We start from the raw sequence: 72089 nt of genomic DNA, 5'->3' as shown, positions 1-72089 counted from the left end.
GGAATTAAGACGTGCAAGCATTCTGAAATTTAGAGATGCCAAAAAATTGGTTTTTCTCGAAAATTTCAAAATTGAAATCACAGGCACGGAAAAACTATAAGAGACATTTTCATAATTTTTCACATTTTTATTCCCTATTATATTCTTAATAAATCCCAATGAGATGATCAACAAATTCTGAAATTTGTTTAACAAAATTTTTAAAAATTTGAAAATGGAGTTTTGAAACTGCCGTTAAAAAAATTTTATTTTTTTTGTTCATACCTAAGAATAGGTTAACGGTATCCTACGAAGACAAAAACTCCTATACAAGTATATATGGACATATTTTAAGTAAAAATAAGCTTTTATTTTAATATTTATCAAAATATGTTAATTTTGTTCCTACATTTCTTGTTCTAGTGGCCTGAGACGCGTTAATGGCCTGGCGAATTTTTAATAACTTTAACATTTTTTGACCAATTTCTGCTTTTTATGTCTCATTAGAATGACAATTACGTACACATTTTTATTCTTTTAAATAAAATTGCAAAAGTAATTTTTTAATGGCAAAATTTTTACAAAAACTGAAAAAAATTAATTTTTTCCCCTTGTAAATGCTTCTCAAAACTTCAGAGGGCTTGCGGCACGTCTTATCCCCAACCGATTTACCTAAAATTTTTTCAGGATGATTTTTTTACTAATGTTCACCAAACTGGAGGGTGAGAATGGCCAAAATCCAACTTTTGTTTATTAAGGGCCACCCTAATCTACATATGTATACTAAATTCTAATAAAAAATCTATGAGTCTCGAACAAAAATGTTCAATTTAGTATCTTCAAATTAAACAGACTTCATTTTGAGGGTGTAATTAAACACGCGCTTTTAATTTGTACGAAAGTAGAGCCATTCTAATGTTCAGATTCATATGAATTTATGTATGTACGAGTTTCTATTAAAATTGAATGTATGTATAATAATGAACGTTATAAACAACAATATACTGATAATTTTTGGGTAATGTATAAGTATAAGTACATCAGTATTCCATACAAAACAAACATACGCGGTAATACATTCATATTAGAATTGAGTTTAGAGCAATTAGACAATATTTCATTATTAATGTGTATTAATTTTTAAGATTTAAGACGAATTAGGAAGATGAACTGATTAAGAAATATAAACCATTTGTATATTATAGTATTAAGTAGTTGAACTTATAAACTAAATTTTTATGTAAATTAATAATGAAAGTATTATTTTCTAATAATATATAATAGGGCATATCTGCCAACACCGATTAACATTAAAATATAGTAATCGATTTTGTAACCATACCAACAATATAAAAAAACATTATGCTGCAACTAAAAAAGCAGGGGTTCTCATATAGAAATACTTTTAGTTTTTCTCGATCACTTCGTTTACTTATTTAATTTAATCACCAATCTTTAAGTAAAAAAAACCGAACTTATTATTTTAAATAAAGAACCAAAACAGTGCGCTTAATAAATCACAGAATAGCAAAGAGAACAATCGTCCATATATTTATTGTAATAAGGCTTTCAAAAATACATAAAATTTTAATTACCCAGTAATTAAACCTGTTGATAGTATTCTTCAATTCCCTATTATAACATGTAATTTAACATTCACTTACATCACCAATTCAACGCTTAAACATACAATTAAATATAAATTAAATTATTATCATTCAAATTAAAAGCGGGTCATTTGAATGTAAAACATTTATTTTCTCTACTTATTCTTCGGTAGTTGTTAATCGAAAACTTATTTCTGTGCAGAACTTAAAACCATAAACTTTATCCAAACGTAATTTCTCTCAAGATGAACTGAAAAGGGATGAATGAATACAAAAAAAAAAATAAATAAAAGGAAAAATAATTCTGTTCTTGTTAATTTGCTTTCGTTTTCTTTTCATTTCGTATCCACTTAACTTTCTTTGAAAAAGTTTAAAATCACATTTAAAACAACTGCAAAATAACTATCGATAAAAATCATGACGATATTGGGATTTCTTTTCTTGTTGTTGGCTTCTTATCCTTTTTTTTATTATTTGGATTTTCAACTACAATATTCTTGAAAATAAAAGCCACACAAAATACTTTACTTACCATAAACTGCAGCTGTGTGTAACATTCGTGGCTGGATGGCTGACTCACTGTTGTGGAAGGAAAGAGTGGAAAAAACACAACATCATCAGGAAAACTATTACAAACACAAAATATACAATTTAAGGATACAGCAGTACACATATGAACATAGAAATATACTCTCTTGTATACTACACATCCATAGATACATGCGAACTCTTGTATTAATGGTTGAACTAGAACATACACATGCATTTTCACATCAAAAACATATGCATACTTATTAGGAGGGTACGTATTTTATCAGAAATTCAAAATTTTTGTTCAACTAAATATCAAAAAAATTACAAATTATTTTCGATTATAATAAATACCAAATGATGACCGAATATAAAATGTTTGCTGGAAAATTAGCTGCCATTTAAAATATAAAGAGTCGTATAGAAGATCTACAAAAAACGTACATACATATTTAGGTTATCACTTTTAGGTCAAGAGTTATTTTGGTTTATTTATTTTTTTTTTAATTTTGTTCGATTTCGAGTTCGAAATTTTTTCTAAAATATCATCTACATTTGCGATAAAATTTAGAACACTATAAAAACAACTTGCTAATAGTTAACTCGTCCCTATAAAAAGTTACACGCATCCAAAGTTGGAACATGTAAAAATGGCCGTATTTTTTTACATTTTTTCCAAAACACATTTTGCATGGAATATATAAAAAAACGTTGAAATTTTCAAAATGGAGCTCCTGATGAATAGATATAAGCTTTTTGTATAAATTGTTGATATTGGTGAAAACCTTAGGACTTGGAGATTAGCAGTTTAGTGAAATGAAATAATTTTATAAATTTTTCGGACGTCATTTACCATAAAAACAAAAAAATTTAAATATAGGGATTTTCCATGAATAAAAAAAAATATATTTTTAACACTTAAAGATATAATAACAAACTTTGGAAATAATGTAGATCCAAATATCACTGTAAATATACGGTTCGATAGATAAGATTCCAATAGTTTATGAGTAGATGGTGGCAGCAAACATTTTATTTTATATACCAGGCCTTTGTGCCATACTTTGTCGAAAGCTTGAGCGACATCCAAAAAAATATAGCTGAACAATATTTCTTTGATTCAAAGGATTTTCTTATCTCTCCGGTTATACGATTAACTTATTCGATTGTTCCGTGGCGTTCCCGGAAACCAACTTGATGAACTGGGATTATATTTTTCTCATTTAAAAATAGTATGATTTTCTTTTGGAACACTTTTTCGAACAGTTTCGATAAGCAAGGAAGTCTATAGGAGGATGGTACGGTCAAGTCCTTACCTGGCTTTGGTATCATTATTATCTGAGAAGTTTTCCAATTTGTCGGAAAAACTCCATGTTTAAAGGTCACATTAAATATTGTAGACAGCACAATTATTGCCACACTCGGTAGGTTTTTAATCATAGTAGGTGTAACAGAATCATTTCCAGGTGATTTTTTTAATATTATATTATCCTTGATTACTTCGTTAATGTTTTCTAGGCTTATATCTAATATGTCATGTGTAATTGTATCACGGGGGAACAAGAGCGTGCTCTCTCAGCTGGTTTGGCGGTTAAATAATTTTTGTTGTAGCTGGGGTCATTTATTTTTTTGTTTTGATCACTCTCCCCGTTAAGAAATATGTAGGCATTTCTGCCGTTCATACTGAGCCTCCTCTCATCATAAGAATTCATGTGCTCTTTAAAACAAACAAAAGGAATTAACACTTTTTACTTTTTTTAAACCAGTTGTTTTTCTTAAACAAAATTGCTTTTGCAAATTTTTATATTTATCACTAGACACAAATATAATTTCAAAGCGTCCAATCGCTAATTTTTAAAATTTTTATTTGCACTAAAAAACAATAAAATTTTAAGAAAACAAATAGAGATCGAGATTTTTTAATATTGATGTCAGAAAATTTATATTTAAACATGTATAAAATGCAACAACTATTTTGAATTGGAGTTTTTTTAAACATTTATTTTATTTAAATATTGCTACTTTTATCCAAACCTCAAAACTTCAAATGAAATGTACAACCTATGAATGTTATCCGATTTTGCTAAAATCATTAAGGAGAGGAGCAATTTACACCTTAGAGCATCAAAAATTGGAAAAGTATAAAATTAGCGACACCTTAATACACAACACACACACCCCTATACACGCAAAAACAACATGAACAGCAGCAGCAAAAGGTGTTAAAACAATTAACTGTTGGCATGTTTAACTTTTAGGTTTTTACGGTTTTCTATACTGTTGTAGTTCTTTTTTTGCCAGGTTGTTTCTATTTTTTTCTCTTATGTACTTTTTTTTTTTGCTGATTGTCGTTAGCAATGAATGCTGCTGCATATGTGCTGTACGCTGTCACAAGTGCAGTTAAATACAACAAAAAATACTTATTTTTATTTCTCACATTCTCTCACATTCATTCGCCTACACACTAAACACCAAACACACTAACACTCACTAAATAAAACTATAAGCTTAATGTAAAAGTGTCACAAATGCACACCTGCACATTGACATAAATAGTTATTTTAAAATCAAGATAAGTATGAGTACTTGCAAACAATGGTAAATATATTAAAAAGAGTAAAGAAAATCTTTATTTAAGTGATTTAAATGAATTAATTTGTAAACAGTTTTCTAATACATATAATCCAAATTTTGCCAAGCTACAAATTTGACAGATGAATGTATTGGAAAGCTGTTTTGATGACAAGTCGATCAAATTTGAAATATGGTTTTTGAACATTTAAAAAATGTACTTTTTCGAAGTATACAATGTAGTTTCAATTCCGCCAAAGTATTGCTTGATCGAAGTACTTTTTAAATTTAAATTTACAAAGCATGACGCCGCACAGTGGTATGGAAAAAAAGAGGGAAATTAACTAAACACTTAGTCCGATTGGAATGAAATTTGACATGCGCAAAGAAGAAGTGCTGTCGAATTTAAGTTTGAATTTGAACAGCATGGGCCCAACAGGGGTGCGGTCATTTGAAAATGTTTGATACAGAGGGGACCAGGTTCATCAAGAAAAGCCAATTTTTTATGTAAAATTAAAATTTAGGGCAAAAATCCTTAAATTGCATAGTCGATATCAAAATATAGTAACCCATTTTAGATGGCCAAATATGTTCTTAATTATTTTTAAAGGGTTCCAATAACCCCGTTCTTTGTAGCCAAAAAACTAAAAAATCCAATTTTTGGGATTTTCAACACTTTTTTGGGAATTGCGGGCATCCTGATTACAAATTTAATAATTTGTTTTTATTTTTCCATTTTGAATAGAAAATCCATATAACTGTAAAACTTCATTAAAAAATATTCATAAATAAAAGTTAAATTTAAATTTGAAAAATCTGCATCATTGCAAAAACTCAATAAAATGCTTTTTTTGTAATATTTGTCTATTCCCTCGAATATTCCCTAGTCCCTCGATATGCAAATATATTAAGTTAAAATAATGGTCAACAGCGCGAGCATTTCATATTCATTTTAGACAAATATATGAACTTTTTATTACGTTTGTATCTTGTTAATATTTTACATTCATTATAAACAGATTTTTATTTTGTCTGCCTTGACGTGTTCATAATGTGGCTTAAAGTATAACAAAAAGAACATAATACAAAAAATATGTTTATGAAAAAAATATGAAATGTGCTTCAGCAGGGAACATTTTCTGTTAAATTGAGTTTTTCTGACAGCATTTTATACTGTTAATGTGATACATAAAATTTTCCTTTATTAAAATACATGTCGTTAATATGTTTTTGATTTGTTATTAATTGGATTTGTTTGCGTTATATTTTCAAGTGAAGGTATGGTTAAAGTGTCATCTATTAAATGACAAATTCAAACAGAGAAGACAAATTAAATATTGATCATACGCCGTGTGCGTAACTAACAGGTAACACTTTGACATTTACAATTAATATGTAGAAGTAAAAGGATTTTGTGGTTGACACATTTGACAATTACAGATAAATAGAATAACATAGATTAATTTGACAAAATATTTGTATGTTTTTTTGGTTTTGTTTCTAATAAAAACTTTAATGCAAACATTTTTAAAATTAAAAAAAATCAATATCATAAAACTTGTATACTTATAATATTCATATTTGGTAGTTTTTTTTTAGAAACTTTAACCTATTTGACACTTTTTTTGTAAAGTATATTCTATATTATGTAATAACCATACAAATACATAAATATGAGGTCCCCAATACATAAAATAAAATTTACTTTCAATAAAATTTACCTTAATGATAAATTTGGAAAAATGTATTATATCCAATTTTGATAAAATTTTAGTTCATTAAATAACGCAACAATTAAATAATATGCTGAGAATTGAAATTCGAGTGTGAAGGATTACATGTGTTCATAAAGTTTTGTATATTTTTAGAAAATATTTTTTCATGAGAAAATAACTCTAATTTGCATCATTCGATACAAACTTTCGCAAATTGACATATTTTGAGAGCCGGGTGTTAAAGGGAGAAAACAGGAAATTGGTTCCCTTTTCTAAGTTAATGTTGGTTAATGTTACTTTTCTAATATTATAAATAAACCAACTTATAAACATAAATATTAGAGTGGGTCAATTTTTTTCTCGACAAAACGGCTATCAATATCGTAATCTACGATTAATTCTAAGAAGTTTTGCCGAAGAAACCATGGGTATAAAATCAAAATGGAACTTCCCATTTTTAATGCGAAACTTTTACTTTCGTATTTTACATTTTTGTTTAAATATGCTAACATTTTATTGAGCCTTTTAAGAAACTTGACTATATTTGGGATTTTTCGAAAGGAAAGAAAGGCAAAAAAGATGAATTTTTGCAAATGGAGAAGACTAACAATAAACTACACCCGAGGATGGCTACAAAATCTCATATTGTGGTTGTGCGAGAACCGAAACCCGATAAACCCCGAAACACAGTAGGGGAAATGAAAAATAAACAGGTAAGAAAGTATGGTCGGTCAAGCCCGACCATATAATACCCTACACTAAGTAAAAGAGCAAAAACGTTAGGCTTTATATGGGGGCTATGACCAATTATGGACCTATCACCATGAAATAAGGTCGTGTGATTTGTGTCTATATGAAGTATACCAACATTTTTAAGCGATTTATGCACGTTAAAGTGATTTTCGGAAGCGGGTCTATATGGGAGCTATGACTAATTATGGACCGATCGTAACAAAATTTGGTGACATGAATTTTGTATATATAAAACTTATTTGGAGCGCAATTTGTGGAGAGACATTTATAAATTAAACATTTATGACCGATAAAGTCCAATTTCAGAAGGACATTTGTATGGGGCTAGGTGAAATAATGTACCGAATTCAGCCAGTTAATATGTACCAAATTGATCGAAATATCTTAAAAATTGCGACCTGTACTCTGCGCACAAGGTTTACATGGACAGCCAGCCAGCCAGCCGACCAGACGGACGGACGAACGGACGGTCGGCTGGCTGGCCGAATCGACTCAGAAAGTGATTCTAAGTCGATCGATATACTTAAAGGTGCAAATAAATTTGTAAGTTCCAAACCGATAATCCGATTTTAATAAAATTTCTCACGACTATAGAGGAGGTGTTACTGAACTTAAGTTTTAAATTCGGGTGTCTCGGGTATATTAAAAATTAAAAATTATGGCAAATTTTTGTTCTATAACCGATTTGAAATATTTGCACATACATATGTAGAATCTACTAGAAGAGAACTACAAAAATATATTACCATAACATTATTTTATCTTTTATAGTTTACGAGATATTCACCATTGAAATTTAAAATTTTATGTTTTTTACCTACCTTGGTATGTATTTTTGCAAATACCGGATTCAAATCTCTCCCGATTTGTTTCAAATATATATTTTTTAATTACCAACTAATTTATTAGTATTATAAGGAAACCAGTTCAAAAGTTATGTGGAAAGTAAAAAAAATAAAATTTTAATTTTCAATGGTGAATATCTCGTTTACTATTTTGGTAATATGTTTTGTAATCGGATAGAGAACAAAAATTTGGCATCATTTTTAATTTTTAATATACCCGATACACCCCAATTTGGTGCCTTGAGACTCCACCCCACCTTAGTGTTGAAAAACCGAATTTAAAACTTAAGTTCAGTAACACCTCCTCTATAGTCGTGAGAAATTTTATTAAAATCGGATTATCGGTTTGGAACTTACAAATTTATTTGCACCTTTTTTATTTTTCATTTCCCCCACTGTGAAACAAAAGATCGGTTTTTGGGTTCTCGCACAACCACAATATGAGATTTTGTAACCATCCTCGGGTGTAGTTTATTGATAATCTCCTCCATTTGCAAAGATTCATTTTTTTTGCCATTCTTTCCTTTCGAACAATACCAAACATAGTCAAGTTTCTTAAAAGGCTTAATAAAATGTTAGTATATTTCAAAATTGGAAGCTCGGTTTTGATTTTAGACCCATGGTTTATTCGGAAAACATTCTTAGAATTCATAGTAGATTACGATTTTGCTAACCGCTTGTTGCATTTTTTGGCTCCATACAAATTGACCCAATCTAATAAATATACTTGACATGTAGATAGACATGGAAATATAACAAAAAATGTCTTTTAAAGAGTTTTTGCAAAAATACAAATTATTCAAATTGAATTCAAATTTTTATTTATGAATATTTTCTAACAAAATTTTTCAGTTGTATAGATTTTTCCATTAGAAATGCAAAAATAAAAACAAATTTGTTATTAGGAATCCCGCAATTCCCAAACATTTTTTTAAAAATCATCTAAAATGGGTTATTATATTTTTAAACAACTATGCGATTTGAGAAATTTTGCCCTAAATTTGAATTCTACATACAAAATTTGTGTTTTTTGGATGGACCTGGTACCACTGGTATCAAATATTTTAAAATTTTTTTTATTAAAAATATTTTACGAAAAATTGGCAAAAAGATATCGTCCCCTTAATAAAACAATATTGTATAATTTTTTTCTAGAACAAAAGTAATATTTCAGTTGATCTTTTGACCCACTTTGTGAAAGTAGAATTTCACCAAATTTTGAACATATGTAGAATCAGTTATGTAGATTCTTATTATTCAATAAAAAAATAATGGTGTATATGCTTATACACTATTGTTTTATTGAGGGGACGATATATATGTACTTATACACTTTTTTCCTAAAAAATTTCGAAAAATAGCCTTTTTAAATTATATATAAAAAACTTTTAAGTCGGTCATGATTTTTGAACAATGATTTTTCAGTTTGACATATACATACATACATTTATTTTTAGTCCAATATAAGAAAAATCGGGAAATATTTGGACCTGCTGTTATCAAAAAACTGTAGTACAGTGAAATGTTGAAAATCTAATTTTCAAATGCGAATATCTCCTAAGTTACAGGTTTTTTATAGTGTTCGATGAGGAGATTTATTTTATATGTAATTTTTTTGAACATACCCGAGGTGTCCTATTTTGTGGAACCCTGGCAGCGACCCTGGTGGTTTCATGAGTTCCAAGCTCAAGACTTAAACTCGACAACACTTTCTCTTTGCGCATATCAAATTTAAATGAAATCGGAAGTTTAGAAGTTACAGATTTATTTCCCTCTATTTTTTTATATCACTGTAAAATATCTATAAAATTAAAAATACTATAGTTTTATTCAAAATCATTAAAATGTATATTTTTTGCCACCAAAAAATTTAACATTTTGTATGGTCAATTAGACAAGTAAGTTTTACATCACTTCAGATTCATAATAATAATATATTTACTCTTAATATTTCATGTTTTTCATAGATTTTCATAATTTTGACGTTCGATATTTATTACAATTAAATTTTTCAATTGCAAACATTTATTTCTAATGCGATTTATTGCATTTCGAAACAAAGCACGGTGGTAAATTCCGACCAAAAATGTTTTTTTTTTTGTTTTTTTAATTTTTATAAAATTTTAATGGAAAATTTTTCTTAACACTTCGGAATATGCAGTATCATTATTATTTTGGCTATAAAGTGACTATATGGTTATTTATAGTTCTGTAAAGTCAAAGGTGGCCTGTGCTTTTTTCTTTAAATTTTTTTTTGGAAAATTAGCACATGTTTTTATAAAACAGTTAGCAGTTAACTATTCCATGTGGTTAAGGAGTTTTTCCGTGTTCTTCTTATATAAAAGTGAAGTGATTAGGAACTAGTTTTAAATCTATAAAAATTAAATTAAAAACAAAGTTTGAAAGGCCAGAACAAATTAAAAGGGGCTATTAGAGGCTAAGTCTAAATTATATCTAATACTGTAAAGTATCAAGAGTAAGTATTATAAATTTCTGATGCAATTATCTGCCATTCCAATAACCAGAACGATTTAAGTTATGATAGGTACAGGGTTGGTCCTATATATTCGCTTGTCACATAATCGCCGCGCTTTATCCTAAGCAAGCGATCCGATAGATACAACACTAGTTCGAAAGCCACTTTTGTAGTTCGAAAGATTTTCGAATCTCTCCAGTTAGGTGGTTAATTTACTCAATTAGTCCGTGATGCTCTCGGAATCCAAACTGATGATCTGGAATAATGTTTTGACTATTGAAGAATGTTAAAATTTATCCTTGGATTATTTTCTCAAATAGTTTAGACAAACAAGGCAATAAGCTAATCTTTAGGTATTTAGGATGATGTCAATGACAAATCCTTTCCAGGCTTGAGTAACATGATAATTTCGGAGATTTTCCAATCATCCGGAAAAACTCCTACAATTGTCACACCTGGTGGGTTTCCATTCATGGAAGGGAGATTTTTTAGTATAAGATTATCCTTTGTGATTTTCTGAACATCTTCTAGACTCTATTAATTCAGAGTCTGTTTCTATACTAACAGGTAAGTCCCCTAATACAAAATTATTTGATGGTGGTTTGTTTGGAACACATTACTTAAATGTTCAGCGAAAACTATGGCTTTATCCTTTGCACTACGCACTGAGGTACCATCAGATTTTCTTATCGAACTTTGGCCCTCTACGGGTGCACAGTGGTTTAGAAACTTTTTTTTGGAAATAATTCCGTATATCGGGAACTATTAGAGATATTGTTACGAAATTTCACATGGTTGAAGCTGAGGTATTTTTAAGTTTGTTCAGCTTCGTAGCGCTAATGGGGCTCAGTGCGTAGACCCTCAAAGTTGGTCATCTAGGATCTAAAACGCACCGCACAGTGGTTTAGAATCGTTTTTTTTTTTTTTGAAATAATTCGGTATCTCGGGAACTATTGGATACATTGTTACTTTCACATGGTTGATTTACGTTTTTTCAGCTTCCTAGCGCTAGTGTTTATAAACCGGTTAACCGAGAAACCGGTTTTTCTACAAAATCTCTGTTTTTTGCGAACCGGTTAATTTAAAATGTTGATTTTCGGTTAACCGGTTTATCCGGTTTATATCATTCGGATGACCGGTTTTTTTAAATTTGGGACTAAAATGAATAAATCTTATGTTTTGGTGCATTTTTTATATTTATTTGGGGTATTCACACGGTGTCCTATCAAGTCATATTGTCATAAAGTACTAAAGTTTTACAATAGTTTTAAAAAATTGTTGTTGTGCTTCAAAGAAAAAAGTCATAAAATAATAAGACCTTTTATACTGTGTTTATTGTTTTGTCATAACTAAACAGTGTAAATCTAAGTCGAAAGGGAAAACCTCTTCATCGAGCCGGTGATAATATTTAGAAGTAGCCGCATTGAGACATATAAAAAAAGTAAGAAAATGTTCTTTGTATACTTTAGCTGACTGGCAGCCACCAAACGTATTTAAAATAATCGCCGTCAGAAAAATTTGCCGGCTTAGTCACCGACAACAGCTGTTTATGTTTATGTACTTAAACAATTTATTTTGTGGCAAGAAATTTGTTAATATATTTTTTTAAAAATGGATGGTTTAGAAGATTCTCAGGTAAGATATTATTTAATTTATTATTAAGTTTATTTAAATTAAATTGTTTTTGGCATTTTTTATTAAAAATATTTGTAATTGTTTATAATTGTTTTTTTCTTTTATCAGCTGAATCAAATTTGAAATAGCACACTAACTTATAAGGGTTGCTCACAGCAGTCATATTTTTTCGTGTTATTATTTTATGACATACGACTTTATGACTACCGTGTGAATACCCCAATTGTGTACACATTATATTAAACACTAGGTCTGATTTGAAACCTAAACTACTGATTTACAATATAAAGCTCTTTCGATAAAACTTTTTAAGAATTATAATGATTCTAAATAGAGGAGGAGGATGGGTTTACTTAAAAAATTTTCAGAATAAATTGCATATAATGAAGATATTAAAAATTTAAATTAAATTCCGCATAATTCTAGAAGTTAAGCTAAATCTTACAAATGATTCATTATAAACTTAGTGATGATTTTACCAAACGTTAAATTGAATTTGATGTATATTCAATAAATTTTACTTAATTAGTGTTTTGTTCTTAAAATTGTATTTTAATAATAATTTCGTTAGTTTAGTGTACAAAGTTTCTTTTCAGAAATAAATGTTCTAAAATGCATGATTTGAAATCTTTTCGAAATCTGATAAAAAAGTTTTATTAATATATGATTTATAATGACTAATAATCACAGTTAAGGAGAACTGCGTGAAACCAGTTAACCGGTTTTTTCGAAGTTGTTTAACCGACAAACCGGTTTTTTATAAACACTACCTAGCGCTAATGGGGACCAGTGCCTAGCACCTCAAAGTTAGACAACTTGGTTCTCAAATTTAAAAAAAAATCGCCAAAAATCAATTTATAATCCGAATGAGCTCATGAAGATCTACAAAAAGGTTAATTTAGGTGTAGGTTATCTTTATTAGTTGAAGCGATATTCAGGTTTATTTATTTTTTTAAATGGATTTTTTTGGATTTTTATAAAAAATTTGAGACTTGAGTTGACCAACTTTTAAGGGCTAATCACTGGCCCCCCTTAGCGCTAGGAAGCTGAACACCTCAGCTCCACCCAAGTGAAATCATATTGTTTTCAAAAACAAAACGTTTCTAAACCACTGTGCGGTGGCTTGATGTTCTTAGCTTCCTACCAAAGATAGAAGTTTATGTGATTGGTACTGGTTAAAGTTTCTGTGATCCTCTTCCAAATTAAGGGCTCTTCCACATCTCCTCTTTTCGAGGAGGAGTCTACTAAGATCTTTATTAGAAATATACAACTTAGGTTTATGAAGAATTTGGCACTTATGCTATGTTCTTCACACTTGGGCTTTTAAACGCGTTTAAGCAAAATTTTGATTAAGTTAACCAAAGCCGTTCACATTAAATTTAAGATGATTAAGTTGACACTAAAATTTATATTTCATTAAAGCATTAAATATGGAAATAAATACTTTTTTAAATATATCAGCAGATTATTTTAAACTTTTTAATTATGAAATTGTGAATATTGATGAATTATTTAATGTTTTTTAAGGAAAAAAAAACTTTTGTCAAAATTTGTTTATCAGTACTACAGTGAAAGGTGGCCGATGCTACATCATAGTCGGTTTGAGGTATGTTCAGGTGATTCTGTGTGATTAATGAACTGATTAAGTTTTAATCATGTCAATTTGAAGTGATTAAGTTATCATTTAAATGTATGGATAATCATCTCGATTTTGAAATGATTAGAGCTTAATCACGTTTAAGATGATTAACTTTGCAAATGTGAACATAATATTAGAGTGATCCAAGGCCGAAAAGATTAGAGAATTAAAGTCTCTGATACAATTATAGTATATTTCTCACACTGTGTGTTAAACTCAGTGTGGATATGGCCGCTGATGTATTTATATACCCTACACCACCATAGTGGGGAGGGTATTATGAGTTTGTGCATGATGTCCGTCCGTCCGTCTGGCTGTCCATGTAAACCTTGTACGCAGAGTACAGGTCGCAATTTTGAATATATTTCGATAAAATTCGGTACGTATAATTTTTCGGCCCTAGGACGAAGACTATTGAAACTGGCTGAAATCGGTCCATTATTTCACCTAGCCCCAATACAAATGTCCTATCGAAATTGGGCTTTATCGGTCATAAATGTTTAATTTATATATGTATCTACACAAATTTCGCTCAAAATAAGTTTTATATATACAAAATTCATGTCACCAAATTTTTTTACGATCGCTCCATAATTAGTCATAGCTCCCATATAGACCCGCTTCCGAAAATCACTTTAACAAGCTTAAATCACTTCAAAATGTTGGTATATTCACAAAATTCAACATAAATAACTTGCATATAGACATAAATTACACGACCTAATTTTATGGTGATCGGTCCATAATTGGACATAGCTCCCATATAAGGCCCACTTCCGAAAATCACTAACGAATATAAATTATTGATATTTTAAAACCAAAATATTTTTACTCATTTACTTTTTGTAGGGTATTATATGGTCGGGCTTGACCGACCATACTTTCATAATTGTTTATATTAGTCTTGAACAATGAAGTTTCTGTATGAGATGATGGATATTGGCCGTAATAGTTTAGTATAACGGGAGAATGATCAGAACATAGTTCGTACGATATTTCTGAGTTTCTATTTAAAGTCCTTGATATGACAAAATCAAATAGATTCGAGATATAAAATGATATAAAATCTAAACAATTTTTGGACCATTCTATATGTGGTACAAATTTGGTGAAATTCTACTTCCACAAAGTAAAAAGATCAATTCAAATATTACTTTTGTACCAGATGTCTACTAACACAAACATTTTAAACTCAATTATTTCGAAATGGCAAAATAATTATATACTACTAGCTTTACCCGGTGCGCTTCGCTACCCCTGTCGTAGTAAAATAAAAAATATATAGACTATTGACGCTTCCCAGTAAGTATCTATCTACGTTCCAAATTTTAATAAAATCGGTTCAGCCGTTTAGGCGTGATGCTCAAACAAATAAACAAACCAACAAACAAACTTACAAAGACATTTATATATTTATATAGATATAGATTGTTTTATTAAGGGGACGATATATTATTTCGATACTGCTAAATTATCGTATTTTAAAGTTGAATATATATTTATATATATCATATTTCATCATAAGTATTACAAATTTTACAATAAAACTAATGTTACCTCCACCGCATAATGATGGCTTAAAAAAATAAGTGTAGAATAGGAAAGAATTGTACGATTGTAATCATAACTGGATATCATGTGGTTTACTTAATTCATTTTCATTTGTATGTTTGTTTGTTTGTTAATGCTGGCAACGAATACAACAAAAACGACAAATATTGTGTATACAACAACACCAATAACAGCAATAAAGACAATCACAATAATGTCAACAACAAATAACTACCATAAGCTGGATCATTATACCAACAATATAAAAACCAAAAACAAATACAACTAAAAACAATCGAATCAAAGTGATAGAGGGTAAATGCTGCCGCTCCATTATCGAAACGGGGGGATGCTGTTGGGTGGCATGTGTTGAAACACAAATAATTGAACATTTTGTTTTTTTCTTGTTGTTTTTTTTTTTTTGAGGCAATAACGTTGTTTTCCCTGTTGGACTATGAAGGCAGCATAGTGAGAATCGTTTGAATGTAAGGTGCTGGAAGAAGGAGGAAGGACAATGTGGTAGGGGCTATAAATGGCTAAAAGCTAAGCGGATTAACACTGTTATTTTAAGTTCACCAAACGAAAGTAGAATAAATTAATGAGTTTTCCTTCTGTTCTCTGTTTGTGTTTGGTTTGTAATGTTTTTGTTTTCGTAATACTCGTTGTATTTATTTTGGTTTAGCTGTTTTTCGTATTTCGTTCTTGGTCTCAATACACTGTTTTTATGTGGCTTTGTGTACGCGTTTTTTTCCCACATCCTTATTCTTAGGTACGGATAAAAAAAGTTGATATTTTTTTACAAGTTGTATACTATGTTGTTACTGTAAAGCCCAGTTGGTAATGAAATCACACTCGTGTCTTTTCATAAGGTTTACTTTTCAACTTAGTCATGTTTAATTGGATGTGAATGAAACTATTCCCTTAGGTTGAAATATGAAATAAGTAAACAGAAGCTCTCACACTTTTTTTAAAAATCTAATCCAATTATTTAAAAATAATCGCCCGTATAAAGTGATGTCATAAAATTTTTTAAAAAAACAGTTTTTTATGTTTTAAAATGTAACAAAATAATGTTTTTTTAAAGGTGATTTAGGAGTGTTGTTTTTATCAGTTTTGTTAGAATTCAATATTAACAGGGAACTATGGGAACTATGGACAGATCTTTAGAAATTGTGATTATGTGAATTCCTTTTTCTTAAGACTCAATGAGTTAAACAAAATGGAAAAATTCTCATTATAGCTATGCCTTGTAAACAAAGATCCTCTTACAGACCTATAAGTCTACTGCTTGGCCAAGCAAAGTTAATTGATTAATTAAATAACCGGACCAAGTTCATCAATTTGGTTACCGTGAACAATATGAAACCAATTAAGCAAGAAGATAATAAAATTTTATAAAGATCAGTTAGATATATATTTGCAAAACTCTTGGTATTGCATTTTGTAAACATCGGTCCATAATTTGGTATAGCTCCCATATAGGCCGCTAAGCTCCTGAAAATATCGTTATTGCGATTAAATTCAATCAAAATATGCCTCGGATTTTGTTTTGAAATTTTGCTTTCAAATATTGTTTAAATTTAAAATTGTTTATGAATATGGGGAAAGTATTTAAAAGGGTAATAAAAATAAAATAGCAGTAAAAATATAATTTTTTTTAAAAAAAGCTTAAAATTTAGGGAATTTAAAAAAATTTACAATAACAAATTTGTTTGCTTGTATCAACCAGATCAGTTGCGACTAACGGAGGGTTACGGAAGTGGTCCTTATATGGGAGCTATGATAAAATTAGATGACATGACTTCCCTATATATAAAACTTGTTTGGATAGAAAGTTGTGTAGATACCTTATAATTTAAATATTTATGATAAAGTCGTCTTTCGAGAGGATATTTGGGCTAGATGAAATAATGGACCGATTTCAGCCAGTTTTAAAGGGCTTCGTACTTGGATCAAAAGAATTTTACGTATCAAATTTAATTGAAATATCTTTAAAATTTCGACCTTACTCAAGTTTAACATGGACAGCCAGTCAGACGGACGGACGCACATCGTATCAGAAAGTGATTCTAAGTGGATCGGTATACTTTAACCCTCTAACCGATAAGACCGTCTCAATACGGTCTTCTATATTTGGGTCTCAGTACTGTATTAAACATTTTTCGCTTTAAAATATTAAAAACCGTCTTTAGACAACACTTTTTTTGCATGTGTTATACTTCCCAAGATATTGTGACAAGTCGTTTGTCAGCTATGATCAATCAAGTACAAAAAGTCAAAAAATTAGCATCGAAAATTGTTTCGCAAATTTAACTATTAAAAAACAACATTTATAAAAAAATTATCGACTTCAAAATTTTACGGTAAGTAGGTACCATTTTATATTTCACTTTTAACTATAATGTATTTGAAGTAACAAAAAGTCAAAAGTTTGATTTAGAAAGGAAATACTGAAGGCCTTTTCAAGACGGCCTTGCCGGTTTATATGTACAAATATTATATGGTCGGTCAAGCCCGACTATATAATACCCTACACTAAGTAAATGAGCAAAATAATTTTTCTTTTAAAATTTCTATAATTTATTTTCGTGAATGAGTTTCGGAAGAGTGCTATGATGGGAGCTATGACTAATTATGGACCGATCGCCATGAAATTATATCATGTTATTTACGTCTATATGAAAGTTATTCGTGTTTAATTTTGTGTGTATACCAACATTTTTAAGAGATTTATGCTCATTAAAGTGATTTTCGGAAATGGGCCTTATATGGGAGCTATGACTAATTATGAACCGATCGTCCTTAAATTTGGTTGAGTTATTTATGTCTATATAAAAGTTATTTGTGTTGAATTTTATGTATATACCAACACTTTTAAGAGATTTATACCCGTTAAAGTTATTTTCGGAAATGGGCCTTATATGAGAGCTATGACCAATTATGTACCGATCACCATGAAATTAGATCGTGTGATTCGTGTCTATATTGAAGTTATTTATGTTGAATTATATGTGTATACCAACATTTTTAGGTGATTTATGCACGTTAAAGTGATTTTCGGATTCGGGTCTTGTATGGGACCTATGACTAATTATGAATCGATCATAATAAAATTTGGTGACATGAATTTCGTATATATAAAACTTATTTGGAGCAAAATTTGTGTAGATACTTATATAAATTAAACATTTATGACCGATAAAGTCAAATTTCGAGAGGACATTTGTATGGGGGCTAGGTGAAATAATGGACCGATTTCAGCCAGTTTCAATAGGCTTCGTCCTTGGGCCGAAAAAATTATATGTACCAAATTTCATCGAAATATCTTCAAAATTGCGACCTGTACTCTGCGCACAAGGTTTACATGGACAGCCAGCCGACCAGCCAGCCAGACGGATGGACGGACATCGTTTAATCGACTCAGAAAGTGATCCTAAGTCGATCGATATACTTTATGGTGGTGTTAGACTAATATTTTTGGGCGTTAGAAACATCCCACTATGGTGGTGTAGTGTATAAATATCAATTTGGAGCAAATGTCTGATGAACAATTTCTCGAGTTCATCGATTCAGTTGAGTTATGTAGACAGCACAGATGAAAGTATTGATAGCGATGACAGTGTTGCTGACTCCACTTATGTTCCAAAGACGAAACACCATCTCCGAAAATACATGCCTACCGTTTTGAAATCTACAATGGGTCCGGAGAAAATATAATTTTAACTGTTACACCAGACATTGTAGCAACGCTAAATGTTTGGAGATTCCTAATTTCGTGCATCACATATTGCTGCCGATCGACAGCGAAATGAACAAAGAGCAGATATGATTTTGCGTAGAATACATGGCCTCAATGCATGGAGTCGATGTGAATGCTGCATTATGGAAGTATAACAAATGTGTCCGCCTGTCATCGACATATGTAGGTATTGAACGTTTCAGAAGAACCAATCCTGGTGAACAAGAAATTCATCGAAATCAACTGTCCTCAAATTATTCGAGAATACAATGATCATGGGTGGAGTAGATCTCAGGTATGGTCTCCAGGTTCGATACCATATTTGAGCTAAAACTCGCAATATTATGATTGGGTTGTTCTACCATTTTGTGGACATGGTCTCTACAAATGCATTCACATACAGTTCTATTGACTATATCTACTTGAAAAAAAATTATTGGCTTTTTCGGATAAATTTTACAGACTTGCAGATTAGAGGGTTAAGATCGGTGTTAGACTAATATTTTTGGACGTTACAAACATTAGCACAAATGCATAATACTCAACACAATGGTGGTGTAGGGTATAATAGGGAACAATTTTAATATGTAAGAAAAAGGATATAAAGAAGCTAAACGAGTTATTGCTACAAACTAATGACGGATTTTTGAAACCGTGTAAATAAAGTTTTAAATTTTATTCAGGACCTTGAATATCCTTCCAATGACAACGGCAGAACAATAATTTCAGCAAAATTATGTTTTTATTAGGGGAAATAGGTTGTTTATGAAAAATGACATATGGCAACTAATCGAATCCTTGCTGCGATTAAAATGTTAATTGACACAAACATTAACAACCTTATTATAATGACAATAACCTAATTTTATACAAGTAAGAAAGTATGGTCGATCAAGCCCGACCATATAATACCCTACTCTAAGTAAATAAACAAAAACTTTTTTCTTTTGAAATTTTAATAATTTGTATTCGTGAGTGATTTTCGGAAGTGGGCCTTATATGGGAGCTATGACCAATTATGGACCGATCGCCATGAAATTTGGTCTAGTCATTTATGTCTATTATGTTGAATTTTATGTGTACACCAAGATTTTTTGGAGATTTATGCACTTAAGGTGATTTTCGGAATCGGGTCTTATCTGGGAGCTATAAATAATTATGAAATGAATTAAATATATATAAAACTTATTTGGAGCGAAATTTGCGTAGATATCGATAAAGTCCAATTTCGGGAGGAAATTTGAATGGCGGCTAGGTGAAATAATTGACCGACATCAGCTAGTTTCAATAGACTTCCTCCTTGGGCCGAAGAAATGTTATGCACCAAATTTTTTCAAAATATCTTCAAAATTGCGACCTGTACTTTGCGCACAAGTTTTACATGGACAGATGGACGAACGCACATCGTTTAATCGACTCAGAAAGTGATTCTGAGTTGATCGGTATACTTTGTGGTGGTGTATGATATAATAAGAGTACAACTGTATATTTTATCCAAAATTATATGGTCAGGATGTAATAAGAGCCATAAGTGTCCTTGCACTGATTTTTTAAAAAACTAAAGAAGTGGCCACTTAAAATTCGGACGGATTAAAATGAGCATAACTTTTAAATGAAACAACTTATGTTAACATTGTATACATGAAATTGAAGGTAAATTGTCTTTATTTCCAATACATTTTCTGGCCTTTCTTTTTATTCCACCTATTAATAGCTGCACAACTTTACTTCCCACTTCTATCGTTATTCCAGCATATTTATTCCACTTTGTTCTCATCAAAATCTAGTTATTTACTGTACTTGCACTCTTTTTCAATTTACGTTTAACAATTCTCCAATATATCTCGATTGGACGAAAATTTGGGCAATCGGTTTAATTGATGTGTTTTGCTATAACATCAATATTATTCTCATTATACGACTTCATGGTTGTATTTGAGTAATGACAACTTGTCATTGAGTAATAACAACTTGACTAAAACTTTGTATCAGATGTGTGATGTCTTTTAAATGACAACAATCGCTTTTCCAAACTATCTTTTTATATATAATTCTGAAAATTCTTTAAAAACATTTCTGAAAATCTTGACTCTTCTAACAGCAACTGCGGATTGCCTGCCAAATTAATATTTTTGTTCAATTTTACGTATTCATATTTAAAGACTACACAACCTCGAGCTGCCGAGATGTAAAATTTCTGACCTGATATCTGCCAAAAATCAGATTTTGGGTTTCTTTTAACACGACAAAGTCGGATTTTCTAGATATTTGTGCACAATTTTATCACTAGCTTCTTTTTCATTGTAGAAAAGCGGTAGATTTGTTGTTAAAAACATATGTAAATCTTTTTCCATTTTGATAACTGGGAGCTTTGTTATGATTACTGCAGTGCGTCCGGATTTTAAGTGGCCACTTCTTTATGTTAACCAATTTTTATTTGTACTTTTATTTTTGTCCATTACTATTACACTGTTCGTCGTAATAGTACTATAGACAAGTTACTTTCATTTATTTTGCAATCGACCCCACAGTACAGTGTATAAGATTACCACCATTATCTAAGGATTAAACCAATTGTTTGATGTACTAGTATGTACTAAAAATGATGACAATGCCTTGTGTTTTATAGATTGATTTATTATGAATTTCTGGTTATTTTGTCCATCCAACTAAAAATAGTTTACTTAAAGACATTTTCCCATTACCCCAGCAACACTTCAGACTATAATTTCCACCTGGGTTGTAATTGTTTCTACTCAAAGCTTTTTATGCTATTGAATATTTTTTCAGTTTTATTTTTTTATAGCAGGATTTTATGCCACGTAGTATCATTATAGTCACCATTCAATGAACCATTATGTTGTATGTATGTACATTTTTATTCTACCTACTATAAACATACATTAGGGATGACACCAAAATAACTTTAACTAAAGTAATTGTTTCTATTTTTAAAAATGAAAATTAGCTTCTTTTTTTGTACGAGTGCTAGATGTTAGTGATCTATATCAAATTGCATTTCAAAAAGAAATAAATTTTCATTTTATTTTTACAATTGTTGCTATTCTAATGTACTTACATACTAAGTAAATACGTTTATCCAAGTACTATTTGTATGGCAGTTTGTTTTATTGTATTTGTTTTTAGTACTATGGTCATCTGTTCTTTTCCGGTTTCCGCTTTACTTACTTTTATTTGTATTTTGTAATTGTTATTATATTGAATTCATTGTATAAAAATGTTGCTTTTGTTACAAATTCATGGTTGCTTTTTTTTCTATAGTTGTTTTTCTTGTTCTCTTTTCAGAATTTCATTTATTTTATTTATAGAGAAAATATCTTTAAATATTTATTTATATACTTCCATAAGCGATATGTCTTGCAGTATAGTTTTCGATGAATATATATTTGCAATATGTAGTTTTTTGAACTAGTATTGTAAAAACGATTTTTTTATTTACAAGTAAACAATATTTTTCTGAATAAGAGTAATTTAAAAACAAATATTTTAAAACAACTTCTTATACCTTTTTTTAAAAAGAAATGTTTTTTTATGTTTATGTAACAACTAATATCACCCAGAGCGTTTTGTTACCCTAAACATAGTGAACGTCAAGGCGACCAATAGCCAATTACTACCAGCGACTGTTCGTCATGTTAGAGGCAGCTGGAAGCGGACATCGGATCTTCTAACAAGTGGCTCGCTATATAAACGTGATGTAAGGCTTCTAAGCCAGCCCCAGTTCCATTATCGGATGCAGAAGCCCAATCAACTCCATTGATGACAACCTTCAGCTTTAAACACCGGACTCGATTTGGAACTTGGAGCGTCAGGACGCTTTTAGATTCATCAAAACTTGCACAGGTCTGTCGGAATATTGTGTGTGTGTATGCACCCACTGAAACTGCGGACACACAGATGAAGGAAGAATATACTGGATAACGAAAAAGCTTTAATGGATCTTAATAACTGCTATTGAAATTGAATATTAAATTTAAATTGATTTATCATTAACTCTAAATATTTGAAATCAGTTAAACATTACAATAATAAATAAACAGTTATATTGATTTAGCCCCCACCTCGTTATAAAAGTTGAAAATTCATTTGATTTATTTTGTTGAAATATTAAAATGTTATTAATTATAATTATGTTCATATTTTGCACAGATTTTTATTTATTTAAATAATATATTTACATTATATATACTTGTTGTATGCATCCATAACACATACATTTTCTACCAATTATATTTCCCTTTTCCACTACTAACTAATTGGATTTATATTTCATTTCACAATCAAAAAATTTAATTTCATTTTATGAAATTTTACATAATTTTAATCCCATTAGAATGAATTTGTTCAATATAATAATAGTGTGAATATAAATAAATCGTTCGCTTATTTCGTCCAAAAATAAAGCAGACATCTTTGGGAAATTGATAATAATTAGGGCAAGTTTAAATAGCCAAATAAAAGATAAAATTTGTTCAATTAAAATCAAGATTTTTTTTAAATTAGCGGAAGGATTATAAGAATAAATGCAATCTTTAAAAATTTTACAAAATTGTAGCAAAAATATATATACTCAAGGTAAATTCCCTAAAAACATGCCCTGGCAATAAAAAATGTAAAAAAATACAATGTTTTAAAAAAGTGTTCAATTAAATAGAATCATACTAAGTACATAAGTATATGGGGTGTAATTAGTTCGTATAATCAATTATTTTTCATATGGTCATATGTATATTAATTGTGTATATTGAAATTTTAAATCAAGCTTATTCGACATTTTCGCATTAAAATAATGTAAACATTTTAATATTATTAATATCATCTATTTATGTATGTATGTATGTATATAAAAAAAAAATAAATGTACACATTGATGTCACCACTAACTGCAGAAATGGGTCGACCGATTTCAGGGTACGTTGCGGATGGTATGTAGATGATTTGTATGAAGTTTGTACAAAAGGTTCCGGAGATATAGCATCTAGATTTTCCTATATACAGTCCCGAACTTAAGTATTGGCACAGGATGCTCATTGTACTTTAAGGACGATTTAAAGGCCGTATAGTAGAGATTTTTAATAAAGAAATATATTTATCAGATAGATTAATGAATTTCCTACAAAATATAACCAACCTCATTTCAACAATTTAATACCATTATTTATTAATAACAAAACAACATAAAAAGTACTGCATTTCAATAAACAAAATTATTGGCACACTTCATTAAAAGCTAAAAAACATTTGATTTTGGAAGCAATATTGCATAATTTAATATTTAGTTGCAAGTGACTTTCGTTTTATAACTGCCTCGAGTAGTTTAGGCATGAATCCACCAACTTGTTTGTGATATCTGACCCAATACTTTGCCATTCTTCAACTAATGCCTTTTTCACTCGCTTATCTAGCTCTTCCCACAGATGCTCTATTGGGTTGAGATCCGGAGATTGTGGAGGGTGTGGTAGGACATGCGAAATATTGTATGAAAGCCACATACGTCCAGTATAGGACGAATGTTTGGGATCATTGTCATATTGAAAAGTGAAAGAAAATGGTAAATTAAACTTTTCTGCACTTTTAGTGAGGTGCATCCGTATATTTCACTTTGTCCATTATTTCGTCAATGAACACCAGCTCTCCAACCCCTGAAGCGGACATACAACCCCACACAATTACCTCTCCAGCAACATGTTTTACTATTGATGCAATATTTTGTTTTTCCAGCTCTTTATTGGTATTTTATCTATACCGTTTGACGGCCATCAGAGCGAAAAATATTAAATTTGTTTGCATCAGAGAATAGCACTTGGTGCTAAAAATCATGTGGCTTACGTAAATTCTTAAACGGCATATTCTAAACGCTTGTTTTGGTTCACAGATGAAATAAATGGTTTACGCCTAGCAATACGACAACTATAGTTTGTCTTCTGGAGCACTCTTCTGGCTATTGCTGTGTGAACTTCTTTCCCAAACTCTTCCTTAATCTCTGCAGCAACCTGTGCATCCGTATATTTCACTTTGTCCATTATTTCGTCAATGAACACCAGCTCTCCAACCCCTGAAGCGGACATACAACCCCACACAATTACCTCTCCAGCAACATGTTTTACTATTGATGCAATATTTTGTTTTTCCAGCTCTTTATTGGTATTTTATCTATACCGTTTGACGGCCATCAGAGCGAAAAATATTAAATTTGTTTGCATCAGAGAATAGCACTTGGTGCTAAAAATCATGTGGCTTACGTAAATTCTTAAACGGCATATTCTAAACGCTTGTTTTGGTTCACAGATGAAATAAATGGTTTACGCCTAGCAATACGACAACTATAGTTTGTCTTCTGGAGCACTCTTCTGGCTATTGCTGTGTGAACTTCTTTCCCAAACTCTTCCTTAATCTCTGCAGCAACCTGTGTTGAAGATATTTTTGGACATAACTTGACCTTTTTGATTATATGGCTGTATTTACGCTCACTTAAGACTCTTGGACGACCTGTATGTTTAGCACTTTCAAGTGTTGATGTTGCCTTAAAATGTTGCACGATACTCCAAATTGCAAAACGGCTTCTTTCCATAATCTCTACAATCTCAGCATATGATTTTCCTTGATTGTGCAAGTGAAGGATGATTTTGCGCTCAGATTCTGTTTTTTCCTTTTTTTGTTAGCCATTTTCAGCAAAATTGATAATTATTGTGCTCATTTTTTACAAATTGACATTAACAGTTTTAGAAACGAAAACTGTTAAATAAAAGAAGATAAAATCGCATTTTCAAAGAAAAAAAAAGGGGATAGATCGATAAAATTTGAAGAATTTGGTTAAGTGTGCCAATAGTTTTGTTCTACGGAATTGTGGAATTTTTCGTCCTTGTTATTATTTTAAAATATTATTTCAAAATTGTTGAAATAAAGTTGGTGGTATTTTGTAGGAAATTCATCAATCTATCTGATAAATATATATTTTTATTAAAATGTCAACAATATGGCCTTTAAATCGACCTTAAACTACAATGAGCATCCTGTGCCAATACTTAAGTTCGGCACTGTACATATTTCTATAAAAATTTAATTTTCTATATTGTGATTTTTTATTGTCACTTGAAAAGTAATCAAAATATGTTAGAGTGTCCCTTAGAATTAAATTCTTTGAAATGCTGAAACAGTACCCCCTGAAAACTTTCGTAATGATCTAAAATACCACCAAAAAAATTTTAGCAACCCTTCTTAGGTGCATTTACAAGGGGCTAAAATGATTTTTTTCAGTTTTTTTTTCTTTAAATTTTGCTATTAAGTATTACTTTTGCAATTTAATTTAAAAGAAGCGAAATGTGTACGTAATTGTCGTTCCAATGAGATATAAAATACAAAAATTTATTAAAAAAAGTTATTAAAAAATCGCCAGGCCATTAATGTGTCTCAGGCCACTAGAACAGGAAATGTAGGAACAAAATTAACATATTTTGAGAAATATTAAAACAAAAGTTTATTATTACTTAAAATATATCCATATTTACTTGTATATGAGTTTTTATCTTCATAGGATGCAGTTAACCTATTCGCAGGTATAACCAAAAAAAAAATATTTTTTTAACGGCAGTTTCAAAACTAAAATTTAAAATTTTTAAAAATTTTGTTAAACAAATTTCAGAATTTTTTGATCATCACATGGGGATTTATTGACAACATAATAGGGAATAAAAGTGTGAAAAAAGTATGTCAATACCTCCTATAGTTTTTCCGTGGTGACGAGAAATAAGGCCATAGGTAATAAGGTCATATGGCCTTATTACACGTCGTGTTGAGAAATAAGACCATATAACTTTATTACTACCGTTGCACTATAGGAAATTTCCCCCATTTCTTGGCCAAAATGTAAAATTTAAATTTTTGAAAAATACATTTTTTATGCTTTAGTATAAATAAAAATATAACAAAGTAAACATATATTTTTAAATTTTGCAAAAAAGTTTATTATTTGTCACTTTATCCGTTGTTTTATGTTCGATTTCTAAATAAGTTTTCATATAACGATTGAGTGCAGCAAATTTTGATACAATTTCTAATAAAAGTTTTCATAATAAATATATAGAGTTTTTAAAAATTAAAAAGTGGAAAATAATGTTGAAAGTGAGTACTTTATTAATATATAGAGAAATCTTGGTGAACTCGGCTATTAGACCGATTAAATTGGAAAAATTAAAGTGACCTTACGATGAAATAATAAAATTATGAAACTGAATTTTATTTGGACTTACAAAAAAATGTTAGCAGATGTTAGATATAACATCATAACAGTTCTTTAGGACAGTCAATTACCTACAGAATTTTTCATATTCCAGCTGCATATATTTGCATACCTTTTCAAAAAACGCATTTTTTCAGGTAAATACAGTGTGAAAAACTCAGAATTATTTAATGTATAGCATGAGAAATATGGTGAAAATGAAAAAAGAGCCGCTATATATGCATATTTCTTGTCACATGTTGATGAAAGTGATTGTTCAGAAAATTTATATCAATGTTTAGAGGAGCAGTCACGAATGTTTTGTGCATTCAAGGCAAATTATTGAATCAACTGTGCTTCCCGTTGGATGCTCGGTGAAGACACCTCAGAATCGCGTCATAAAATATATAAATCTTATAGATTGTTGCATGCACGAAAAAGCAGCCGTGTGAATAATTTGACCGACGTTTTTAATAGAGCATTGGATACATCTGATCCTTTCATTTCCAGTATTTCTCTGAACAAACGGATTAAAAAACAGAAGAAATTAAAGCTTCCTACAGAAGTAATCAATATGCTGAAATCTTATCCTATTTCTTTAGAAAATTACCAAACAGATGAAGAGAAATCGGAAAGTGAAGATGAAGAAATAGAATCGAGCGTTCTTTTGAACCCTTGTTTTTTAAATATGGTTGATAATTTAGAATTAGAAAATCAAATTGATGAATTTGTATTAACAATGAAAAAATTGAAATCGTTACTTCAGCAAAGAATTTAGGCGTTACATTTAATAGCACGCTCAGCTGGGATAATCACGTTAATATTGTAGTAGGTAAAACGTACTCAATGCTTCGTAATCTGTGGGCAACACAATTTTACACCCCAGTTAACATTAGAATGCTAATTGCTAAAACCTATTTAATGCCAGTACTACTTTATGGTTGCGAAGTTTATGCTAACTGTGATTCCGCTAGTAAGCGGAAGTTAAATACTCTTTTTAACAATATTGCCAGATATGTATTTGGTCTTCATACTCATGATGGTATTGCAACCTTAAGTAAAAGGCTTTACAACGTGACCTTCAATAATCTGGTCAACATCAGGACACTTACGCTACTACACAAAATCGTTTACACTAAAGTGCCGTCATATTTATATAATCGGATAACTTTTGCAAGGTCTAATAGAGGGAATAAGGTCATACCTATTGCACACCGAAGTAAGATAACGGAATGGCAATTTTACTATAACGCAATCCATCTATGGAACAGACTTCCGAAGAAAGCACAAACAAACAGCAACGTAAACTCTTTTAAATCAGAAATAACGAAACATTTGAATAATGATATAACGTAACTTTACACTTTAAACTTGATATTGTATTTATGATAAGTATTTTTGTTAATTAGTAACTTGCACTTTTGTTAAGTTTCGTTATTTTTATTTTTACTTTTAAATTGATTCTTAACTATTTTAATTTTTGATTTTTAAAATGTTTAAATTTTTCACACTTAATAAATTATTATGTTAAACTAAATTGTATTACAATAACTTCCCCTAGTTCCACACTATAATTAAAAGATGTATGTCTTGTTGTATGGAAAAACAGATAAATAAATAAATAAAAAAAAAAAAAAAAAAAAAATAAATTAAAATTTTAAACATAACTAAGTTTGTTTTATTATCAAAAGTTAGTTTACACTCAAAAAACAAAATAGAAGAAAAGAGTTTAGGCAAATACCTAAGAGTTACAGGTATGGACTGGATCCAGGAACATACAACCCGATAAACACAGTTTGGAAGAAATTTTTAGTTAATTTTATTTTTATCTTTGAAATTTTTTTTCAGTGTATGGAAAAGTTTTAATGGTCCCTCCCTCTCTTTTAAGAGTCTTCAAAAATTCGAATCCAAAAAAATTATTTAAATCGGTCCAGCCGTTTGGCTGTAATTAATTATGGCCAAAAAATGGGGAAAATTTCCTATAGTGCGTTGGAGTGAAATAAAGGCATAAGCAATTATTGGCCAAAGTGGAAATAAAGCCATATCAGTGTAAAATTGCTTGTTATAATCACATAAAAATGTATAGTTATTTTAGAGTGACAGACAGTGCCGCGACAAAAAAATATTTTTTATAATAATTTGCAAGAAGCGAAGCCGCCTGCCGCTTTCCATGTAGGAGAAAGCCTCTAATAGCGGCCGCAGGCCACCAATAAAAATACCCTTTCCTGCGAAACCGAATAGTTGCAAGCCATACTACTGAGTGCAAAAAACCTGTCTTCGCAAATAAAGTTTTTCTGCGTGGGGGCCTGCGGCCGATCTTAGGGACATTCTCCTCCATGGAAGGCGGCAGGCGACAGGCGGCTTCGCTAAATAAAGCCTTTCTTGTAAGTAAATTATTAAAAAATACTTTTTTTTGGAGTGATGTTCTTTAATGTTTGATTGAACTTTCTTTTTTTGTCAAATTAAATAAATCATTTAAGCAAACAAAAAATTTTCTAAGATGCAATATAGCAATAATGGCTTTATTTCACTTCTACCATATGTCATATGTTCTTATTTCCTTATTTCACTGCACCTTTTTCCGTACCTGCGATTTAAATTTTGAGATTTTCGAGAAAAACTAATTTTTTGGCTCTATTTTAGCGAATGAGCCGAATTTCCTTACTGTTATGATTTTTAAGTAAAACCAATTCAGAATATTATAGTCCAGGTGTATCTAAACATAGTCTGAATGTTTTACTAAAATCGGAAAACGCTAAGCCTTAAATCGCGAAGGTCAAAGGTAAAATTTTTCAATATTTGGAATTTTTCATGGAATATTTGTAATTTTTCATGGGAAAAATCATTTTTTCCCCTTGTAAATGCACCTCGAAACTAAATCGAAAGTCGGCACGGGTTGCCCTTCTTAGAAAAAGCTAAAATATTTTTTGGTGGTATTTTAGGTCATTTTTTTCAGGGGGTACCGTTTCAACATTTCAATAAAATTTAATACTAAGGGACACTTAAACCATGTATCGTAATGTCTTATGTGTACAATGACATGCGGTCTTTCTTTGGAATGATGAGTCGTTGTTTCGATCGTAATTTTATTTGTGTGCTGACCATTCGATTTTTCACTTCCTATACATCTGCATTGCATCGCAGGTACATATGTGTTATTCTTCTTGTTGCCGTTAGAACGGTACTTTTATGTACATGATTAAATTTTTTATTTACTAATGACATTCGGTCTCTCTTATTCCAGCGCTTGCAATTCCCAGTGCGTCTAACATTTGCCATATCCATCAAAAGAGCGCAAGGACAACCACTTCATGTATGCGAATTGAATTTGGAGGAGAAGTGCTTCTCTTACGGGCAGCTATGCAGCCTAGACATGCCCTTAAAAAATAGATTTGTTTTGGATGGGTCTTATTTTGTTCGTTAGTATCTAAAACTAACTACATACTGCAAAGTTTAAGTGCAATCGGATAACTAGAACACGTGCCGGCAATCGATTGAAAGTTGTAAAATTGGGTAAATAATGGTACTTTTTCCGATATCTTAAAAAACTTCCCTACTTAAATACGGGTTTTTAAACATTTTCAATAAACCTAAGCTTCTAGAGAAAATTATATTTCTAACAAGGTATAAAGCATGAACATCGAGTTAAAAATAACCAAGTTATTTGCATTTCCCTACGTCATATATTCAAGAAAAACGACATTTTTGTATTATGTCAACAATAGAAATGCGAGTAAAATATGAGTAAAATAGCACTTTTTGCTCACTAAAACTCGTATAACTTTGTTGTTTCTCATTCGAAATTATTGTTTTATACCTTGTTAGAAAGACAATTTTCTCTAGCAGCTTAGGTTTATTGCAAATGTTTAAAAAACAGTACTAAAATAGGCAATTTTTATAAGATATCGGAAAAATTAAAATCAGACCTCAAAAATAAAACAAATTCTTGAAATTTTCATATTAATACAATTAAAATTAATACTTTGCTAAGACCAGGATTGAATTACTTTGGAACGAATCATCCGATTTTAACAAGTATGATATCTTTTGATAGTATTCAGTTTTAGCTTTATAATTATTTTATAAAAAATACATAGCTTTTTAGCAATAGGACCTCCAAAATTGGAAACTCTTCATCTGCTATATTAAAATAATAAAAATAGGATATAGTTTCTATTTTATATATGGGGCATTTCATGTCAAGTGAACCAACTTTTGAAATCGATGTCTTCCGATCGGGATGAAATTTGCACCAAGGTTAGCTCTATTGGATAGTAACTCAGACACAATTTTTCAACAACATCGGTCGAGAACTCTCTGAGTTATAGGGGGTAAAATTTTGACAATTTGGTCAAACAGGGGTTTTTTCTTATCCATGTAACTTATTACCTATTGTTCTTAGCAAAATGTGTCCCAAATAGTATAGATAGCTATTTCTTCGATCTTTCGAAAAAAAATATTTAAAAAAAAAAATACAAAATTTTTAATATTTTTTTTCCGAAATCAAAAACTTTTTTGACTTTTTTTTAAAATACGTCCTTTTTTTTTTTTTTTTTTTTTTTCTTAAAATAAAGTTTAGATATTTTCCTTGAACACCTACTTGGTCGCTTAGTGGGATGCGAGTGGGATATCTATCAAAATAAATATTTTGTAACTCAAAACATAAAATTTTTGACTTTTTTTGCAAAATCAAAAACTTTGTTGAATTTTTTTTTTTCAAAATGGACCCTTTTTTAATCTTTTTTTTTAGGTCAAACAAAAGCTTAGATATTATCCTTGAAGACCCTTTTGGTCGCTTAGTGGGATGCGAGTGGGATATCTATCAAAATAAATATTTTTTAACTCAAGACTTACAATTTTTGACTTTTTTTTTTTGCAAATACGATTTTTTTTCCAAATGGGCCCTTTTTTTAAAATTTTTTTTGTAGTCAAAAGAAAGCTTAGGTCCATTCCTTTAAGATATTTTTAGTCCCTTAGTGGGATGCGAGTGGGATATCTATCAAAATAAATATTTTGTAACGCAAGACATACAATTTTTTAATTTTTTTTTGCAAAATCAAAATTTTTTTCCAATATGGGCCCTTTTTTAATTTTTTTTTTGCTCAAAAGAAAGCCTAGGTCCATTCCTTTAAGATATTTTTAGTCCCTTAGTGGGATGCGAGTGGGATATCTATCAAAATAAATGTTTTAACACAAAAATTGTATGTCTTGAGTTACAAAACATTTATTTTGATATATATCCCACTCGCATCCCACTAAGCGATCAAAACCATCTTAAAGGAATAGGCCTAAGCTTTCTTTATAGCAAAAAAAAAAAAATTACAAAAAGGGCCCATTTTAAAAAAAAGTCAAAAAAGTTTTTGATTTTGCCAAAAAATCAAAAATTGTATATCTTGAGTTACAAAATATTTATTTTGATAGATATCCCACTCGTATCCCACTAAGGGAACTAAAATATCTTAAAGGAATGGACCTAAGCTTTCTTTTGACTAAACAAAAATTTTTAAAAAAGGGCCCATTTTGAAAAAAAATTCGAATTTGCAAAAAAAAAGTCAATAATTGAATGTCTTGAGTTACAACATTTTTATTTTAATAGATATCCTACTCACATCTTCCTAAGTGACAAAATAGGTCTTAAAGGAAAACACCTAAGCTTTCTTTTGAGCAAAAAAAAATTTTTAAAAAAAAGTCCCATATTGGAAAAAAATTTCGATTTTGCAAAACAAAATTAAAAAATTGTATGTCTTGCGTTACAAAATATTTATTTTGATAGATATCCCACTCGCATCCCACTAAGGGACTAAAAATATCTTAAAGGAATGGACCTAGGCTTTCTTTTGAGCAAAAAAAAAAATTAAAAAAGGGCCCATATTGGAAAAAAATTTTGATTTTGCAAAAAAAAATTAAAAAATTGTATGTCTTGCATTACAAAATATTTATTTTGATAGATATCCCACTCGCATCCCACTAAGGGACTAAAAATATCTTAAAGGAATGGACCTAAGCTTTCTTTTGACTACAAAAATCGTATTTGCAAAAAAAAAAGTCAAAAATTGTAAGTCTTGAGTTAAAAAATATTTATTTTGATAGATATCCCACTCGCATCCCACTAAGCGACCAAAAGGGTCTTCAAGGATAATATCTAAGCTTTTGTTTGACCTAAAAAAAAAGATTAAAAAAGGGTCCATTTTGAAAAAAAAAGTCAACAAAAATTTTTTGATTTTGCAAAAAAAGTCAAAAATTTTATGTTTTGAGTTACAAAATATTTATTTTGATAGATATCCCACTCGCATCCCACTAAGCGACCAAGTATGTGTTCAAGGAAAATATCTAAACTTTATTTTAAGAAAAAAAAAAAAAAAAAAAGGACGTATTTTAAAAAAAAGTCAAAAAAGTTTTTGATTTCGGAAAAAAAATATTAAAAATTTTTTATTTTTTTTTTTAAATATTTTTTTTCGAAAGATCGAAGAAATAGCTATCTATACTATTTGGGACAAAAAAGGACGTATTTTAAAAAAAAGTCAAAAAAGTTTTTGATTTCGGAAAAAAAATATTAAACATTTTTTATTTTTTTTTTTAAATATTTTTTTTCGAAAGATCGAAGAAATAGCTATCTATACTATTTGGGACACATTTTGCTAAGAACAATAGGTAATAAGTTACATGGATAAAAAAAAACCCCTGTTTGACCAAATTGACAAAATTTTACCCCCTATAACTCAGAGAGTTCTCGACCGATGTTGTTGAAAAATTGTGTCTGAGTTACTATCCAATAGAGCTAACCTTGGTTCAAATTTCATCCGGATCGGAAGACATCGATTTCAAAAGTTGGTTCACTTGACATGAAATGCCCCATATGTATCTTAAACAAATGACTGAAAATATTAAAATTTTTTTTGCCTAGAAATGATATTTTTTCAAAAATTGTGATTTAATACAATCTTTAATAACTTTGTCAATTTCCAATGAATTTTTAAAAACAATACTGCGTTTTACGCATAAATAAACTTATTTTTTAAATCAATTCATAAATAGTACGGTTCCTTTACAAAATACTATGTAAAATCTTTTTCAAAGTTGGAAAATGGTGATAAAATAAAAACAAAAATATGTTTGCTGAAGAAATGCACACAAATTTTGTCAAAATACTTAAAAAATATATATACATTGGAAAGGCCACTGTTAATGCCAAAAAGCCAAATAGGCTCCCAGAAAATACTTTAACATTGTGGGAACAAGAGTTAAAAGATAAGACCGCTATTCCAAAGTGGTCCGAGTTAGATGAATTCCTCACTAACCGTTATAGAACTCTGGAGTCTGTGTCTGAAATTCGTGGTTCCAACAATTCTAAAATTAATGACCAAAAATCCAAAAATTCTTCAAATTCGAACACTAATAAAAGAGTTCATAGCTTCCAAGCTAATGTTACAAACCCAAAATGTAAATTGTGTCCCACAGAAACCCACGCAATTCGGAAATGTCCCAAATTTTTAGAAATGAATTACCAAAGAAGACTCAATGAGATAAAAAAAGAGGGTTTATGTCTAAACTGTTTTTCCAAAACTCACAGTGTTAGGAATTGTAGTAGTAAACATAACTGTTTTAAATGTCAGAAAAGACACAATACTCTCCTCCATAAAGATGTTGATAATAATCCTTCGTCTTCTCAAGGATCAAATACTGCAAGCAGTTCTGCTCTCAATCCAAACACCGTTCCATTTTCTTTCCCCAATTCTAATAATATACAGTCCACTAGTAGTAGTTCAGTTTCCGGTCGAGTGCAGTCCTGTTTTGCTTCCAATTCCAAAGGTATTCTCTTGGGGACAGCATGGGTGAATATTTGCCATTTGGGAATGAAATACCAGGTACGTGCTCTGATTGATTCAGGATCAGAGGGGACTTTCATTTCAGAACGCATCTTTAATAGTCTTAAACTTCCATCTCAGCCCACCAATGCGCAGATTTCGGGATTAAATAACACCGTTTCTGCTAAAGTCCAACGTCAGTGCTCTCTTGTATTAGGTTCACAGTTAAATGACAAGATCTCAATTCCAGTTTCGGCTCTAGTAGTTCCTCAATTGTCGAATAATCTTCCATCCCAAAGCTTTTCTAATACTAAATTTTCGAATCTTCCTGAAATTCAGTTGGCAGATCCAAAATTTTATTCTAGTGCGAAGATCGATATGTTGATTGGAGGAGACATTTTTCCTTTAGTTGTTCGTTCAGGGATTATGCATAATGTGTGTGAATCTCTTATAGCCCAAGAAACCATTTTTGGATGGATTCTAACTGGTCCTGTTTCCCATCAATCCAATCCAAGTCCTATAATAATTTCGAATTTCTGTGAAATTTCCTTAGACAAGGAAATTTCACGCTTTTGGGAGGTGGAAAATCTCCCAAAGAAGAATTATATGTCTCCTTCCGATCAAGCCTGTGAAGAATTGTATCTTCAAAGTACCAAGAAAAATGCCGATGGAAGATATATAGTCTCACTTCCATTTAGGGAAGAATTTCCAAAATCATTAAATATAGGTCATTCTAGATTCAGTGCAATGGCACAGTTTTTCCGAAACGAGGCAAGATTGATTCGAAATCCAAACTTTAAGTTTGAATATGACAATGTCGTCCAAGAATATGAAAAACTTGGTCATATGTCTAAGGTAGAATCATCTAAAATCTCCGATAGTTCCAATGTGTATTACCTACCACACCACGCGGTCATCAAACCTGATAGTGTCACTACGAAAGTTCGAGTAGTGTTTAATGCCTCTGCTCCGTCTTCCAATGGGAAAAGTTTAAATTCATTGCTGCACATTGGACCTATTCTTCAAAATGATCTTACTATTCTGATCTTAAAGTGGCGATTTTTCCGATTGGTTTTCAACGCTGATATTCAAAAAATGTATAGGCAGATTTTGGTCAATCCAGATCATACTGCCTTTCAAAGAATTTTATTCCGAGCAAACTCAAGTGATCCGATTTGCGATTATGAGTTGAAAACCGTGACTTTTGGGGTCAATTGTGCGCCGTATCTGGCAATTCGAACATTACTCCAGTTAGCAGATGATGTCCAATTCAGTTTTCCAATTGCTAGCAAAATTTTAAGAAATTTCATGTACGTTGATGATGTCCTTGCGGGATCTCATACTATACAAGATTCTATAAAAGCAAAAGATGAGTTAATCCAAGCTCTAGAATCCGCTGGGTTTTCATTGAGAAAGTGGACATCAAATTCCAAAGAGATTCTAGCAAATATTCCACCAGACCATCTACTTCGGGAAGACTTTTTGAAGTTTGAAGATAGTAGTTCTGCAAAAACATTAGGAATCCGATGGAATGCCTGTTCTGATGATTTTTATTTCGTTGCCCAACCATTTCCAGAGTCTTTAAACTATTCGAAAAGAGAGGTCTTGTCACAAATAGCCAAACTTTTTGATCCTGCCGGTTGGTTAGCACCTTGTATTGTCCAGGCCAAAATGATAATGCAGAAGATATGGATAGACGGTACTGGTTGGGATGATGTTCTTGCTTCAGACACACTTAGTCAATGGAAAATCTTTGAATCTAACTATTCCGTCATCAATACCATTCGTATTCCTCGATGGATTGATTATTGTCCAAATTCCAATATCCAATTCCATGGATTCTGCGATGCGTCTGAAAAAGCGTATGCAGCGGCTTTATATATTCGCATATCCCAAGGCAGTTCTATTTCAACCCATTTACTCTTATCGAAAACCAAAGTGGCCCCCATTAAGACTCTATCCATTCCGAGATTAGAACTTTGTGGTGCGGTTCTCCTAGCTGAAATGGTAGACAATCTTTTACCGCGACTAGATGTTGACAAATACTCCATGTTCTGCTGGACAGACTCCACTATTGTCCTTTCATGGCTGGCAAAGCCACCTTGTTGTTGGTTAACCTTCGTGGCCAATAGAGTCTCAAAAATTTCTCAAGTTGTAAATTATTCACAGTGGAAACATGTGAACTCTGAAGATAATCCAGCAGATCTGGCTAGTCGTGGTCTACGTCCGCAAGAACTTTCAAGAAATAACTTATGGTGGTTTGGACCCCAATGGCTTAAGAAAACAGAGTCTCAATGGCCTAGTTCTGATCCATCCAACTTCGTAAGTACTGATCTTGAAGTTAAACCAGTCAAGGTACATTTCTCCTATTTTACGGAATTTGAAGATATCCTAGAACGATTCTCTTCTTTCAGCAGGGCAATGCGAGTCATGGCATATATCTATCGCTTCTTTTATAGAACACATCGGCGATATCGTTTCAGTTTCTTTAAAGATTCCCTTACACTTTCTAGCTCTGAAATGAGTTCGGTTAGAAATCAACTCATTTCCGTGATTCAAAAAGCTAGCTATCCGAATGAATACAAAGCTCTTTCTTCTAGGCAAAGTATTTCCAAAACTAGTAGAATACTGAATTTAAATCCCTTTATAGACCCGGAGGGTATTATTCGTTCATGTGGTCGGCTAGAATCATCTCCAGGGTTAACGTATAACGAGAAACATCCCATTATAATCCCATACAATTCCCAATATTCAAGACTTTTGGTGAAATTTGTCCACGACATAAGTCTTCACGGCGGAAATCAACTAGTTCTGCGTCTCCTAAGAACTCAATATTGGATTCCTAAAGCAAAAAATCTAATCAAAGCTACCATCAATAAATGCAAAATATGCGTTATTTACAAAAAAAGGTGTCAAAAACAAATCATGGCAGCTTTACCACCTGAAAGGTCGGAGATTACACGTCCATTTACTCACACCGGTTTGGATTTTGCTGGACCTTTCGACATTAAAAACTACTCAGGACGAGGTTGTCGTGTTTCCAAAGGTTACGTATGCGTATTCGTCTGTTTTTCCACCAAAGCCATTCATTTAGAGGCCACGTCAGACTTATCCACTCAGGCGTTTCTAGCAGCATTTAGTCGATTCGTCTCTCGTCGCGGATGTCCTCTTCACCTATATTCCGATAATGGTACAACATTTGTAGGAGCTTCAAAAATCCTAGCCAAAGAGTTCATTCAAACCTCCCAGCAATGTTTATTATCAAATTATGCGCATCAAAATATTTCGTGGCACTTTATTCCTGCAGGTGCTCCACATATGGGTGGATTGTGGGAAGCTGGCGTTAAGAGCTTCAAGGCTCATTTCCGAAAAGTTGTCGGATGTTACAAATTCACATTCGAAGAACTGTCAACTCTATTATCTAGAATTGAATCCTGTCTCAATTCCCGACCGATTTCTCCTATTTCTACTGATTCAGCCGATTTGTGCGCATTAACCCCAGGTCACTTTCTTATAGGAACTCCGATACTAGCACCTGTTGATCCCCAGGTGAATGATTCCTCCTTGTCCATGATAAATCGGTGGCAAAGATTAAAGATAATATATCTAAATTTTTGTTCCCGTTGGAAAAATGAATATCTAAAAGAAATGAACAAGAGAACTAAATGGCAGAGACCTGAAGTCAATCTTAACGTAGGAGCGCTAGTAGTGATCAAAGATGAAAACCTTCCACCGAACTCTTGGAGACTTGGTAGAGTCATAAAAATATATACCGGTTCGGATAACCGTGTGCGAGTCGCCGACATAATGACACAACGTGGCTTAATAAAAAGACCAATAGTAAAACTAATAAAGCTTCCCGACGAATCATAATTTTGCACCTAGAACGTTTTCTTTATAGCTTTGTTTTTCTTTCCTTTTTTTTTCTAGCTCAACATGCCTAAAACTTCATCTAAATCTACCTCTAGTGGATCCATTGGAAGATACAACGCATATCCGTGTCGTATATGTAAACGTCCCCACCCATTACGCACATGTAGAAAATTTCTTGCTATGAATATGTCCGATCGTATTCGTGCAGTCCGCAACAATAATTATTGCATTAATTGCTTGGCACATGACCATTCACAAGGCAGATGTTTCTCTAAACATGGATGCAAACACTGTCATAAGTTTCACCACACTCTGTTACATGTCAATCCTAGATTGGTAAAGGATTTGCTACCTTCTCGATCTAGTTCGCGTTCACGTTCACGTTCACAGTCACCAAGGCCATCCACATCATCAAAGAAACGTGATTCGTTGACCCTTGATTCTAAAAACGATCAGTCAACCCCATCCACTTCTAAGTCCACTTCTTTGACGGCAATCATTCGCCAAAATACCCTTATTTTGCTTCCAACCGTTTTAGTCAAAATAGGGTCAACAACTTCTCACGCACGTTGTTTATTGGATTCTGGCTCGCAAGTCAGCCGTGTGTCAAAGAAGTTAGTAGACAAACTTGACTTAACCGCGTATACTCTCAATGAGGAGACCATTTGTCCACTTGTCTTGAAATCCAGATTCGATTCTTCTTCTCAGATCGAAGGTACATTTAGGGTTGATAACCGAATAACTCTCCGCACTCCAGCTCAATCACTTCCAGATGCCTACAAGAAAAACTTTCGAGATTTATTCCTCGCAGACTCGAAATTTTATGAATCCTCCTCCATAGACATCATAATAGGAGTGGATCAATATCCAAAGGTTATGTGCCAAGGAGTTTTTTCTAGGGTAGGCTTTCCAACTGCCCAAAGCACAGTCTTTGGATGGACAATATACGGTCCCTGCTCTTTGTAAACTATTAAAATGCACTTTTAGGCAAAGCTCAAGCAAATTTCAAAACGTATTTTAATTTTCAATGTATGCCTAACAAAAAACTAATATATTCATTTATATATCATATATCATATCCCTTCATCATATACTTCATTGAATTGTCTAAATATTTTATGAAAATCAAAACATGAATTGTATTAAAAAAAAAAAAAAAAAAATTTGCTCTGTATCTATGCTATAAGAACTATTAAAATGAATTTCAAAATACTAACATAAATTATTTTAACTAAAATTACTTACTTTTACTCTTTCAGAAGCAACATCTGTGACATGACCAGGTTGATCAACTCCATTGTTCATTGCATATTCCTGCAAGGCGGGCGGCAATGTTAATGCCAAAAAGCCTTATCTGGCTCTGGCATTAATACTTGTGATGGTCAACGTTTTACCTGTCATTACTTTATATACAGAAGCTGAATGTTGTTAATAATAGGCTATCTCTTTCTCATATAATGCCTAAAATAATCTGTCAACTTGGTCAAAATGTCCCAAATGTTGTTTCCGTTGGTTTCCTAATGAATTCTGATCTTTCTTGTCTTTTCTGCATCCAAACCAAAAGGTACAATTTTACAAAGAATCAAATAAAGGTTTCCTAAAGTAGTCCTAAAATCCTAATAATTGTCTTTTATTTTCTTCTTTTTTTCGCTACATTTCCTATTGGGATTTTTCTGAGAAAAACGCAAAATACATAAATATTTTGGTTTTTCAAAAGTCTCAGAGATTGATTTTTTTTCCAAATTCATCCAGAGTTCCATCACCCATTTCTCACCCCAACAGCCACAGTTTCTTCTTTTTAAATCAGTTTAAAAAATTAAAATCAATTGAAAATCAATTAATGGCTTATAAGTGCTTAAAGGTATGAAAAACCGGTTTTTTACCCGTATCTCAAGATTTGTACTCGATAAAGCCTATCAGAAAAAAATAGTATTACTTTCCAGGTATTTCTACTTTAGTTTTTTTTTGTCTCATAGTGTTGTCTGTTACAACACTTAGAGATAATGCTAACAAGGGCATTGTGTTAATGAGTTTTTTTAATATTTTCTTAAAAGTGTATGTTAGTGTTGTCTTTAAGTTGTTTTTGTTTTGGTTTTATTTACATTCAAACCGCCTTTTTCCTTTAAAATCCTATCATCGGTTCTTTCCTTATAAAAGTTTCGGTTATATACACGAATAATCCGTCGGACTCTAAAAATAATAAAAATAAGGATACATACAAAATAATTCCAAAAAATGTGTATATATCGTATTAATATTAATCATAATTAATTGATTACTCATACGCACTCATTAAATTGCATAACATCCGTAAAATATGCAATATATTTTTTCAGTTGTATAATATCATATTGAGTAAACATGTTTAAGTGGGCGTATACTTATTATAAATATACTAGACTAAAATATTTATTATTCATACGCATACTAATCCCAAAATTAATAATTAGGCTACCAATTTAAAATGATTTACATAAAAGCACAACTTTTTTTGATGAAAAAAAAACACAATAATGTAAATCTGAACTCTAAACATAATACTTACATTATTGGAAAATATGGGCCTAAAATATGCTTCAAAAAAATTCAAATATGACTTGAAAATTTAAAAAATATGTACCTACTCTTATTTATATTTTTATGCGGAATATACATAACTATGGATCACAGTGCACAGTGGGGGAACTGAGAAAAAAAGTGGAAATAAATCTGTAACTTCTAAACGAATACACCGATTTTAATAAAAATTCCAATTGCTATAGAGGAGGTGTTGATAACTTTATGTTTAGAACTTGGGATTATAACACCAAGGGGCTCCAAGCCACAATGCCCCAAAGTGGGACACCTCGGGTATATTAAAAATTAAAAATGATGCGAATTTTTTTTGCGATCCGAATTAAAAGACTTTTATATATATGGAATCTACTAGACGAGATCTACAAAAAACAATTAGCCTTATATTATCTATTATAGCTTATGAGTTATTCGCATTTGAAAAGTAAAATTTTATGATTTTTACCTACCTTGGTCTATTTTTTTTCTAATAACGGATCCAATTCTTTCCCGATTATCCTGAAGTATATTTTTTGAATTAACAACAATTAATGCCTAATAATAATACAATTTTTACTTCAGTTATCGCCAAAAATTAACTTGGATTTTAAATTCTATCAGATAAATAATATTTCTATGGCTTACATTTTTAAATTTTTATATATCTATACAGTCTAGTGAACAAGAAATGGTCACCACACAATTCCAAGTTTATACATTTTTATAATACAAACAAAAATATGCTATTAAAAAAAAACTAGTGCACAATAAATTTGCTCATAAAATTAAAAGCAAATTTTAGAAAGCTTAAAACTAAATTGTGGAAAATTAAACGCAAAACTTGTTACAAACATTAAAACGAAAAAAAATAACACCAAACCAAAACATCTAACAAGAACGAATATAAAGCTACCTTCATAAGATGATTCATGATTTGCAAAAGGAATTGAAGAGCTAAACAATTTAGTGCCTCAAACATGTTTGAAAATAAGATAAATAAAATATTTTTAGTAAAATTAAAATTAATATTTAGAAATTTGTAACGAAAAAGTTGTGGGTGAAGGAATCTTTGCAGGAAAACTTTACGGATAAGATTAAGAATACTCCTGCATAAGGCTAAGGGAAAGCTTATTAAATATGAATAAAATGGCTAATTTTTATTAACATTTTAATGCTATGATGTCATATCAAATGACAAATCCACCTTACCTTACGGCATAATGTACAAATTAAAATTATGAACACACACACGCTAACAAGCTCTTTATGCAGAAGTGCAAAAGCCAAAAAATTGTATTTGGTTGCAGCAACTAAAAACTTTTTTTATTTTAAATTTTATTACGATTTTTTTTTTCTATATTTCGTGCTTTGTTCGTTTAGCTTGTAAATGTTGCAAAACTTGCAACGACCAACAAAATAAAAATCTTTATGTGATAAAGTTTTTATGACAAAAAAAAATAACAAGAAAACTAAAATAGAAAACAACCCGAAAAAGCCAAACAATTTAAAATCTGAAACATTTGCTTTTACGTACGTAAAGTTGTTGGCAAATGTTGCAACTGCATGTTGTTTGTGTATTTCAATATGGAGGGTGTTTTGTTGAGGCTAAAATGGTTTTATGAAACCAACAAGTTTTTCCTTCTTAACTCGATTTTTCAAAACTGGTTACAGTTTATTCAGGCTTATATTTGCTACTGCTGCTGCTGTTGCTTGTTGACTCTTAAGTTGTTGCTACTACAGATATTTGTGTTTAAAGTTGTAAGCTTAAAATGAGGACAAAGAAAGGTTATTGATATTTCACTTAAGAACTTGTTTTTAAGATTTTTTACTTAAAAACCTAAGGATTTCATTAGGTTGTCATGCCTTGCTATCAATTTGCACTCTATATAGCCACAGCAGTATTTTTATACACCTTTATAAATGATACGTTATGGAATTGTCATGCTAAATGCATGTGTTCAAATGTTAAGCTGAACAATGACACAGTTCAACAGCATTTTTGGAACAGTAGCGACCATATAATTCTGAATGGGCATGTTGAGTAGATCATTTTTTTAGAATAATTTTGTAGTCCAGCTGGTCTGAATTTTTATACCCTACACCACCATAGTGGGGAGGGTATTATGCGTTTGTGCAGATGTTTGTAACGCCCAAAAATATTAGTCTAACACCCACCTTAAAGTATACCGATCGACTTAGAATCACTTAGTCGATTAAACGATGTCTGTCCGTCCGTCCGTCTGGTCGGCTGGCTGGCTAGCTGTCCATGTAAACCTTGTGCGCAGAGTACAGGTCGCAATTTTGAAGATATTTCGATGAAATTTGATGCATATTATTTTTTTCGGCACAAGGACCACGCCTATTGAAAGTGGCTGAAATCGGTCCATTATTTCACCTAGCCCCCATACAAATGTCCTCCCGAAATTGGACTTTATCGGTCATAAATGTTTAATTTATATATGTATCTCCATAAATTCCGCTCCAAATAAGTTTTATATATACAAAATTCATGTCACCAAATTTCGTTACGATCGGTCCATAATTAGTCATAGCTCCCATATAGACCCGCTTCGAAAATCACTTTAACGTGCATAAATCGCTTAAAAATATTGGTATACTCACAAAATTCAACATAGTAAACTTTCATACAGACATAAATCACACCGAAAATCACTCAAAAATATAAATTATTGAAATTTTAAAAGAAAAATGTTTTTGCTCTTTACTTAGTGTAGGGTATTATATGGTCGGACTAGACCGACCATACTTTCTTACTTGTTTTTTTTTACAGTCATTCAAAGTTTTTTTTGATCGAAGGGTGCATGATAATAAATGAAAAATAAGTAAGTTAATGTCTCAGAGAATTCTTATTGTCAGAGTTATATTGTGGAATTTTATGGGTATAATTTTTGTGGAAGTTCTTAACCCTCTAGCTCCTCTCTTTAGGTGTCAATTTGACAATAATTACGAGAAAATCAAAATAACTCTTTTCCTTTTTCCGAAAAATTTCAGTGAGGGTCATCAAAGATATATAAATCTGACAATTAGAATTCTCTCATACATTAACTTACAAAATAATGTCGCTATTCTGTTTCAATCAAAAAGCCGCAATATGCTGGACAGTATTATTATCATAATTTTGTGGTTTAAAGAATACTATGTATAGGAAGACCAAGTAGCTTCCCTTTTAATTTTAAGAATTCTAATCCAAATTTTTAATAGAAAAAAAAAAACAATACTCTTCTGCTGTTAGTCTAGATAAGGTCGAAATAATAATGGTAGAAATCTACATTACTTTATAGTTCAGCATTTAGGGTTACTGTAAAAATTGTATAAAAATGGTAAAAGAAATTGCAAAAGATCGAATCTTTGCCATCTTTGAACACATATAAGCATATATTTATATAGAGCTTACCACCTTCTAGCGCCTGTTACACATGTGCACCACTTTTTACAACGAAATTCGTACATGTTTTTTATACCGATGTAGTATATCTATATTAGTGTGGTACTTATTTTGTACTTTTTGAAGCTCCCGAGGTCTAAAGTCCAAATAGCTTTTGGCAAAAAATGTAAACAAAATTTGTTTGGTGGGCTCTTAGCTATATTATTGCCATGTATAGTTAAGCGGTATCACCAAGTCTGAATTAGCTGTTGGCCGTAAAGTCATGACACTTTTTTTTGTGGGCCCACTGATTTTCAGAATACTTGGATGCCCGTAAAATAAAACTGGTCACCAAAATTCCAAAACTGACTATAGGGTTACTCTACCCATTGATACTAGAGTTTAACCTATACCGCACAGTGGGGCAGAATCGAAATTTTTTTTGGAAATATATCTGGCATTTCTTAAAGGCAGGTCCGATCGGGATACAATTTGACGAGGGCGTAGCCATGGAGCATTCGAGTTTAAGTTATTAAAATGAGCAATACAAATGCTCCAGGCGCGGCGCTATTTTTTGAATTTTTAAAATGAAAATCGGTTATTTTTGGCTTCGTAATTGATATTGCACTGAAATCTATTGTATGATATTGGTAATTTAGTTGTCTAACTAAAAAAAAAATCTATTCTATTCGGCCCAAAAGTGCGCCATATATTTTTAAAAAAGCACACCAAGGTATGGAAAAATTTTAAAATTTCGCAAGCATGTTTTTTCAAGACCTAGTCGAGAGCTTTCCAAAAATATAAAATTCTTTGAAATCGGATGGGGCACAAAAAAATGGCACGTGTTTAAAAATTTTACATGTCGAAGGTACCCTACTTTGAGCCCCCATAGCGCCGCCCCTGTAGCATTTGTAAGGTAATTTCCACTTAACCTCTAATAGCCCAATTTAATTTGTTCTGGCCTTTCAAACTTTTTTTAATTTAGTTTCTCCAGATTTAAAACTAGTTCCTAATCACTTCACTTTTATATAAAAAGAACACGCAAAAACTCCGTAATAACCACGTGATATGGTTAACAGCTGACTATTTTATAAAAACATGTGCTAATTTGCAAAAAAAAAATCTTTAAAAAAAGCACAGGATACTTCGATTCAAAAATAAAAAAATCACATTTTTATAATATTAAAATGACAAGAAAAAACCTTTGACTTTACAGCACTATAAATGGCCACATGGTTACTTTATAGCCAAAATAATAATGATACTTTATACATTCTGGTTCTGTGAAACGGTGAAATGAAAAAAAACTTTTAATTTTCGTTTTTATATTATCATTTCACAATTACACAAATTGCGATTCCCGTTCTTCAATTTGTTTTATTCAACTTTTTATTTTCATATGAAAACATTTGAATTTATTTATATAGAGAATCAGAAACTCTATGGAAATATGAAAAAACTTTTCCCTGGAAGTTATTCAACAAAAGTGAAAACAAATGTTCTTCTTATATTTCTTTCAAATAAGAACACAAAAAAGCTATTTTTTTGGATTTTTTTGGTGGCAATAAAACCATATATAGTTTAGCGATATCATCAAGTCTGAAATAGCTGTTGGCGAAAAACTGATAATACCTTTTTTTGAGAGACCACTAATTTTCAGAATCTTTAGAGGCCTATAAAAAAAATTGGTCACAAAAATCTCAAAACTGAGTAGAATGTTTTACTACCCTTTGGTAATAGAGTCGAACCTATACTGCCATCACCTTGTGTTTTTTGCACTGTGTAATTTTTATATAGAGGTTTATCATTGCTGTATTGGACAGTTTTGACCTTAAATATAAATTTGTTAATAATTTTAAACCATTTTGTGTCATAACACTAAATTTCTCCGAAATCCACCAATTTAAAATTGGTACCCACGATAACCCATATTAGATGCAACAATTAAAATTTGAATTTTTAGCATTTTTCTAGTTATCAATGGATTTTGTCAATGGATTTTGTTAATTTTTTTTTTTTAAAAAAAGGGCCACCCTGGTGTCCATTTTTTTAATTATAAATGTATGAACTAGTTTTGCGTGTGTATTTATTGTAACAATTGTCGACACTTACACGTTGTTTCTTGGTTGTTATTGAAATTGCACTGTACATATAAATCAGTAACACTTATTACAACTACAGCAACAAACAGTAACATCTTAGTATTCCATATATAGTATATATATTTTGAATAATTCTAGTAAAAACTAGATATATAATCTCCTGGACATACGAGTCACTTGATTCATCTGATTAAAATAGTGCAGTGGACTGATCGTAAGTTAGATGAGCAAATTTTGCTTCCCATATCTTTACCACTGTACTTGCTGCAGCTAAAGCTGGTGCACTTTAGGAGGAAAAGAAGGTGAAGAATTAAGCCACTAATCTCGTTTTCTATATCATAGTTAAAACTTAGCTAAAACCAGATGTGACTGTAATGAATAGACCAGAAACTGATAAGGTATACCCAGAGAAAAAACAACTTAAAATCAATAAAAACCATATTGAATCAATAAAAAACATTAACGAAAGTCTAGTAATGTTGGAATTTTTTATTTCAATATGGAACAATATTAATTTAAAGTTGCCCTATTTTAATAATTTAAATATGGAAACAATATACAAATAATAGCTATGTTCAATAACTAAAAGTTGTTACTAGTTAGTAACAATTGTTACTGGAAAAGCGTTCATTAACTCAAAAACTTGCAAGTAGAGACAAAATCTAGAGCGTATAAATTTTAAAGAGTGTTCTCTCTTTGCAAACTATTACAAGTTCTATTTTGAACTCGTAATAGTTAGCAACTTATATTTCATATGTTTTGTGTTTTTGTTTATTTATTTAAAATTTTATTTTTGTGGTGGAAAAATGTCAAAACAAAAAAGTTTTCAATAAAATTGAAGAAAATGTGAGTATTTATACCAGTGGTACGCAAAAAGAGGCAATTAATTTGTGTGCTCTTTTGGGTAAAAAATAAAATATCCACAACAACATCAAGAAACTGAATGAATTGTGTGTATTTTTACGCTCTATTACGCTCTTTTGTTCACATTCGGGTTGTTTGACGAAAATCATCGTCACCTCAACAATATGAACGCCTACCATGGATTTATACATTTTAAAAGGAACAAAATAAGAATATTGTGTGTATAAAACAATTGTTACTGGAAAAGCGTTCATTTACTTTTTACTATTTTTGAGAATTTAAGAGAGTAATTTTGTAAATTTTGATTTTATTCTCTCGTTGCAAGTATTTACTGGGAAAGTAAATGAACAGACCTTATATTTTTCGGCATTGAATTAATATTGAATTTGTATAGAACAATATTGTCGTCTTATTGAAATAATGTGGAAAAGTAAATGAAATTATATTTATTATTTTAGAAATAAAATTTAAACAATATTTAATTAAGAATGAAACAATTTAATATTAAGGTTATTTAGCTATGATTTAACATTGAGACGTTATGTAATTTAAAATGTACTCTATTTATAAAAAATTGGAATTGGAATTGAATTTGGAATTGATGCGAGTATTTATTCAGAGGCATAAATATATTAAATTTTTTAGAAAATTATGATTTTAATTAATTTATGGAGACAGCCATTCGAATATTCGACTACAGGGGATGTCGCTGAAGATGTACTATTAAGGCTGCTGTCTTGCACCTATCTTCTTATTTCGGACTTGAGTGAGTCTGCGTCATCTTCAAAAACCAAAAAGGCAATTATCTTACTTAAAAATCTATTTGGTAATCTATCTATATACATAAAAATCAAATGTCGTTCGTTGGTAAATGCATTAGTACAGAACGGCCGAACCAATTTATACATTTTATATTAAATGTTTGTCATAGCCCAACTTAGGTTTTTACAGAATGAAAAATGGAGCACGCACTCTTTTACGCCCTCTTTCTCGCCCGTTATTTCCATTGTTTTTAAAATTGGAAAACGGCTACACCGATTTGGCTAATTTTTTGTTTAAATGATTTAAGTTTTTACTGAAAGAAAAATTGACCACGCCAATTTTTTTTGATATATCTAAAATAGCATGACGCCTGGACTGATTTAACTAATCCTTTTTTAATGTTCGCAATAGATAGTCCGCATAAGTTTTTAAATAAATAAAAGTTGTCCACGTCCACTAATACGCCCACTTATTAAATACATCTGCAAAATACATCGGTCTGTGATCAATCATATTGAATACCTATACTCGGTTATTAATATAAAAACTCACAAGAGCTTAAATCAATAATAACTTGGCCAATAAGCAATAATCAAGAAAAGGAGCTCGATCTGTGATCACTCATATTTTTTATATAACAACTCAAAATATCTAACTTCGCTAATAACTAGGCCAATCAGCGTTTAATCAAGATAATATTTCTGACAAAAAAAACACTTGGCCAATAAGCGTTTAATCAAGAAAAAGAGCTCGATCTGGGATCACTCACATTTCTGAACAAAAATCGATTTTTTTATATAAAATCTCAAAATATCTAAAATCGCTAATAACTTGGCCAATAAGAGTTTAATCAAGAAAAGCAGCTCGATCTGTTATCACTCATATTTCTGAACAAAAATCGGTTTTATATATAAAAACTCAAAACATCTTAATTCGCTAACAACTTGGCCAATAAGCGTTTAATCAAGAAAAGGAGCTCGATCTGTGGTCACTCATTTTTCAGACAAAAATTCGATTCCTTATATAAAAACTCAAAATATGTTCATTGATTTACATGTATTCTGTTGTTACAAGACTTTGGTTTTTGACAACAAACTTATGTTCTTTGTCTCTCAGTAGCGCTTCTATGTACACAGAAAAAATTATTACTATTTTTTCTCCAAACAAAACTTTATTTGGTTTTAAATTGTATTTCATAAACAATTTCATTTGATTCAATAAACATTTTTCATTGTTTTTCCTATTTTCAAAAATAGTTCATAAAACAATAAAAAAAAATAAATTTTGACAACAAAAAAGAAAATAACTAGAAATTACAAATTTTGTAAAATGAAAATAAAATATCGGTTTTCTCATATTGTCAACATATTTTGTGATTCTTCAAAGATTTTAGGAGTTTTAGTCGTTTTTCTGGAGGTAAGTTGTGTAAATTATTGTTGCAATATAAACTACATTATAATTTTATTTAAAGACATGGCCGTTCCAACATAACAAACCGGAATCTCTGGCAGAAATTCGACAACCAAAAACAACTGGGACACAATGTGAGTATTTTTTTTTATTAATTAATTGAATTTTATCCAAATTTCTAATAAAAACTTTCGCAATTTCCAGATGGACTACACAGAAAGAATTATGGCTAAAATATTTTCAAACAATCGCCTGTCTGAAAGTAATTTTATTTTCTATAAATATTTTTGTAGATTCTATTAATGTTTTTGTTTGATTTTTATTTTAATACAACACTTGGGGAAAAACAACAACACAACCAAGTAAACAAGGGTGTTTGTTGTAACCATGTGCATATTAGTCACATTGGGTAATTTCGTTTGCATGTGTGTCTTTATGATGTGTGGATATAATTCTCATTTGGTTAAAAATATTTTATATATAAGTAGTTTTGGTTTTGTCAAAGGCTTTCAAAATATGTGAATTGTCTGATAAACAGATAATACCATTGTTTAATGTTTTTTATTACTTTCCTATCTTCTTTTTTTATTTGTAGATTTTCTGTATTTTCTTACTTATGTTTTCTTACATTTTTATTTTTAACATATTTTTTTTATTGGTACTATACCAATTTTGTTTAAAAATATTATTTAAAATAGACAAATTTTTTACTGAATCAATAAAACGAACAAATTCCAGAAAATCAAAATCAATGAAATTTTTGTCTGTTTTAAACAAATATTTGTTTGAAATTGTTTGTAAATTCAAACAAAACTTTTATTCAATATCATATTTTTTTAATTGAAAAAATATTGTTTTTTTTTCAATTAAATTTTTGCAAAATTTCGTGTTTGAATTTACAAATTTTGTGATAGGTCCTAAATCGAACAATATTTTGTCTGATTGGGTGAATTTCTTGATTGAATCAGAAATTTAATTCTTTCTGTGTAGTTGGACAGACAATAATGTTGGAAGACAATCTGTTAGGAATCTGCGAATGATATTTTTTTTTTGTAACATGATAAATGTATTGTAAGAAATTATGTGTCATTAAAAAAACATGTCATTTAAAAATAATTGTTGTTTTTTATTTGTTTAAAGAAAGAAACCAAAATAAAAAATAAAAATAATTTTTTAATGGAAAAAAAATTTAAAATCAAACATTTTGTTCATTGTTTTTATAAAATTAATTGTTTGAAATTTTAATTATTTTCAAATACTCTCTTTCAATAATAGTACAAATAATTTAATAAAGAAAAAAATTTTTTTTTTTTTCAATAAATAAATTTCGATTTGTTGTGTTTGATTTTACAATTTTTGTGATAGGTCCTATTTCAGTAAAAAATTTGTTTGGTTTTATAAATTTTGTGATTGAATACGAATTCTAATTTTTTCTGTGTATATTTTATTATATGTCCTATATGAATAAAAAATTATCATTCAATAATAGGTTTTTTTTTAAAAAAAAACTATTTTTACCCTTTAAAAACAGTTTCTCACAAATTCACAAATCGAACACCAGCATTTATTTTAACTTAAACAGGACAACGTCTGTCGGGTCAGCTAGTTAATGAAATAAAAATCTTGAAATAATATGTTTCAACTTTAAAACAAAGTTGATTCAATGTATCCCAAGAAATAATTAGAAACTACATTAATTCAAATTTATTATTTAACTAGCTAAAACCCGGTGTGCTTCGCTACCCGTACCGTAAAGATTTACAATATATTTAGTCTATCTAAAATTAGTGTCTGTTCATGTGAAAATCATCAGGATTTTCTAGATTTAGTCCGCAAACTTGCAAACACTGACGTTGGGCTTTATCAATTGTCATTGCAAATACTAAGCAAATAGGAAACTGTAATCGAATAAAATCAAATGGCATTTCCGAAGTTATAATTCCCAGTTATAAAGGTCGCTCCGATTAGATTGTTCATTAATTGCCTTACTGTAAGTCGAGTGCCATTACAAATACGCAAACAATCATACAAACAAACAAACACACATTGACTTTTATATATACGCCCTCTGTGGCTACTACTCCCATTTTTGCCGCAAATATTTAAACAAACAGTGGAATTGCTCATGCAAAATTTGAGGACTATAGCTATTATAGTTTCCTAAATATTTGATTTTAAAAATTAACTTTGTATGGGAGGTACCACGCCCACTTAAAATTTCAAAACAAAAAGTAGCATATAGCTCCTTCCAGACATACATAAATATACTGTAAAAATTTCAAGCAAATCGGTTCAGCCGTTTAGCCGTCTATAGATCCCAAACTAAAAATAATAAACATACATACATACAGACACACATTCACTTTTATATATATAGATTTATTTCATAATAGTTTTCTATTATATTGAAAATTATTGAATTAATATGATGCGTCATTATTTTTATGTTGTAGCATTTTCCTGAGTGTAATGAATGTATATAATGAATGTTTAATTGCGGTAACTGGATTCCGGAGATAGATTTGTATGGGTTCTAGATGAAATCATGGACCGATATTTCCCATTTTCGATACCAAACAACCTTATTAACAGAGAATATTTGTGGAAGCCATTTAGCTCATTTTGTTTATGCGCTATCTTGTTTTCAATAGAAGGCCAGACGGACTAGATTGTCTTTGAATCCTTTTAGGATCCAGAATATATAAATTTAAGTCTGCGATGACTAAAAAACAAAAAAAAAATTGTCACAGGTGATTCTAAAATGCTAGGAAGCACAGGATGTGGTGTATTAAGCAGTTAGCTGAAATAAAAAAATCCCACACTTTGAAAAAGAATTTTGAAAATTAATTTTAAATAACTCAAATTTTGTACCTACTTATATATTTGGCGAGTAGTCTATATAAAATGCTATATTATTACATAAACAACTTTGTATTTCTACACAGAAAAAACTAAATTTCGTATTCAAACACAAAATTTATTAAATCAAACAAATATTTTACTGAAATAAGACCTATCACAAAATCAAACACTACATTTCGTAATATTTTTATTGAAAAAAAAATATTTTTTTTCTTATTAAAATATTGTTACTATAAAATATAATATTTGAATATCCTCCAAATATCAAACAAGTTTTTTAATAAAACAATAAAAACAAATAATTGGTTTTGAGTACAAATTCAAACAATTTTATATTTAAATCAATAAAAATGTTCATAAAAATACAATTAAAACTTAGTAAAACTTTTAAAGAAAATACTGTTATAAACAACATTTTCTATAGAAAATACTGTTATAAACAACATTTTCTATAGAAAATACTGTTATAAACAACATTTTATATCGAAAATGCTGTTACAAAAAATTTTTTCTATAGAAAATACTGTTGAAAATAATATTTTCTATAGAAAATACTGTTATAAACAACATTTTCTATAGAAAATACTGTTATAAACAACATTTTCTATAGAAAATACTGTTATAAACAACATTTTCTATAGAAAATACTGTTATAAACAACATTTTCTATAGAAAATACTGTTATAAACAACATTTTCTATAGAAAATACTGTTATAAACAACATTTTCTATAGAAAATACTGTTATAAACAACATTTTCTATAGAAAATACTGTTATAAACAACATTTTCTATAGAAAATACTGTTATAAACAACATTTTCTATAGAAAATACTGTTATAAACAACATTTTCTATAGAAAATACTGTTATAAACAACATTTTCTATAGAAAATACTGTTATAAACAACATTTTCTATAGAAAATACTGTTATAAACAACATTTTCTATAGAAAATACTGTTATAAACAACATTTTCTATAGAAAATACTGTTATAAACAACATTTTCTATAGAAAATACTGTTATAAACAACATTTTCTATAGAAAATACTGTTATAAACAACATTTTCTATAGAAAATACTGTTATAAACAACATTTTCTATAGAAAATACTGTTATAAACAACATTTTCTATAGAAAATACTGCTGAAAATAATATTTTCTATAGAAAATACACAATATTTTTAATAATAAAATGTTTTTACAATAAAATAATTTTATAGACATTTTTAATAGAAAATATCCAGGAATGAATGCGTGAGATGTCAGGCAAACTTGCGCACTTTCCATATAACGGGAATCCAATAACACTGAATATTCTTCACCTACGAGAAGATAGAGAAAAAATCATTATGAACTGTATTTATTAGCATATTTGTATTATTAATTGATAATCAAGCGTACTTACCATTTATTAAGTATTATCGCAAGAAGAATAGAGGAATAGGCACCCAATCATCTGGAAATCTGAAATTGCACCGGAACGCTTAACAGTATTGCCAACTATTGTAATATCATACTTACCGAACGTTAAGCATGAACTCCAATATTATCGACGTCATTCAGTTCAACAATACCCGGTCTGGACAATGCAGACCACAAAATGGACAAACATTTAAACCCATTTACATAAAAATGTTATATTTTTTTAATATTTATTTTTCCAACTTACATAAATTTGTTTTTGTTTCATAGTAAACAAAAAAAAATATAAAGTCATTTAAAAAAAATATTCGATTCTATTAAAATGTTTCTTAAAACCAATTCACAATTGATGTCGTAGCGTTGTAGCATTGTATATCGTAAATATTTTTCAAACAAATTTTTCCAAACAAAAACAAAACATTAATAAAAAAAATTACGACATACAACGATACAACGCTACGACATCAATTGTGAATTGGGCAAATATTTGTAAAGAAAAAAGTTGTTTGTGTAGAAGTGTTGCCTATGGTTTAACAAATTATAAAAATGTTTCGTAATATAAAAACGTTCTTGATTTGCAGTACAATAAATAAAGAAAATTTAAGAATAAATATGTGTTTTTGATTATTTAAAAAGTTGTCAGCATTGTTAAAAACAAAATTTAAAATCAATAAATATATTAATAAAACCAAATAAAAATAATACTAAAATATAAATTTTATTTCAAACATGCGTTTGTTTGGAAATATTTCATTCATAATTTTTTCTGTGTAGTAATTGAAGAACTTTTTTTATGCTTGATGCATTAAGAGTTTTACTACTCGTATCAAAGTGTTTGCACAATAGAGTTAATAATATTCAAGATTACAAAATAAAAAGTATTTTTATTTCCATCCACTTCTAAACAAAACTATGTATCTAGATAAGAAAATTCAACTTAACTCCAATTTGCACAATATAAAACCAGAAAAAATTATCGCAACTTTTGAAAGTAAAAATTCAATTGTACAAATACTGACAACAATCTTAACAACACATTCTCACCCGAAACTCATTTTAACCCTTCCCGAAAACAAATGAAAGAGAACAAAAAAAAATAACAGAATCCTTTCATTTTATTATATTGAAAATTGATTTAAGTGTATTTACACTGGTATCCCTAATTTCGTAAATACGAAGTTTGAAATTTACATATGAAAATTTTACAATTTACATAAACCAAAAAACAGCATGTAAAACAAAGTATAAAAATATAAAAACCTTTTTTAAAATCCATTTAACTAAATCCATTTTTATTTAACATAAATGATGGCAAAAATCATATATTTCCCATTTAAGGAGCACCAGCAAGCACAGCACACAAATACCCAATATGAACAACTTCAACCAAACTCATCTAAAGGGAGGCAAAAAAAAAACCAACAAACAATGTAGGTAGTAATAGAACCAGTGATTTTTTGTTACCCAGTTACTAAGTGGGTGTATTTCTATCGACAATTTAGATATTTTTACTCCGATATAATATTATATTGTCTTGTAATATTTACGTTAATACAAGATGAGATTTGAAGGTATAAATTCTTTTGAGAAATGAATGTTTAAAAACTTGAAATTTTAATAGCTGAAATGTTTTTTTTAACCTTTTTTATTTATTTATTTATTGAATCTGCCTTATTTTCTTAACTCATCTTCTCATCCTTCACTAGTGGTTTTTCCAAGTCAATGTGTATGTTCTCATTCTTTGTTTACCATGGTGCACCCATCATGTTCCTAATAATTTTCTGTATAAGATCAATACTGGTATTGCTCGCCATTCCCCACTGTTGGATTTCATAAATCCAATAAAGTCCAAATTGTTTTTAAAACGCTTTTATATAGGATGACTTTATAGTCAAGGCTTAATTTCGATTGCTCACTGATCAGCCAAAGAAGGCTAGAGGCTCTTAACTTCCTATTAGGTCTCTTGGTCTCTATATGATATCACGACACCAAGTTAGTTACCTTTCTAATTGAATACCAAAGTATGCAACATAATTGGACTAAGGTATATTAACATCGTTAAGTGTGGCACATGGACAATTTCCCGTCCTTAGCGCGAACGCAACATGTTTACTTTTTAACTAATTCAAATGTATTCGCCAGTTTTTCAACCATTTCTCCACCCTCATCAGTTAGCCATCCAGTTCTCAAAATGCCATGTGTGGGTTTTCGTGACAGCTAATAATACCGGTATCATAAGCAAATGTAAAAATAGTTAATTTATCTCACGTAGGAAAGTCGGAGGGGTAAATTAAGTAGCGGGTATGTCCAAGAACATTTCCTTGTAACATACGAATTGAAGCCGAGTGACCTTGAAAGGCGATTTAGCATGATGCGTTGTTATAAAAGAAAATAATTTTTATACCGAATCATTACTTACGATACAAATTGGTTCCATTACAATAATCCGAAGCGTAACGGATCGTTTGTGAAGCCAACCAGCCGAATCGACACCAAATCCACCTTGCTAGTTACCTACATGACGATTGGTCGGTCAGTGGTCAACTATGCTGCTCCAGTGTGGTTGCCTTCGTTGAGTGATACTCAGTGGACCGTCACATGCTACCTTCAAATTACCTCCGAACACCGCCTTCAAGAGGAAACCAAGGCCCTACAGGTCAAGGAACACAACGTCATGCTGACGCAACAGTTCCTTCTGGGATGTCACCGGAGGAGTCATCCAAACTTTAACATCACACAATTGGAGTCTCCCCGAGGCATGTCAGACAGGACCTACGGAAATACGAGGAGAGCATACAGAGGTATATGCAGGATCCATTTGACCGCCACTTTTAACGAAATTCACAGAGACGTCATCAATTCCGCGGTAGCTGGATACCGTATGAATGCCGTACTCGGAGGTCGCCCACCACAGATAGCAGACGTTGAGCAGATTCCCATAAAACAAGAGTCATCCCGGCACAACCTAGATCAGGATGGAGCAACGTCATGTTGACGCAACAGTTCCTTCTGGGATGTCAGCGGAGGAGTCATCCAAACTTCAAAATCACAAATTTGGATTCTCCCCAAGGCAAGCCACGGGAATACGCCGCTCGTATATGACAGCTTTGAACGACATTTACAGAGACGCCATCAATTTCGTGGTAGCAGGATTCCGTATGAATGTCCTACCTGGAGGTCGCTGTGGAGATTCTGCAGCGTAAAACAAGAGTCGTTCTAGCACAACTTAGATCAGGATGGAGCAATAGACTTAATGTCTTTTGGTTAACTTAAGCCCAGCATGTGGTCAGGGTCCTCATGACACCCTCCACATATTTAACTGTTCAGCCAACCCTACCTCACTACGTCCTATGGATTTAAGACTCATCCTGTTGAAGTAGCACAACTTCTTGGACTTGAAGAACATGCATAATCCCCAGAACACCCAGATTGATCTACTATGAACTGCTCAATTCTGAACTGACCACCACAGGGAACCTCTATCGAATGCAACTGATTTGTTAGAAGGGAGAATTGGACGAAAAACGCAGAGAATATGCGACGATATTGGATTGATTCATTCTTAGCCTCAAAAGATGAGCCAGAAGGTTGCCACAAACATATATTTGTTTACTGTAACCATATATATGGTTGATACAATCATGTGAATCGTAAATTAACCATATTATGGTTACCACAATCATGTAAATGGTTACTGTGACTATAATATTGTTAAAAATCTTGTAACACTATATAAATGGTTATAGTAACCATGCCCAATTATATTTTTTCTCTGCGTGTAGGAAGTTGTCTGCAAATATTTCGGCAATATCCTCTGAGCTGCGTGACCAAGTACCGTCAGTTTTCCTTAAAGGGTGCTCTGCCTCTTCCGGAGGTTTGGTATATCTCGTTTTCTTCGACAGCGAACAATTTGTATCTTTGCCTTTTGACAAACTTTCAATGTAATTTCTTTTTCTGCGATCCTCTTCTAAATGAAGGGCTCCTTTTTGGCTTTTTAAAAGCTGCAGACAGCCTCTGTTCTCCAGCAGGTGATTCATTTTGTTGCCACTCAATTCGACAGCTTTAAAACCACAATTTGTATTGTGCACATCTAGAAAAAATAAACTTTTAAACCATATATGTTTCATCAATATTGGTGGACAATAACATACTTAAAAGTGTACCACAAAAATGTGTGGCCTATTTATATGTAAGATTTACGTAAATTAAACAAAATATATTTTATTTTCATTTAAATTCTGTACATTCAATTTACCTAAAAATGAATCTATTCTTTTTTAGTCTAGCAAGGAATAATTTTTTTTTTGTTGTCCTTGTATTTTTTATTTTCCAAGTTTAACTTTATCCTTGTATATACAAAAATATGCAATCCCACATATACAAACCTTAATATATTTTTAGTATTTTTGTATACATATTTTATATTTAGCCAAAGGGTATCAAAAACAATTTATCCCTTATAATATTTGTACATGTATCGTACATTTTCAAAGGAGAGTGTATTGTTCTTTTGCCATTCATATGGTTCATCTTCTATTGTTTCGCTAACATTCGATTTAAAAGAAAAAATTATTAAACAAAAACAATAGCATAACAACAAAATTGAACAAAACACATGAGCTTAAGAATAATATGGCAACTTATCCTTAGACGCAAAGTGGAAGGCAGCAAGAAAATATGAAGTAGAACTAGATTTAGAAGATGAAGAAAATAAAAAAAATAAATTGGTATTATCATAAACCAAAAACAACAACTGTGAAATGAAATCCAATTTTTCCATCTCTAATAATTTTAAGAAATTCTTTTTATAACTTGTAAATTGGTTTATATAAGGATGCATATGGGTCTTTAAGGGAAATGGTCAATTACACTTTGACTTTTAGTTTCTGCATAGTTGATAGATAAAATTTTAAGAAATAAATAGTTATTTTTTAGATTAAAGTTCACATGAAACATATATTAGGAGCCAATTTAAAGTGAGAGTGGAAGAAGAATATGGAAAGCTGCATTAAAGCACTTAGTATAACTTTTAAAATTTTTTATTAAACCTTACACCCTAAAGCAGTAAGGGTGGATGATGTTTTGTAGTAATTTAATTATTTTTTTTTAAATTATCAGAATATATATATTATTACTAAGTAAATGGTAACGGTAAAACTTCAATTGAAATTGAGAACACTATATATTAGGCCGGGTCGATTTATATGGAGGATCAGAAAGTAAAAGATCGTATATCAGAAACGCAATCTACGGAAAATTCTAAGAAAGTTTCCCCAAGAAACCATAGGTCTAAAATCAAATCCTATCTTGCGCATTACGTATTTTATCCAATAAAAAAAACTATTAAAAAAATACGTGTACATTAAAGTTCGTTTGTGACCAGGGTATCATAATTTTTCTGAAGTTTTTTACGCAAATAAAAATAATGGCGTCCTTTTTTCATCATAATTTTTCTGAAGGTTTTTGCGTAAATAAAATAACGTAAAAAAATGGCGTCTTTTTTTTTGGGAAATTTTCACTACTTGTGTTGGTTCAACACACCTAAAGACGCGCATTTTGAGCACATTTTTCTGTAGAGCAAAAACGGTTGAATATATTGCAAATCTGATTTCACCAGTCGATTCTGAATCAAAAATTAATACAATTGACGTTTTTCGAATCCTTAAAAATAGTTCCAAAAACCCACAACAGGGGTCGCAAATTTCATAAACAAAATAAAAAAAAGTATTTTAGATTTTTTAAATATACACGATGAAAGGGAATATTATTTCCTTTCCATCACAATCCGTTAAAAAGTTATGTTATTTAACGGATTGTTTTTGAAATTAATTCTAATGTACATACATATACTGAGATATCATTGGATAAAATACGAAATGCGCAAGATAGGATTTGATTTTAGACCTATGGTTTCTTGGGGTGAATTTCATAGAATTTTCCGTAGATTGCGTTTCTGCTATACGATTTTTCGTGAAAAAACGACCCAAACTACTATATATACTACTGAAATTTAGAATTTCAATTTTAAATTGAGAACATTCCAACTGAAATTTACAATTTCAATATGAAATTGAGAAAATTTCAAATAAAATTGAGAAATTCAAATTTAAATTGAGAAAATCCCAAATAATATTCAGAATTTCCATGGCAGAACCAACCAGGTACAATTATTAGAAAGTATATTCTCAATTATAATTTCCCTAAAATGTCAAGCAAAAGAAAATTAAAAATATCAAAATGGAATGTCTATGAAAAAAAAATAAATTAAATTCAAATCAAATTAAAATATAAAGAGTTAACATACATAGTTTGACGATGTAGGGGTAAATATTGACAACTCTCTCTAATAATTGTAGCTGGTTGATTCTGCTATGCAGAATTTCAATATGAATTTGGAAAAAATCCAAATCAAATTGAGAATTTTAATTTGAAATTGACAAAATTCTAACTGAAATTAAGAATTTCAATATTAAATTGAGACAAATCATAGTGAAATTAAAAATTTCCATTTGAAATGGTAAAATTCCAATTGAAATAATGAAAAATTTAAATGAAATTTACGTATCTGTGGTCGTAAGGACAAACTAGGTAACTCCGTAAGATTGAAATTTCGATATAATTTCTCATTGAAAAGTTATTTCTATGTAAAAAGTTTCTACCTCCATGCATTCTTTGAAAATTCAAGGTTTTGAATAGTTTCTTAAAAATCAGAAAATAGCGAAATAGAACAAATTCGGGTCACATGCTTTAAATTTTGATCCTAAAAATTGCAAATCCCGAGAATTCAAAGAATATCTACATATCTTTTCTGAAGTTCTTGATTCATATCTGTCCGAGTAATAGTTTTTAATTTATTAATTTTTAAAATTTTTAGGAACCTATACCCATATCTCGAAAACGAAATGAACCAAAACTTTTGGATCAAAATCAATCAACCCTTTAAGGGAGTTTTATTTATTAACTAAACTTCTTTATTTTTATATTAAACTTAGAAATTAAATACATTCGATATTTAACGCAATACTATATTCAATATTAATAACATTTCAAAATTATAAAAAGAAGTTTCGAAGAACTTCTCAATGTCAAATATTCTTCAACCGGAGATATATTCAGAATTTTGTGGATTTCCTGAATAAAACTTCTCTGTAGCTATTTCCGGCTTGATTTCAGTTTGTTTTTGGAAAAACAGTGTAACTCCATTTTATTGTAAAAAATTGTTAAATCAACGCGCTGACTCAAATAGTTATTGTTTTACAGCAAATGATTACTAAAGTTGCCTTAATTCTGAAAAATATAAAAATAAATTGAAAAAAAATTTTTTTTTTTGGAAAAACTAGGTAACGCCGTTTTTCGAAAAAAAGGTATGTGACATCGATTTTCCGTTGAGTTCAATAGAACCAGAAGTCTTTAGCATTATTTAAAATTATGTTTTGTTTAATGCGCTTGCATAAGAACATAAATTCATATTAAATAATTAAATATGTTTAAAACTTTAATTGTGTTTTTCTCGAGTTTTCAAAATATGGAGTTACCTAGATTTTCAATACGATCACAGCATTATTTAAAAATATACATTTTGTCCAACCAAAAATATATAATCATGGCTATTCCTGTTCTCACTTTCACCATTCACCTTATTTTTGAAAGCATATTTACAACAATATTTATATTAAATAAAGTTTGGAAATTAAATAATTATGGTTAAAAAATCACATGTCAACATTAGAAATGCTGAGGAAATTACATAATATGGTTGTAATTACACTTCCAAAAATACGGTGAATGGTGAAAGTGAGAACAGGAATAGCCCTGAATATATTTATTTAAACTTAAAATTATTTGTACGTCATATTTGTATTATTGTGTACCTATTCGAATTGTAGTATTCCTAAAATGATATCATAATATTCTGTATATTGACCTGTTGATGATGTATGTATGAAATTTTATACACCTACCTTCATACATACAAATGTAAGCATACGCACTTCTTGCAACATTGAGAAAAATGAATTTCAATTATATGCTTTGTAAATCAAATTATAAGTGTAATTGCATTTCAAGATCAGTGGTATTTGGTTTTTTATAATTTTTAAAATCTCACTCTATTTGAAATAAAACCAATTCGAAATTAGGTACATAATAAATTTTTAAATTTTGTTTGACGAATTGAAGCTGAGATAGCTTGAAAGACGATTTTGTATGTATGAAATGCTTCTTGAAAGCTATAAAAAAAAATCATTTTTGAACCAAACATTACTTGTGATGAAAAATTGATTCATTACTATAGACCCTTACAGGGACCGGGTATCGAACGCAACTGATTCGTTTGAAACGTGCATTGGCCGATAAATGTTGCAATACATATTAAAAAGTGTTTAGAATTAAGTGGTTGGGAAGTTTTGCCTCGTCCGCTTTATAGTTCAGAGCGTGTCCCGTCTGACTACTATTTGTTTCGATAGATGCAGAACGCACTCACTGCGATACGCTTCACTTTGGAACAATGTATACTATATTGGATTGATTCGTTCCTGGCCTCAAGAGATGAACACTGCTCATTGAGCAGTTCTTTTGGCTAGGAATCCATATGTTGACAAAAAGATGAGAAAAGGTCACAAATGCTTCAAAATAAAAGCTAAAAATGGGAAAAAGTACCGAATTTTTAAGTCATACTCTCAATATTATTTTAATAAATTTGTTTAGTTTTAACAAAACTAAAATTTTCTCGAAATCCTCCTACTTCTTGCTCTTTCTTATGGAAACCCAACGACTAATTGACAAACTTATTTACCTTTTGTGAAAGCTATTATAGAATATATATTTATATTAATTCTAAAGACACAAATTTTTATAATTTTGTCCAGCTTGATTTAAGATTGGATAAACAGTGCTATGGTTAGTACTGGCTATGATAACACTACGCAACAAATGAAGACTTTTGGAAAAACACAAGATCATGACAATATAGGTTCGACTCTACTACCAAAGGGTAGTAAAACCCTATACTCAGTTTGTCCATTTTGGAGACCGATTTTTTTTTATGGGCCTCCAAAATTTCTGAAAATCAGTGGGGCCTCTAAAAAAGGTGTCATCAGTTTTTGGTTTACAGCTAATTCAATCTTTGTGATATGGCTTAACTTTATATGGCAATAATATAGCTAAGAGTCCGCCAAATATATTTTGTTAAAATTTTTTTCCAAAAGATAGCTTTTTCGTGCACTTTTGTTGAAAAAATATAGGAAGAAAAATTGTTTTTTTTACTTTTTTTAGAATAACTTCCAGGGACTCCTAATTTTTCAATAACAAAAAGTTGTAGCTACGGTAAATCTGAATAACTCTTGTGAACATATCAATGCAATCCGAACACATCTAGGCATTCTAAATAGCTGTCAAAAATCACTTTGTAGCTTAAAAATTTTAGTTTTTTACTATTTTTTGACTCTAAAACAAAAATTTTTTGTTAAAAATGTATATTCGAGTGTATACTTATCTATTGTGCTGGAATAACGAAGAATGACCAAATCATTAGCGGTATGATCCGGGCGCATCACTTTATCCAATCCTGATCACGCAAGACCGGCTTGATGCAAGATATGAAAAAACATTAAAATTTTTGAAAATTGGCAAGGTTTGTAGAGCTTCTGAAATATAAGCTTTTTATATAAGTTTTTGATATCGGTGGAAACCTTATGAATTGGACATTGACATTTTATTTTGAAATGAATTAATTTTGTGTTCCTTCGGACGTATTTTACCTTAAAAACTAACAATATTATAAAATGGTGATTTTCCATAAAGAAAAATAAAAACTTTGAATTAATGTAAAATTTGAACAGTTACATAAATCACAATAAAATTTGGAAATAATATAGATCTAAATGTTCTTAAGTCAATGCCATCACTAATGTTGCCATTCTTGTTTTCAATCATCGAAATTCCTAAAACGGGGAAAATGTGTTCCAAAAACTGAGTTTTTTTAGAAAATAGCCCACTTTGGCGTTATTTACGGTATGATAGTAAAAACGTTTTGTATGTATATAAACAACGTATAGGGCTATACAAATATGAATAATTTTTGAGGATCGGTGCTTTGCGTTTTTAAAATATTTTAATCAAACCTAAAGATTCGTTTCAAAATTGGCGAAGTTTGGATAGGTCTGGGGGAGACAATGTCCGCTTAAGTTAGTCAAGCTTTACTTTATACGTTTTTGCATTAAGTTCTCTTTCCAGATCATAAAAAAATGTGCATAGTCCCGAAGAAAATTAGTTTTTTATAAAAGAAAAAATATGGGGACTTTTTTTGGGAAAAAACTTAAAAACACACGCATACAAAGTTGAAATATATAAAAAGATGCTTCAGCTTTGGATGCGTGTAACTTTTTATAGGAAAATAATTGTTATCAGGTTTGTTTTATTTTCTTTAGAATTTTATCGCAAATATACGTCATATATAAAAAACAAATTAAGACCTTTCGTAGGCCCATCATATATAAAATACAAAAAAAGATCGAGCAAAATTTAAAAAAAAAATTAAACCTAAATTTCTCTTGAACTAAAACATATAACCTACAGATAAAAACATATTTTTGTAGACCTTCTCAAGGACTATCTATATTTTAAATTTCAGCTCATTCGGATCATAAATGGCTTTGGCGATTTTTTTTTAAATGTGTGACATTGAGGGTCCACTCACTGATCCCCATTCCGAACACCTCAGCCGAGTAAATAATACACCACAACATAGAAGTGTGGACTTTATCATACTATTTTAACAAAAAATCTTTGTTTTAGCGTCGAAAAATAGTAAAAACGTAAATTGTTAAGGTACAAAGTGATCTTTAAGTGCTATTTAAAGTGACTAGATACGTTCAGAATGCATTGATATGTTTTCAAGAGTTGTTCAACTTTTCCGTAGCTACAACTTTGCTAAATATTGTTAGTGAAAAATTAGGAGACCCTGGAAGTTATTCTAAAAAAAGTAAAAAAAAAAATGTTCTTCCTATATTTTTTCAACAAAAGTGCACGAAAAAGCTATTTTTTGGAAAAAAAATTTTAACAAAATTTATTTTGAGGACGCTTAGCTATATTATTGGCATATAAAGTTAAGCGGTATCACAAAGTCTGAATTGGCTGTTAACCAAAAACTGATGACACCTTTTTTAGAGGCCCCACTGACTTTCAGAAACTTTGGGGGCCCATAAAAAAAATCGGTCACCAAAATGGACAAACTGAGTATAGGTAGTAGAGTCGAACCTATATAGTAATGATCGTGTGTTTTTTTCACTGTTGCACTGTGTAATTAAAGATAGAGGTATTCGATTAAATTAATATGTAATTTTTTAACTTGTTCCTTGAAAGAAGTAAGAACAAATATGAAAACACTCGAATGAACACCAATTTAATTTAAAGTCCCATCAATTCCATTTAAAATCTAGTGTGTAAATAATACACTCTAAGCAAAATGTTACACATGCAAAGTCGATGAAGCAGCAATTAACCAAACTGAAAATTCTCACTCAATAATACTAAAACTTTCTGATTTACCTTAACTTTATGTATATTCCTACAACGCTAATGGCATCAGAAGCACATTTAACCAAATGAACATGCACCAAGCAACAGCTACACTACAAATATGACCGCACTTTAAAAGGTACTTTATATATATTTTTTTTAGTTTTTTTCGCCTGAAGCTGACAAAAATGGGGAAAAAGTATAAAAAGAAAGAAGCCGAAAAGTTTGGAATTAAATATAAGATGAGGTAGACACTTGAGGTTTTAAGCCAAAGATTTTTGTATGCAATTTTTAGCACTCCATAAGAGAGAAAATAAAATAATAGAAAAAGTAGAAATAAATAAATAAACTCTTTAGCTGAAAACGAGTATTGCTTTATTTTTGGCCAAAAGTATAGGTACATAGAATGAAGAAAACTACGTTTGGATTCATTTAAACCAATCAACTATAAAGTGTTAGTAAGTATTAAAACTAATGTAAACTGTTATACTGGCAGACAAACACACTTATAAATAAATACATACATACTTACATACATGTATGTGTATTTGTAGTAGTGGTTAAGTAAGTGCTACGTGCTCCAAAAATTGGTATGAGTTGTAAAAATTGTACTCGTAGCAGTTTTAGTAGTCGTACCAAAAGCATTTGCAGCAGCCATAGTTGAAAGTCTTTACTTAAGTGGCGTGTATCCATTTTTAGGATTGTTTTGTACAGACTCTGGCATTTACAAGTATAAGTAGTTTGGAGTATTTGCTTTCTGTAAATGTATTTTTTTTTCTATCCATTTTATTTAGCTCCTCCATAGCTTGGCAGATTTTTATTCCTGCTGCCATCACAGTAAAAGGTTAGAGAGCCTTGAAAAAAAAATGTACAAAAAGCAAAGTAAAGTAGCTGTAAGGTATAGTTGGGGAAAAAATATTTCGTATAAAATATAAACATAAATAAAATAATGCATTTTATAAGTATAACAACTTAAAAGTGCACAAGTCAAGTGCACACAAACAAACAAGCCAACACAATCACAGCGAGGTAGAGGAGCACGGAAGCAACCAAGTAACTAAACAAGGAGCGTTAGTTGTTGTGAAAGTAAGAAAAAAAAAGGACACAGGAATATTTGTTTGCTACTAAATTTTGTACTAAAGTTCAGTTCTTTCCCAGCAGATTTGTTAAACTAGTGGTTAATGCTGGTGTTAGCCGATGGAAATTGTTAGTCTTATGAGTTTTGTATTTAGCTTCAAAAAATATATCTTCCTTTTATTGGCCTTGTATTTTTGGCTTTCCAAGTCACAGGCCACCACACACAGCCACTAGAGTCCGAACAAATTCTGCTGTACTTTTATGCAAAACGAATCTTAACGAAAATCAAATAAATAAGAAAATATAAAACAAAGCTTACACTGGATGCCTTTTTATTATTTGTTAATTTCATTGTTATTAGCTCAGCCAGCACACAATGTTTTAGAAACATTTTATGAATGGGTGGTTTGGTTAGCGCGTTTTATCATTAAGCTTGATATGGTATATGAGGTCTGGGTTCGATTCCCAAAGTGGCGATTAATTTATAGAAGCCATTGTTTTAAAATATTATATTTTTTATTGATGAGTTATTATAAGCATACAAAAATTTTAACCCATTGTTTTTTTAAAAAAAAAAAAAGGAACATAGTTCACAATTTATGCTCTAACTTTGGAATGAAAAGCGATAAATTAATGAATAAAATTGGAAATTAAAGCATACTTATGCCCAGTTTTTGACTTGTTATTTAAATACGTATTTAATTAGTTTTTACTTAAAATTAAGTTGTATTTACAGTGAGCCTCAAAAGTGAGTATACAGCAAAAAATATTTGATTTTTTTAAGATAATAAAAATCCTAAAATTTATTCATGGATTAAAATTTTAATGTTTCGGTTTGTTGGAAATTGAGTTGAATAAGAGATTCGGTTGTGAAAAAAAAAGATTTAAGTCGGACTATAATGATTTAAATGATCCTAATGAAATCAAAAAATTCGCGGGTGTTTACTCACTTTTGAGGCTGTGTGTAAATACAGTTTGAGTTTTTCAGTGCTACATAATTTGTCTTATTTAAATAAGATAAAAGTATGGTAGCACTACTAAACATGAAAAATTTATCGATAGTTTTGTTTAAAACAGCTGTTCAACCAAAACAAAAATTTATACATTTTGCCCAATAAGAAATAAAAGTTTGCTAAACAAAAAATTAATGGTAGGAAAATGTACGAAATAAGCTCCAATTGCCCCGCATCGGAATTGTAGTTTTTGCAAGACGCTGTTTTTGGCAAGACGCCGTTTTTTTGTTTTTTCTTCATAACTATAGAGTGAAAAAAAAACCAAACAACAAAAGTCAGCTGTCAAAAACATATGGTAGTTTATGAAACTTAAATAGAATTTAAATTTCCAAAGTTGGCCATTTAAGTATCATTTAAAAAAGCACTGAGAAACTCATTTTCGTATTTAAATAGAACTTAAATATAATTCATATTTAAATACGAAGTCAAAAACTGGCTCTTAATGTGCTATTAAAAAATTCAAATAACAAAATTTATTATATCTATTTTTATTTATATAAAAAGAAGTGTACATTTTGATGTCACCACTAACTGCGAAAACCGGTCGACCGATTTCAACCAAAATTTCAGGGTACGTTGGGGAAGGTCTCTAAATGGATTATGTGGAGATTGCACGAAATCGGCATATTGGTTCTGGAGATATGGCTGGACCGATTTTTATCAAATTTTCAGTGAATCTTCAGATTTTTGATTTTCGGTCTGTGGGCGGAGGGGCGTGGTAAAATCAAATTTTTACACTAATGACTTCAAAGTCAGTAATTGTGGCCAAACTTTTGCAAATAAAAAAAAAAGTTAAAAAAAAATCCAACAAAAAAATTTTCAAAAAATTATTTTTATTTTTTCATTCGAGAAATAGATGATTTTTTTCATTCCCAACGTTCAAACAATTCTAAATTTAATTTCGTTCAATAAAACAAGTAGGCCGCTGTTAACATTGTACTATAAAAGGGCTTTTATATTATCAACCGATCATAAACAAAATTTCCGAAAGTACAACTAATATAGTAAACAACGTCGACAAATCAGATTTCGTTCCCGCCGAACTTCTGCCAAATGCAAATGAATATTCAATCCGTTGTCGACAAGATATGCACAAGTCTTACAACCAACTACAAAAATTCGGATTGGCTGTGGGAACGTGCAATTTTGGTACCAAAAAATTATGATGTCAACAAGCTCAATGAGCGAATTAATTGAAACTGACTGGTGAAACAATGAAATACAAATCGATTGACACAGTAATGAACGAAGAACAAGCCTCAATTATGCTACTGAAACATTGAAGGTTGGATCACAGCTAATGTTTCTACGCAACATAAACGCGCCAAAATTATGCAACGGAACACGATTGACCATCAAAAAATGTTCGCCAAATTTAATTGAGGTAAAAATCATCGGTGGCAGATTAAAATGCGAAGACATATTGATTTCACGCATACCAAAGATTTCCAACGACAATCGTTGACTATTGCTGGCTTACATTTGGAAAATTCATGTTTTGTATGTGGTTTGCTCCCGAGTAAATAAAAAAAAGAAACGTATATCCCCTGTCCTTGAGATGAATTCGTAAATATAATGTCCCATTTGCCTTAAATACATTCGTTTCTTTCTTTAAGGGCATATCATGCCACTGTACTTATAGATATCTGCTACAACTTTGTCAAATGACCTCCTCAGTGTTGCATTATGATTGTAAGCACCAATAACATTTTCCTGATGCGATCAAGCCTTCTATAGTATATAATAAATTTCGTTGGGTTATTTACTCTTCAGTTTTGTATTGTGTGTTTGCATTGTTACTATTATTAATTGTGCTTTTGGCCAGGAAAGATTTATGTTTTCTCTAAGTTTGGCTTTTTATTCTAGCGAAGAGCTTAGAAGAAAAACAAATAGCTAAATAATCAAATAAGTATACAAAAATAAATATTTGGGATATAAATAAATGGAGGATTATTAAATGGGATTTAATGTTCATATTACTTTAGTTTTTATATTAAACTAAAAATGTTAAAATTATAAGGTGTGAAACATAAGCACCTTTTAATAATAATTTCCTGTGTTAGTAAATAATGAACAAATTAATTGATGCAGTTATGAAATATTTTTCAGTAATTTAATATTTAACAAGTAGAAATAATAACAAGTATGAAAGTATAGTGGACGTACACGAACTATAATACCATGCACTGAGTAAATAAATTTCAATAATTTATTTTCGTGAGTGATTTTTAGAAATGGGCCTTATATGGAGCTATTCGTTAATGACTTTCTGATGTGGGCCTAAGAACAAAAATGAAAAGCCTTTTTGAAATATTTTCAAAATTGGGACATTTACTTTGCGCACAAGCTTACATGGACAGGTAGTCAGCCGCAAGGCCAAACGGTATATTTTTGGAAGTTACAAACATCAGCACAAACCCAATATATACTCCCCACTATAGTGGTCTATGATAAATCCCTAATATATACAATAATCCTTGTACCACTTGTTTTGAAGATCTATGTGCCGATCTTCAAAAAAAGTTATTGGTTATAGCTTCTATATAGGAACCACTTCCGAGAAACACAGTAGACAGATCAGTAATTTGTATTAACGAATCAAACTACAATACTATGGATATTTTAGTGTTTACACCAATGTAGTTTCTATAATTCTCATTATATTCAGGTGGAGGATATTTAAGATTCGGCACAGCCGAACATAGTACTCTAGACTGTCAGAATATGAACTTGCCTTTTTTTTGAATTATTCAAAAAAATTATATGACAATAGAAAGCAAACAAAATAAAATGTCAAATTAAAATTGAAATAATGTTTTAATTGAAAATATTTTTTCTGTGTAAAAAACTAATTTTAATTTAACATGAAATTTAAAATTGTTCCTAACCTAACCAGTTGTATTCCAACATCATTAATAACTTTTTGTATAAACTTATTTTTTTTTTTTTGTTATTTTCTATTTAATTCTCTGTTCTCTCTTTGTTCCAAAGAAAAGGAAATATATCATAGTGGAAATGTCGTTTTAACTCCATTTTTAACTGTAATTACTATAGCTACTACAACAATAACAATAAGTTTGCTTTTTTTCCTCGTTCAAGAGCTCATTCCACTCTGGCAATAACAGTAACAATTAAATGACCATGATAAGTGGTTAAATTTACTTACTTGATTCCCTAGTGGTTGTAGCTTAGCAAGAATAAAAAATAATAGAAATAAAAAAGAAATAATAGAAATAAAAAATCTACAAAATCTAAAAATAAACTCCAGTTAATTCCCGGTGGAAATACTAACGTTGTCATGATGTCATTGTATTTCTCTACAAAACACATTTCTAAACATTTTTTACAGTCATTTCGGTTGCAGTACGACCACACCATAAATTCGCACATAAAAAGGTAAAGGAAACGGAAATAGAACAACGACGTGTAATGCAAACACATGATGAACAAAGTGTTCGTTCAGTCATTACTTTTTATGAAGTCTTGTCAAACAATTTATAATAGTGCTCAATTGCAGTTAAATTTATGTAAGCTTTTGTAATATGTTGCAGAAATTACTTCATTTTAAGTATTACTTTAGTTTTCTCTGGATGTTAGGAAATTTATTATACCCTACACTCCCATAGTGGGTTAGTGCTGATGTTTGTAGCGTGGGAAAATATTGTCCAAACAAACTCCTTAAAGTATTTCAATTTCAATGATAATTCGATTTGCCACAAGCTTTTATATTGAACCAAGAACGAAGCCTATTGAATCGATATATTATTTCTCCTAGCTATCTTAATTATATAGATATCCAAACCAAATTCAGCACAAATAACTTTTATATAAGCTGAACTTGTACCACCAAATTTAAATAAAATTTCTGAAAACTATTTAAAATCATATTCACGGTGTAGGTTAAAATATGGTCGGGTTTGGCCGACCATACTTTTTTACTTGATGTAAATAAAATAAACGATATGGTTTATCTTATTTTTAGATAATAGAAGAAATGCTGGAAGGCCACAAAGGGGTATATAAATTTCGTTGTAGTCCAGCATTTACTTTTTCAATTTTCATTTTACCCCTCTATAAGTGAATAATCATTGTTAATGGTTGCAATACCAAGCAACAACTTTACTTGCAATTTTATCAGAAACAGTTTCCATAGACGTAATT

The sequence above is a fragment of the Calliphora vicina genome, chromosome 1 (assembly GCF_958450345.1).
Source record: "Calliphora vicina chromosome 1, idCalVici1.1, whole genome shotgun sequence".
NCBI lineage: Eukaryota > Metazoa > Arthropoda > Insecta > Diptera > Calliphoridae > Calliphora > Calliphora vicina.
This window is presented reverse-complemented; position numbering follows the sequence as displayed.